At 37.1% G+C, this 72,089-nt stretch overlaps 1 protein-coding gene across 3 annotated transcripts; it reads left to right on the forward strand.

Annotated features, from left to right (window-relative positions):
* Positions 1-16,320: 16,320 nt before the first annotated feature.
* Positions 16,321-36,229, forward strand: LOC116582980 (putative P2Y purinoceptor 10). 3 transcript variants are annotated; one of them, XM_032330876.1, is made up of 3 exons: positions 16,321-16,363; positions 18,041-18,133; positions 34,405-36,229. In XM_032330876.1, exons 1-3 carry the CDS (start codon positions 16,326-16,328, stop codon positions 35,432-35,434), a joined length of 1,161 nt encoding a protein of 386 aa, XP_032186767.1. In that variant the 5' UTR covers positions 16,321-16,325; the 3' UTR covers positions 35,435-36,229. The 3 variants fall into 3 exon arrangements, with proteins under 3 accessions (XP_032186767.1, XP_032186768.1, XP_032186769.1); XM_032330877.1 differs by having other exon boundaries at positions 34,408-36,229; XM_032330878.1 differs by lacking the exons at positions 16,321-16,363; positions 18,041-18,133 and adding an exon at positions 33,584-34,033 and having other exon boundaries at positions 34,408-36,229.
* The last annotated feature ends 35,860 nt before the right edge of the window (positions 36,230-72,089 follow it).

Genomic DNA, 72,089 nt, shown 5'->3' on the forward strand with positions numbered 1-72,089 from the left:
GGGCTTTGCCCCGGTTTAGCCTCTGGAGCGATGTCCCTCAGTGGAACAGACTTTTAAAAGTCCTGATTTTGTGCTCCATTGCTCTGCCGCTTGCTGGGAGCCGGCCCATCCCCCCAGGGTCTATCTTCCCGTCGCTTTGGATTCACGTCTCCGCCAGTCATACCTTTAAGAAAGTGGTTGTTTTTCTGTTTCCAGAATTGCTGTTCTTCTTCTCTTCGATCTGCCGATGGATTTGCAGGTGTTTGCAATCTTTAGATAAGCTATCTGGCTGATCTCCTGCTAGCTGAAGTAGTCTCAGCCTGCTACTTCTCCGCCATCTTGACTCTTCCCCAGTGGATATTTTTTTTAATGTGCTATTGGATTCTATTTGCTAGGATCTTATTGAGAATCTTAGCATCCATATTCATCAGTAATATTGGTCTGAAATTCTCCTTTTTGGTGGGGTCTTTGCCTGGTTTGGGGATCAGGGTAATGCTGGCTTCATAAAAAGAGTCTGGAAGTTTTCCTTCTGCTTCAATTTTTTGAAACATCTTCAGGAGAATAGGTGTCATTTCTTCTTTGAAAGTTTGGTAGAATTCCCCAGGGAATCCATCAGGTCCTGGGCTCTTGTTATTGGAAAGTTTTTGATCACTGCTTCAATCTCTTTACTAGATATCAGTCTATTCAGGTTGTCAATTTTTTCCTGGTTCAATTTTGGAAGTTTATAGTTTTCCAGGAATGCATCCATTTCATCTAGGTTGCTTAACTTTTTGGCATATAACTTTTGATAATAACTTCTGATGATTGTTTCTATTTCCTTGGTGTTAGTTTTGATCTCTCCCTTTTCATTCATAATTTTATTAATTTGACCTTCTCTCTTTTCTTTCAGATTAGTCTGGCCAATGGTTTATCGACCTTATTGATTCTTTCAAAAAAACAGCTTCTAGTTTCATTGATGTGTTCTACTGTATCTCTAGTTTCTATCTCATTGATAGCTCCAATCTTGATTATTTCCCTTCTTGTGTGTGGAGTTGGCTTAATTTGTTGTTGAAGTGCATCTGTGAGAGGTGGCATTGCCACTCTGGGGACCAAAAACAAAAACAAAAAACAGGTGCGTGCCATTTTCCTCCTCTGCTACTCAACCTGCTGAGGGCAGGTAACCAGGACAGTGGCTGTTTAACCTGCTTGTTCCAAATCACATGTCCCTGTGTTCTGGCACATTTGGCCTTCTGGGTCAAACCTGCATCAGTCCCAGTGTGGTAAGACCCTTTCCCAGAGGATCAGTGTAGGTCCCCAATACACGAGGTCCCTGAAGTTTGGAATTTTAAAAGCCAACAGGCCTTACTAGAGTAAAAAGAAAAGCACACTCTGCTGCTCCGAAGGCATGTGGCCCAGCGACAAAAAGTGTGAAAACAACGATCTGAAAAACACTTGTGACACATAAGGGGATATTATGCACTCCTATGAAAGTGTTTCCCTGAGAACAGCAAACACAGACACCCCTCTCCAGGGACAAAGGAGAGGGCTGGCACCATTTCCTTTCCTTCTCCGCAGCATAAACCCAGTTCAGTAAACAGTACTGGGTCAGCACTGGCTGCCTTACCAGCTTATACCACGCCCTGCCTCTCCCCCCACCCCCCTGCCCCATGCTCTGCTGGTATGGCTTTTCTAGGGGAAATGTGTCTTAGGATTAACACAGCGGTTCTCTCCCCCAGAATACCAGCAGGAATCCCTGCACACACCATGTCTGTTGACCATAGAGCTCTGTGAAACTTCAGTTCTAGTGGAAATAGCATCATGTTCCCTTTAACAAGCAGACAACAGCACACCTAGTTAAAACTCAGCACACTCACAGCAGCAATGCCCACAATAACCCTACTGTGTAGGAGCTGAGATGCCCTTCAACAGATGAATGGATAAAGAAGATGTGCTCCATATATGCAATGGAATATTACTCAGCCATCAGGAAGGATGAATACCCAGCTTTTGCATCAACATGTGTGGGACTGGAGGAAATTATGCTAAGTGAAATAAGTCAAGCAGAGAACATCAATTACCATATGGTTTCACTTATTTGTAGAACATAAAGAACAGCATGAAGGACATTAGGAGAAGGAATAAAAAATAGGAGGGGTAAAAGAACCATGAGAGACTGTGGACTCCAAGGAGAAACAAACTGAGGGTTTTAGAAAGGAAGGGGGTGGGGAGATGGGTGAGCCTGGTGATGAGTATTAAGGAGGGCACAGATTGCATGGAGCACTGGGAATTACATGCAAACAATGAATCATGGAACACTACACCAAAAACTAATGATGTACTATATGGTGACTAACACAAAACAAAACAAAACAAAAACAACAAACAGAGATTTGCAACCCCTACAAATTTTATCAGGTAGGCTGAGAAATATAGTGACGAGACTTGTGCTGTGGACAAGTGGTGGAAACAGCAGAGATCTGAGCACATATTCTACAGTCTACTTCAGCCACCAATTTGTGGATAGAACAGTTCTGTTTTCTTCTCATTCTGTCCTATTATCCTCTGTATCCATTGGTTTGTCATTAAAGAAAGACTAAAACAACAACAACAAAATAACCATATAATCCTTTCAAGAGATGCAGAAAAAGCATTTGACAAATTACAACATCCATTCATGATAAAAACTGAACAAGGTAGGTTTAGAGAAACCATACTTTGTTATCATAAAGGCCATATATAAAAATACCACAGCTAACATCCTCAATGGGGAAAAACAGACTTTCCCCTCTACAGTCAGGAATAAGACAGGGATGTCCATTATTAACACTGTTATTTGACATAGTATTAGAAGACCTAACCTCAGCATTCAGAAAACAAAAAGAAATAAAAATCATCTAAACCAGACAGGAAGAAGTCAAATTTTTACTATTTACAGAAGATATGATATTCTGTGTAGGAAACCAAAAAGACCACCAAAAAACTGCTAGAACTGATACATGAATTCAATAAAGTCATAGGATACAAAATCAATGTATAGAAATATGCTCATTTCTATATACCAATAATGAAATAGTAGAAAGAGAAATCAAGGAATCAGTCCCAATGACAATTGCACCCCAAACCATAAGATATTAAGGAATAAACCTAACTAAAGATTTGAAAGACCTATACGCTAAAAAGTATAAAACAATGATGAAGAAATTGAAGATGACACAAAGAAATGAAAAAACTTCCCATGTTCATGGATTGGAAGAACAAACATTGTTAAAATGTCTATACTACCCAAAGCAATCTACACATTTAATGCAATCCCCATCAAAATACCATGATCATTTTTCACAAAGCTAGAATAAACAATCCTAAAATTTGTATGGAGCCACAAAAGAGCCCAAATAGCCAAAGCTATCTTGAAAAAGAAATACAGACCTGGAGGTATCACAATTCCAGACCTCAAGTTATATTACAAAGCTGTGGTCAAGAAGACAGCATGGTACTGGCACAAAAGAGACACATAGATCAATGTAACAAAATAGATAACCCATAGATGGATCCACAGCATTATGGTCAATTGATCTTCACCAAAGCAGGAAATAATATCCAATTGAAAAATGACAGTCTCTTCAACAAATGGTTTTGTGGAAAGTGGACAGCAACATGCAAAAGAGTGAAAGTGGACCACTTTCTTACACCATACAGAAAAATAAATTCAAAACGGATGAAAGACCTAAATATGAGGTGGGAAACCATCAAACTCCTAGAGAAGAACACAGACAGTAACCTCTTTGACATCGACTGTTGCAAATTCTTACTAGATATGTCTCCCCAGGCAAGGGCAACAGTAGAAAAAATAAGCTAATGGGATTTCAGGATAAAAGGTTTCTACAAAATAAGGAAACAATTACCAAAACTGAAAGATAAACTTCAGAATGGGAGAAGATACTTGCGAATGATATATCTGATAAAGCATCAGTATGCAAAATGTGTAAATAACTAATAGAACTCAATATCCAAAAAACAAATAATCCTCTTAGGAAATGGGCAGAGGACATAAATAGACATTTTTTTTTCCAAAGAAGGCATCCTAATGGTTAACAGACACATGAAAAAATGATCAACATCACTCATTATCAGGGAAATACAAATCAAAACTACAATGAGATATCACATCACGCCTGTCAGGATGGTGAAAATTAACAACACAGAAGAGTTGTTGGAAAGAAGAGTTGTTGGCAAAGATGTGGAGAAAAGGTAACCCTCTTACACTGTGGTGAAATGCCAACAGGTTCAGACACTCTGGAAAACAGTATGGAGGTTTTTAAAACAAATTAAAAATAGAAATACCCTACAATGCAGCAATTGCACTACTAGGTATTTACCCCAAGAGTACAAAAATGATTATTTGAAGGGGTATATGCACCCTGATGTTTATAGCTGCATTATCAATATAGCCAAGTTATAGAAAGATCCCAAATGTCCACAGACTGATGAATAGATAAAGGAGTACATATATAGAGTGAGCTATTGCTCTGCCGTAAAAAGAATGAAATCGTGCCATTTACAGTGATGTCATGGAGCTAGAGAGCATTATGTTATGCAAATTCAGTCAGCCAGAGAAAGACAAAAACATATTTTATTCATATGTGGAATTTCAGACACAAAACCTGAACATAGGGGGAAAAAACAGAAAAGCAAACCAGAAAACAGACTCTTAACTATAGTGAACAAACTGTGGGGTGCTGTAGGTGTGGTGAGAAGTGGTGGGGTGATAGATTGTTTTAAACTCGGTTAGTCAACATATAGTATATCATTAGTGAACAAACTGTGGGGTGCTGTAGAGGTGGTGAGCAGTGGAGGGGTGATAGATTATGATTTTAAACTCAGTTAGTCAACATATCATTAGTTTCAGATGTAGAATTTAATAATATATCAGTTGCATATAATACCCAGAGCTCACTATATCACATGCCCTCCTTAATGGCCATCACCCAGTTACCCCATCCCTCCCACCTCCCCTCCAGTAATCCTCAGTTTTTTTTTACTATAGTTAAGAGTCTCTCATCATTTGTCTCCCTTTCTGATTTCTTCCCATTCAGTTTTCCCAACTTTCCCCTGTGATTCTCTGTGCTGTTCCCTAAAATTCCACATATGAGTGAAACCATATGATAATTGTCTTTCTCTGATTGACTTATTTCACTCAGCATAAAACCCTCTAGTTCCATCCACATCGATGTAAATGGTAAAAGTTCATCCTCTATGATGGCTGGGTAATGTCCCATTGTATATATACAGACCACATCTTCTTTATCCATTCCTCTGTCAGTGGACATATAGGCTCTTTCCATAGTTTGGCTATTGTGGACACTGCTGCTATAAACATTGGGGTGCAGGTGCCCCTTCAGATCACTACATTTGTATCTTTGGGGTAAATACCTGGTAGTCCAATTGCCCAGTCCTAGGGTAGCTCTATTTTTTTTTAAAGATTTTATTTATCCATTTGACAGAGGTCACAAGTAGGCAGAGAGGCAGACAGAGAGAGAAGAGGAAGCAGGCTTCCCACGGAGAAGAGAGCCTGATGTGGGGCTCAATCCCAGGAAGCCGGGATCATGACCCGAGCCAAAGGCAGAGTCTTTAACTCACTGAGCCACCCAGGCACCCCAGGGTAGCTCTATTTTTAATGTCTTCAGGAACCTCCATACTGTTTTCCAGAGTGGCTGCACCAGCTTGCATTCCCACCAGCAGTGTAAGAGTGTTCCCCTTTCTCCACATCCTCACCAATATTTGTTGTTTCCTGTCTTGTTAATTTTAGCCATTCTGACTGGTGTAAGGTGGTATCTTATTGTTGTTTTGATTTGTATTTCCCTGATGCCAAATGATATGGAACATTTTTTTTCATGTGTCTGTTGGCCATTTGTAGGTCTTCTTGGGAGAAATGTCTGTTTGAGTCTTCTGTCCATTTCTTGACTGGATTATTTGTTTATTGGGTGTTGAGTTTGATAGGTTCTTTATAGATCTTGGATATTAGCCCTTTATCTGATATGTCATTTGGAAATATCTTCTCTCATTCCGTAGGTTGCCTTTTAGTTTTGTTCACTATTGCATTGGCTGTGCAAAGGTTTTTTATCTTGATGAGGTCCCAATAATTCATTTTTGCTTTTGTTTCCCTGGTCTTTGGAGACAAGTCTAGCAAGAAGTTGCTGTGGCCGAGGTTGAAGAGGCTGCTGCCTGTATACTCCTCTAGGATTTTGGTAGATTCCTGCCTCACATTTAGGTCTCTCATCAACTTTGAATTTATTTTTGTTTACTGTATAAGAAAGTGATACAGTTTCATTCTTCTGCAAGTTTGGTGTCCAGTTTTCCCAACACCATTTTTTGAAGAGACTCTTTTTCCCACTTCGGAAGATTCCTCCTTTTGGATGATTACTTGACCATAAAATTGTGGGTTTATTTATCAATTTTCTATTCTGGTCCATTTATCTATGTGTTTATTTCCATGCCAATACCATACTTCTTTGATTACTTTGGTTACATTTGTAATGTAACTTGAAGTCCAGAATTGTGATTCCTCCAGCATTGCTTATTTTTCTTTAAGTTTTCTCTGGCTATTCTGGGTGTTTTGCAGTTAAATATTAATTTTAGAAGTATTTGTTCTAATTCTATGAAAACTGCTATTGGTATTTTAATAGGGATTGAATTAAATGTATAGTTCGCTTTGGTTAGTAAAGACATTTTAACAATATTTGTTCTTCCAATCCATGACCATAGAATTTCTTTCAATTTATAGTGTCATCTTCAATTTCTTTCATCAGTGTTTTATATTTTTCAGAATACAGGTCTTTTACCTCTTTGGTTAGGTTTATTCCTAGTTGTCTTATTATTTTTTCTGCAATTATAAATGGGATTATTTTCTTAATTTTTCTTTCTGTTGCTTCATTATTGGTGTATAGAAATGAAATTGAGTTCTGTGCATTGATTAGTATCCTGCAACTTTACTGAATTTACTTATAAGTTCTAGGAGTATTTTGGTCAAGTATTTTGGTTTTCTACATATAGTATCATGCCATGTGCAAAGAATGAAAGTTTTGGGCCTTTCTTACTGACTTGGATAATATTAATTTCTTTTGGTTGTCTGATTGGTGTGGCTAGGACATCCCCTACTATGTTGAACAGTAGTGGTGGGCATAGACATCTTTGTCTTGTTCTCAACCTTCAGGGAGAATCTCTCAATTTCTCCCATTAAGGATGATGTTAGCTGTGGTTTCTTCTATAGATGGGCTTTGATATGTTGCAGTATGTTCCCTCAAAGCTTAATTGTTAAATTTTTAAAAAATGTTTTATTTATTCACCTGTCAGAGGAAGATAGAGAAAGGGAACAAGGAAGTGTAACAGCAGGCCGAAGGAGAAGCAGGTCTCAGCTGAGCAAGGAACTCAACATAGGACTTGATCCCTAGGATCATGGCTCGAGCCAAAGGCAGGCACTTAACCAACTGGGTCACCCAGACGTCCCCCTCCAAACCTACTTTGTTGACAGGTTTTATCGTTAATGGAGGCTGTACTTTCTCAAAATATTTTTCTGCATCTATTGAAATGATAATATGATTCTTATCCTTTTTCTTATTGATGCAACAAAACACATTAATTGATTCATGAATATTGAATCATCCTTGCAACCCTAAATAAACACCACTTGATCTAGATGAATAGTTTTTTAATGTATTAGTGGATTTGTTTTGATAGTATTTTGTTGAGGATTTTTGCTTTTATGTTCATGAGGTATTTTGGGTTATAGTTCCCTTTTCTAGTGGTGTGTTTATCTAGTTTTGTTATCAAGGTAATGCTGGACTCATAGAATGAATTTGGAAGTTCTCTTCCTTTTCTGTTTTTTGGAATAGTTTGAAAGTAATTGGTATTAATTCTTCCTTAAATGTTTGTTAGAATTCACATGTGAAGTTATCTGTTCCTGGGCTTTTGTTTGCTGGGAGTTTTTGGAGTACTGATTCAACATTTTTGTCGTTTATTGTTCTGTTCAAATTTTCTGTTTCTTCCTGCTTCAATTCTTTTTTAAGATTTAATTTATTTGCCAGAGAGAGAGAAAGAACAAGCAGGGAGAGCAGCAGGCAGAGGGAGAAGCAGGCTCCCTGATGAGCAAGGAGTTTGATGCTGGATCATGTACTGGGCTGAAGGCAGATGCTTAACTGACTGAGCCACCCAGGTGTCCCCTTCCTGTTTCAGGTTTTTTTTTTTTTTTTTTTTTTTTTTATTTATTTTTTTTTTTTTATTTTTTATTTCCAGAATAACAGTATTCATTATTTTTGCACCACACCCCGTGCTCCTGTTTCAGTTTTGATAGTCTATATGTTTCTAGGAATTTATCCATTTATTTTGGATTGTCCAATTTGTTGGTATATAGGTTTTCATAATATGGTCTTCTTTTTGTCTTTTATTTGTATTTCTGTGGTGTTGGTTGCTATTTCTCTTATTTGTGATTTTAATTATTAGAGTCCTTTCTCTTTTTTTTTTTTTAATGAGTCTGGCTAGAGTTTAATTAATTTTATTTAGGTTTTTAAAGTACCGGCTCCTGATTTCATTGATACATTTTTTTAAGTTTCTTTATCATTTATTTCTGCTTTAGCTTTTAGTAATTTTTCCTTCTGCTGGTTTTAAGTTTTGTGTTATTTTTCTATCTCCTTAAGGTGTAAGGTTAGGTTGTTTATTTAAGATTTGTTTTCTTTTGGGGGTAGGCCTGTATTGGTATGAACTTTCCTCTTAGAACCTGTTTTACTGCCTCCTAGAAGTTTTGGACCATTGTGTTTTCATTTTCATTTGTTTCAGTGTGCTTTTTTATTTTTAGTTTTATTTCCATTGATCCATTTATTGTTTAGTAGCATGTTATTTAACCTTCTTATATTTATAGTCTTTCCAGATTTTTTCTTTTGGTTGACTTCTAGTTTCATAGTGTTGTTTTGGAAAAGTTGCATGGTATGATTTCAATCTTCCTGAATTTGTTGCAGCTTGTTTTGTGGGCTGAATGTAATCTATTCTGGAGATTGTTCCCTGTGCTATTGAAAAGAATGTGTACTCTGCTGTTTAGGATAGAATGTTCTAAATATATGTGTTAAATCTACCTGGTCCAAAATGTCCTTCGAAACCACTGTTTCCTTATTTATTTTCTGTTTAGATGATTGTCCATTAAGGTAAGTGGGATATTCAGGTCTCCTACTCTTATTTTATTATTACTGATTAATTCCTTTATGTTTCTTATTAACTGTCTTATGTATTTAGGTGTTTCTTCTGTAAATATTTACAACTGTTATATTTTCTTTTTGGTTGTCCCCTTTATTATTATGTAGAGTCCTTTGTCTCCTGTTACAATTTTTTTAATGTGTATTTTTTCTGTGTAGGTAGGTAATGTTACCTGGCTTTCTTTTGGCAATGATTTGCATGATAGAAATATCTTCATTCCTTCACTTTCAATTTGCACATGGCTTCAGGTCTAAACAATGGCTCTTATAGGGAGAATACAGATCTTAATTTTTTAAATTCATTCTGACATCCTATGTCTTTTATTGGAGTATTTAGTCCATTTACATTTGAAATAATTATAGGTAGATATGTATTTATTGCTATTTTATTATTTGTTTTGTGGTTGCTTCTGATGATTTTCTCCAATGCTTTCTTTTTTTTTTAATTAATTTTTTATTTTTTATAAACATATATTTTTATCCCCAGGGGTACAGGTCTGTGAATCACCAGGTTTACACACTTCACAGCACTCACCAAAGCACATACCCTCCCCAATGTCCATAATCCCACCCCCTTCTCCCAAATGCTTTCTTGTCTCTCTCTTTCTTGCTTTCCTGATTTTCTTTAGTGATGTATTTAGATTTCTTTGCCTTTATTCTTTGCATACTTGTTACTGGTTTTCAATATGTGGTTTGCTACTAGCTTTGTATAAAACATCAGCTGCATATAGCAGTCTATATGAAGTTGATGGTCACTTAAGTTTGAACCCATTCTTTACTATTCTCCTTCCCACCTAATTTACATCAGGTAAATATTGTCATATTTTACATCCTTTTATTTTGTGAGTTTCTTGACTTTTTTTTTTTTTTAACAGAAAAATAATCTTTACTGCTATTGTGTTTCTTTCCTTTATACTACCACTTTGGTCTTTCCATTCTATTGAAAGACTCCCCTTTAATATTTCTTGCAGGGCTTGTTTGGGGTTGCAAACTTCTTTAGTTTTTCATTTATCTGGGAAACTCTATTTTTCATTCTGTTCTGAATGACAGTCTTCCTGGATATCGCATTTCTGTCTGCAGATTTTTCCCATTCAGGTCTTTGAATGTATCATGCCATTCTTTCCTTGCTTGGCAAATTTCTTCTGTAAAATCCCCTGTAAGCCTTTTGGGTTTTCCTTTCTGAGTTTTGTCTTCTTTTGTCTTGTTGCTTTTAATTTTTTCTTTATCACTATATTTTGCCAATTTAATTGCAATATGTTTTGGTATTGATGTGTTTTTGTTGATTTTGATGGGGGTAGTCTCTTTCTCCTGGATCTGGATATTTGTGTCCTTCCCCTCATGAGGGAAGTTTTTAGCTATTATTTCCTCAAATGTATTTTATGCCCCCTTTTCTCTCCTTTATCTGGGATCCCTTTACTGCAAATGTTATTACATTTATTGACTCACTGAATTCCCTGTTTATTCTTGTGTTGCACAATTTTTCTTTCTCTCTTTTGTTCAGCTTGATTACTTTCCACTACACTGACTTCTAGGTCATTAATTAATTCCTCTGCTTCTTCTAGACCATTGTTTATTCCATCAAGTGTGTTTCTTATTTTGTTTGTTAGGCCCCTTTTCTCTGCTGCTATTCATTATCTCTGTGTTAAGTGTCTCACTGATGTCTTCTACTCTTTTTTCAAGTCCAGTGAATATCCTTGTGATCAATACTTTAAATTTTCTATGGGGCATGTTACTTATATCTGTTTAGCTTAGATCTCTGACTTATCCTGCTCGTCATTTAGGATAAATTTCTCTGTGCTTTCATTTTCTTTAAATCTCTGTGCCTGTTTCTGTGTATTAGGAAAGTCAGCTACATTTTCTGTTCTTGAGGGTTATCACCTTATGAAGAAGATGTCCTGTAGTTCCCTGATGTGTAGTGTTTACTATTCCCCAGGGTCTTCTGGGAGTGTCTCCAATATGTGCTTCTTGTGCTCTGCTCTTTTGTCCTGGCTGCTTTATCTTTCATGCCAGTTATCTGTAGAGACTGTTTTTGCCTATTATGGTATTGTTTTGTCCATGGTCTGAATGTGGTGTTTTAAGTAAGTGTGCTCTCCTCTATGAAATGAGAGCTGTCCCTGATGCCACTGGAGATGCAATGTGTGCAGGGATTTGGGCTGGTCTTCTCAGAGAGTGGCCCATTGTGCTAGGACTGAGGCAAACATGATTAGTAATGGTGGTTCTGCTGGAGTGGGGGGTGGCGGTGCTTGGTGTAAGCAAGCTAGTAGCCAGTGTTGGCACTGTGGTGGTTCTTGTAAGTTGCCCTGTGTTTATGTTAACTGATGGAAGGAAAGAAATGGCACCAGCCAGTTCTTTTGTTCTGAGAGGGCTGTGTCCGTGAATGTTTTCTCTCTGGGATGTACTCCAAGATGAACAAATACTTCCCCACCATGCTCCCCAGGTGCATTTCAGATTGCTAATACCATTCTGTACGTCCCCAAGTTGTTTAACTGCCTTCTCACAAATATCAGCACAATGCCTTCTGGGTTTTATCCCAGCCAAGTTTGCTGACCTTTAAACCTCCGGGGTTGAAGCTCGGCTAGTTGCCAGAATTCACGAGTTTCACCCCTTTAGCTTTCCAAACTGATTGCTCTGGGGGATTTATCCTATGTCATCCCCTGTGTGTTAGTCTTTCCCCCTTCTTCACTACTGTGGCTCCCTTCAACCTTCAGGATTTATTACTCTCTAAAACTGTGTCTCAAGAGTTCCTACTTTATTTGATGTGGCTTCTCTACTTTCAGTCATGGTGCCTGTTCTGCCAGTCTTCAGGACAATTTCTGGAGTATTTAGGATGATTTGATAGTTATATAGTTGTATTTGTGAGATGAGGTGAGCCTAGGTTCTGCCTTTCTGCCATCATCTTCCCACTCCACATTCAAAGTAAGTATTGATGGATATGTATTTATTGTCATTTTTTTTTACTTGTTTTGTGGTTGTTTTTGTAGCTTTCCTCTGATCCTTTCTTCTTTGTGGTCTTTCTTATTGTTGTTGTTGTTTTTCTTTCTTTAGTGGTATATTTGGATTTCTTTCTCTTTATTCTTTGCATATCTAGTATTGGTTTATGGTTTCCATTAAGTTTATAGATAATATTTTCTGCATATAGCAATCTATATGAAGTTGATGGCCACTTAAATTTGAATCCACTCTTTACTTCTCTATTTCTCTTCATGTTTTAGGTATTTGGTGTCATATTTTACTTCTTTTTATTTTTTTCATAACTTGATTTTTATAGAAATATTTATTTTTACAGTTTTTGTGTTTTTTTAACATGTCTTCCCTTCACTTATTGTCTCTTTTCCACTCAAAGAATCCCTTTTGTTATTTATTTTTTTAATAGGCTTCATGCCCAGCATGGGTCCCAATGTAGAGTTTGAACTCACCGTGGTGAGATCAAGACTTGAGTGGAAGTCTGGAGTCAGATGCACAACCAACTGAGCCACCCAAGCACCACCCCGTTTTATTATTTCTTATAGGGCTGGCTTAGTGGTCATGAACTCATTTATTTGTTTGTTTGTTTGGGAAACTCTTTATCCTTCTTATTCTAAATTATAGCATTGCTGGTAGAGTATTCTTGCCTATAGATTTTTTCCTTTCAGCACTTTGAATATAGTATACCACTCTTTTCTGGGCTGCAAAGTTTCTGCTGAAAAATATGCTCATACACCAATGAGGTTCTGCATATATGTAACTATCTTCTCTCTTGCTTTAAAATTTTTTTCTTTTCTCCCTGATATGAGGAAGTGGTGATGCAACATGGGGGCTTAAGTGGGTAGGAGAAGAATAAATGAAACAAGATGGGATTGGGAGGGAGACAAACCATAAGTGACTCTTAATCTCACAAAACAAACTGAGGGTTGATGGGGGGAGGGGGTTTGGGAGAAGGGGGTGGGATTATGGACATTGGGGAGGGTATGTGCTTTGGTGAGTGCTGTGAAGTGTGTAAACCTGGTGATTCACAGACCTGTACCCCTGGGGATAAAAATATATGTTTATAAAAAATAAAAAATTAAAAAAAATTTTTTTTTCTTTATTATGTATCTTGATGTGGACCTCCTTGGTTTGATTGTGTGTCAGGGGGAATCTCTATGCCTCCTGGATTTCCTAGCTTAGGGAATTTTTTAGCTATTATTTCTTCAAATTAATTTTCTGCCCCCTCTTCCAGCTCTTCTTCTGGGATGGCTATAATGTGAATGTTATGGTTGATGGAGTAATTGAATTCCCATAGTTTACTCTCATTTTGCACAATTTTTTGCTTTCATTTTTTTTTTCCGGCTCAAATACTTTCCATTACTCTGCCTTCCAGGTCATTAATTCATTCATTTCCTTCATCTTGCCTGCTATTTTTCCCATCAAGTGTATTTTTAATTTCCTTCATTGTGTTCTTCATCTGTGTTTGATTCATTTGATCTCTTTATTAAGAGTCTCACTGATGTCCTCCACTCTTGGTATCTTAGTGATCATTACTTCAAATTTTCTATCACACTTATTACTTACATCTGTTTCACTTAGGTCTCTTGCTGTGGTTTTTGTCCTGTTGTTTCATTTGGGAGATATTTCTCTGTATCCTCATATTGTCTAAATCTCTATGTCTGTTTCTGTGTGTTAAGAAAGTCAACCCCATCTCCTGTTCTTGAAGGTAATGGCTTTATGAAGAAGGTGTCCTGCAGTTCTCTGTAGTGCAGTGTCATCTGTTCCCTGGGATGTAGTGCTTCAAAGATTATCTCCTATGTATGTTGCATGTGCCTTCCTGCTGAACCCTGGTCACTTTTCCCCTCAATTTAGTTGTCTGAAGAGTCTTTTTTTTGTTTGTTGTGGGCAGTGTTTTGTCCCCGTCTGGGTGAAGCACATTTTAAGAAGGTATGCCCCAGTCTGTTTGCAGAATAAGACCTGCTTCTGCCACTGTCACCAGAAATGAATTTTCACAAAACTCATGGGTTGGGAGACAAATTGTTGGTGGGGTTTATGCAGTTTTTTGAGGGAAGGAACCTGCAGCACTGGGACTGAGGCAAAAGTGACTGGCAAGGACAGATCTGCTGAAGCATGGGGGCATGGAACTTGCTGTAAGCAAATTAGGTAGAGTTTGTTGACTTTGAGCTTGTTCTCTCAGGTGACTGTGGGTTTATGCTGAAGTGCAGAGGAGGGAAATGTCATTTCCCAGCTACTTTCTTCCTGAAAGGGTTTTCCATGATCCCTGCCTTTCTGGGCCATACTGAGATGAGTAAATAACTCTCCTGTCTGTCTGCCTCTGGAGTTTTTCAAACTCTGCTTTAAGGCTCTATCTCCTCTGGCTGTTTTTTGTGCTCTCTCTTTAGAGTTGGGACTCAGCTTCCTAATGCCCTCCAGGTTCATCCAGAGTTAATCCTGATAACTTTTAATGTTCTAGACTTTAATTCCTGCTTCAGAATTCATGAAAGTTGGCCCCTCGCACCCTATTGTTTTCAAGACTAAATATTTTGGGTATTTGTCTTCCCCATGCACACTCCCCAGTGGGATAGTGTGTTTCTCACCCTTCTCTGTGTCACCGGGTTCCTACTGAGCATGGACTGCCATGATTGATTTCACTCCCAAACCACATCTTCACTCTTCTTAACTTTTTTGATGTGGCCCCTTCTCTACCTTTTGTAGAATTTTTTTTCCTGCCAATTTTTGCATCATTTTCTGGGTTATATAAACAAATGTGAGTGATATCTAGTTGTATCCATGGGATGAGGTGAGCTTAGGATCCACCTACTCTGCTATCTCCCCCATTATCTCCTCTCCAGATATGGGAAACTGTTGAATACTGCTTATCTAAATCAATTAATATTCACTAGTTGTAACACAAAAGGAATTGAAATCACATCCACTCTTTTTTTTTAATTTTTTTTTAATTTATTTGACAGACAGAGATCACAGGTAGACAGAGAGGCAGGCGGAGAGAGAGGAAGGAAAGCAGGCTCCCTGCTGAGCAGAGAGCCCTATGCGGGGCTCGATCCCAGAACCCTGGGATCATGACCTAAGCCAAAAGCAGAGGCTTTAACCCACTGAGCCACCCAGGCGCCCCCACATCCACTCTTTTAAAAAAATTATTTGTTTCACTATTGTTCCAGGAAGGATTGAAAATCATTTATTTTTTTTTTTTTTTTTTTAAAGATTTTATTTATTTATTTGATAGAGAGAGATCACAAGTAGATGGAGAGGCAGGCAGAGAGCGAGAGAGAGATGGAAGCAGGCTCCCTGCTGAGCAGAGAGCCCGATGCGGGACTCGATCCCAGGACCCTGAGATCATGACCTGAGCCGAAGGCAGCGGCTTAACCCACTGAGCCACCCAGGCGCCCCTGAAAATCATTTAAAATGATGCATACTATAGCAAGATAATATAAATAAATGGTAGGTGTAAAATAATAAAAAGAAAATGAACAAGGAAATTAAAACAAAGCCATGAAAGACGATAATAAAAATTATCATAAAAAGATCTCCAAATTTGCTCCCAGTAGACTGTAAATTAGTTCCAGTGTTTTCAGCAGACTATATTTAAAAAAAGACATATATGACCAATTATTAGTATCCATAAGAATCAAATTAAATCAAACCAATTGGTTGGGAAATATTTAGTTCTTAATAATATTAAAATCAGGTAGTAGTCTTGTGTCCTCCTAAAAAACATAGTATATTTTCATGAATAATGTCCTTAAGGATAGCTATCACTCCTGATCTACTCATATTATTAAATAATACCCGAAGCCTTTAAAGCACTAACTCATAAATTTACCCCAGCCTAGGGAAGATATTATGTATCACTTAAACATAAACTTTGAGGGGATATATATACAAAGAAGAGGGGAGCTCAGAACCATGGCAAAATATGAAATATATACTATTTTTTAGTCTCTTATGACTGAATATTTATTACTTTGAGTTGATATTGATATTAAATAACCAAAAACTTTCTTCTAAAAGTTAATTGGAGATATTTCAATTATCAGCTTTTTTGGTTTATCCTCAGATTTACTCCTTTTAATTAATACTCAAAGCTTTATCTCAGTTGTATTTGTCTTTGCCTAAACTGGGTCACTGACTTCTGAGCAACTTTCTGTTCCCTTTTTAGGACCAATGAAAAGAGAGATACTTGCATGCAAAAGAGAAGTGAGGTAAGCTGGCTGGTTTTCTCAGCAATGTTAAGTTTTTTACTGTGAAATGAAGGCAGGAGGTGACAATAGCTAATCATCAGAAAAGAGATCTTTTTCTCTTACTGTCTCAGGGTTTGGCTTTAAAGCTCAACAAGTCTGGAACTTTCTTTGTCCAGAAAATACTCAGACCTCAGGAAAACTGGCTCACACTGTAGGCTCAAATTCACAAAGAATGGATATTTTTTTATGAGGAAGCCAACTTAATAATTTATACTGAGAAACAGAACTGCCAAGTGGACTGAAATGCGTGTTGGACTGTCAGTGTATTCTTTTAGTTGGAGAAGTCAGAAAACTAAATTAACAACAGATTCAAGCTGGGTAAATATATGAAGTCAGAATTAAGAAGGGAATTGCAAGGTCAAGCATATTTCATTTGATATACCTCAGCCAGGATGGGTATCCTTTCCTTTTGACAGTCCTCACAAGTCATGGTATTTTCATAAAGTAGTTCAAATTCTTAGTTTCTAGTGCTGAAAGTGTATCTTTTCTAACTTTTAATAACCTTAAAATTTGTATTAGAAATCTCTGAGTGTTAGTCATGGTTTCATCTAGTTCTTGAATGGTTCTGGTTTTATAAGGAGAGTTTGCTGCAGATCTAGTTTGACAAAATGTCTAGTCTATAAAAATGTTGTCATCCACTTTTTAAAATTTATTTTAATCTATAAATTAAAGTACTACTTTTCGACTTAACCCACTGTACTTTCTTGTTTTCTCTTTGCTATGGTTATTACCCAGAAGACTCTTTGCAACTCTTGGCCCTGGGTTCTGAATGTGGTTCCGTTACATGTAAACAGAGGTTTGTATGCTTTGCAAGTCTTGTTTTTTTCATAACTACTTTCAGACTTGGAACATTATAATCCACAGGTGTATATTTTTTTCTTTATTTGCATACTTACAAAGCCCCATAAACATTATACATGAAGACCACAATCTTAGTACACTGAGAAAGACTCTGTAATCAGCAATATTTATTTATTTATTTATTTATTTATTCATGCATTTAGTTTTTTTCATTCATTACTTCACTTATTCATTCAATAAACACAAAAAGTCTTTGTGCTAGACTAATTGGGAATACAGATAAGAGTCAAAAATGATCTTTGCCCTCAATCAGTTTGTAGTATACACAGGGGATAAACCATCAACAAAAATAACTAACATACACATTAAATTATGGGATTAGAGGTTGAGGGAAGAGCCTTCATGGTGTGGGAAGAATGTAGCAAAGGTGGTTTTACTGCTATTAATTCTGTCTTAGATTTTTGAGGTTTCCTCACACTGTGACCTCAGGCTTGAAGAAGTTGCAACTTTCTTGTTCTAAAGTAAACTCTCTTCATATTTTGCCTCAAAATTTTATCTTTCCATAGAGATTCTAGTGTGCCAGATAGACAGGGATATTTTGGTGGAAGGAGATAAGGTGAAGAACAGTGAAGAAGGCTAGTATGCAGTTATTATATGATTTTGCACAAACTTGGGCTCCATACCCTTTGAATTTCTCTGTACAAATGAAATAAAAATGAAACAAAACTTCAGTACTGTCATCTGCTCAAGGGACTTACCTTTGGTTTGTGCAAATAAGGTTTCTGTGGTGAGACACCAAATGAACTCAACTTCCTCTTTCAACAACAAATTTGTCAGTTATCAGCAGGATCTGTGCCACCCGGAGTTAAGCTCTTTCACCCTCAGCTCCCTGCAAAGAAACAAGAGTGCTAATCCTGACAAGGCTCCAGGGTAAGTTATAGCCCAGTATCTGGGAATTGATTGTTCAATGTGGGAAGACTGGTGGGGGCATGAAGATCCAGGATGGAGGAAGATGTGAAACCATTGACCAAATTTAAAATGGTCCCTGGTTTCTCTTTTCAGACTTCTTATAGCAGGATCAATGCTGATTGCCCTTGACTCTAACTAGAGTACAACAAAGTCAGTTAATGCCATTAGTCACTGCCATTACTCAAGGAGCATAGAGTATGCCATGCAGCTCACTTTTTGATGAGGGCTCTTTGTTTCTCCATCAACCCGGGAAGATAGCAAAAAATGTTAATAATAAACAAATACAGTTTTGTGAGATTTATTGGGACAACTTGGCATATTCAGCCAGAAAAAGAGTATTTGAATTTTTTCTCTCTATAATTTACCTAGTTTCATAATGAAGGAAAAGTTTGTGTATAAGCTTCTTGGTTTGGTAAGTTTAGTTTTTACATATACAGAAATAGTAAGTTCTTTCAGGGTAAAAGGAATCCAATCACAGATTTTGGAGTTGAAAGAGCTCTTAGAGATTCAAATCCAGCACATTACAGATGGGGAAATTGAGAGTCAATGAAGTAAAGACACTTGATTTCAGACAAATGTGAAAGTAAAGACAAGTGATTTAAGATTGTGTTCAGAGGTGTTTCTTGATCTTTTATAAGTTGCTTTGTTGACCCAAATTTAGCCCTACTGGTTAGCAAAGCCCTAGAGAGGCACCTATCTTTCAAGTGATTATTTTTCTTATTACTCTGAGTACTAGCAACCTCTCTGGTTATGAGTCAAGATGACTGAGTCAAAAGGAAACTTCTGTTGGGGAATCCTTAAAGGTGGGCTGTGCTGTGCCTATTGGTACCAAGATGATTCTGAATAAAACAATAAGTTTTGTTGTAATTTTGGTGGGGAGTAGTCACACTCCCAAAGATCCAACCAGTGGGGAAATTTTTATTTTGATTGCTTAAATGGATGCAGGATGTCACGGCGATTTCTATTAATCAAGGAGTTTATCACTTATTGGTTGTGACACAGTAAAATTATTCACTGCTGAAGTAGGTGGTATATTGATATACGGAGGTGGGAAATGACTGAATTGTACCAAGAATCAAGTAATGCATTCAGGTAATTGTCTTTGCATACAAAGGTTGAACATAGGTCCTTTTTAGTTAAAATCAGTTCCTATTGAAACTTAACCAGGGAAGTCATTGAGTTCATGTTGTACAGATTGCTCAAACCCTGGCAGTGGTGGAGCATAAGGCTAAAAAATGAGTAAGCCTACTTCTGGGAGATTTGGGGTGGCTTTTCATGGCCAGTTGTGTTTAAGGTAAGTCAACTGATATCCTAATAGGGCAGTTTCTACCCTTCAGGCACAGTTCAAGCAAAGAGAGCAGAGCTGTCTGTTGTGAAACCATTCTAAGAGTTCCAATAGTCAGGGCAATGACTGGTAGAGAGTCTGTGATTTATTATAAAACTTTTGGTCAAGAAGTCTGCTTACATCCAGATTCCTTTTACAAGGAAGTTTTTCACCTAGTATTGGTTTGTATGTATCACCGGCAGAGTAATGAAGTACATGGATCAATAAACACAGAATCAAAAATTTTTCTGTCCTAGTTCAAGTTTTGCTAGCAGCTCACTGTATAGCCTTTGGTAAGTTGTTTTATTTTTGTAGATCTCCATATTCTTAACTGTAATAAGTGGGACAGTTAGAATAGTCTTTACTTTTCTTTGTAACAATGCAGTGACTCGACTGTGGGCTCCTAGGACCTGAGAAGAGTTATGTATCATTAAGCAGTAAGTAATAGGGCTATAACGTGAAAATATAACCAGAGGGGACTTTCTGGAAATATAATCTAGATCATAAGTGGAACCCAGTAAACTTCGTCGAGGCCATTATATTTCTTTCAGAATAATGTTATCATGATGACTTAACTTTTAGATCACAGACAAGTTTTTTTTTTTGTAAGTAATTTCCTTTTTTTAAAATGAAAAACACAAACAACAAACAAGGGAAATAGCTCTGAAATCTGATTTCCACAATGACATTGTCACCCAATCACTATTTCTCAATCTTTTAAAACGAGAGTTCCCTTTGAGAAACCTAAAAATGTCACTACAAGGTTATTGTGGACTTGCTTCCCTAGGAACCAGACCCTGAATTCCCTGAAAAACTTATCCATTACATTGACATTTTCTGAGAACTATGTGTGAAACAACTACAAAGATTTTATAGATCTGTACTTTCAACAGTTTGTGTTATAGGAACAATGATTTTGGTTCCCAAATATATTTACTATAATAAGAATATTCTTTTTTCAAATAACACATCCTTTCCAGGCTTCCACTTTAAGAATTATTTTAGCCATCTCTCACAACTATACATTTTGGGGGATTTTCTAAACCCAGGGAAGTACAGGATCCAACCAAAAACCTATGGAGATTACTTTCTGTACAAGTAAAGGGGAAATGAGCTAACATTTATTTAATGTCACTGTATACCAGACATGAAAATAGGTCATTTTTTGTACATTTTCCATTTAATCTTTACAGCAATCTATGTTGCAAAGACTATGATCTTACTTTTATAAATGAGGAAACTGAAGCCCAGAGATATGAAAAAGTTGCTTCAGGCTAGTCAGCTGATAAATGAATTAAGATATGACCCCAGTCCTGCCTAAAGAACCTGATTCTTTCCACCTCCAAAATGCTGCCCCAACTGCAAAAATGGTATCTAATTAGGCCTCTTTCCTAAATGATTAAAAATCTAATAAAGATGCATGCAGGGAAATTAAATTCAAGCATTTAAGATTTTGTTTGTGAACAGTCTAATTTCTTTAACTCATTTTTGGGAGAAAAATAATTTTCACTTCCTCTAATTTATGGAAAAAATGTCTAGACTTACAGAGTATATCCAAATCTTAGTATTTCTAATATCAAGTAAGTGATTTAGAGTTTATTCTAATCAATTCAGGAAATAACAGAGTTCCAAATTCCAGTTGTTCTTTTTTGGCTGTGATTGTGAGTGATTGAATGAAGGACACCATGTTCATTGTGAGACTGGCTTAGGTAATACATGTGAGAATTTCATGGCTTAAAGAAAAAAAGTTCGAGTAAAACAAATCAAGTTAGGTTTCCAAATGGCTTGTAAAAGCTGTCCTGTGGAGAGTGGGAGGGCACCCCTCAGAAAACTTTCCATATTGATTTTCCTCTCTCCTCCAAAGATGACAACCCCACATACTGCCCTATTATCAAAGAAAATAAGAGAAGCAAATTTGGTAAACATGTTCACTTCATGTTATTAATGACTTAATGCTGAGGGGTGAAAAGAAGGGGAGGACCGAGAGAGTGAAGATTTGTCGAGTTGTATAGGAAAAGAGCAATCACCTTGATGCCAGTAGCTTAGGTTTCACTCTCCTCACTCTGCCACTTGCTAACCTTATGTCTTTGGGTAAATAAGGTCACACTTTTAGCCTCAGTTTTCTGATCTGTGAGACAGGGATGATATTCTATGTCCTGATTATTCATAATACATACCTTTACTAAAGATTAACAGTAATTATATGTGTAGTAATTGTTTGTAAAGTATAAATCAGTAGATGGGTTGAAATGGTGGTTGCTGCATTAATGATGACCGTGTCAGTGCTGGTAGTATTATTTAGAGGCAGTGTTTGAAAGGGGCCATGCCCATAAAATCATAGCAAGTTAGGGCTGGAAAGGAATTAAAAATCATCTAGTTCAAACTGTCTTATTTTAATAATGAGGCAAATGAAAACCACACAAGGGAAGAGGTTTAGCAGAACAACACAAAGAACAATCTAATAGTTAACTAGAATCTAAATGTCTTAGCTCCAAATCCAGTACTCTTTTCAATATATCCTACTGCTTTTAAGTCTTCCCCAACCTACAGCAAATATTGAGCTCGCTACTGTTATAAAGAAATTGTCCCAGTACTCTGTTCACAGATCTGTTATGGTTTGGGTTCATAGGCAAAACTCCCCCAAAATCCTTGGTTTTGATGCAATACTACCCTGACACTTGGTGGGCAGTCATTTGCCATATATGCAAAGATATAAAATGGCTAGAGCTAGAACTGAGAATAGCTTCATCTTTTTTTTTTAATTAATTTTTTATTTTTTATAAACATATATTTTTATCCCCAGGGGTACAGGTCTGTGAATCACCAGGTTTACACACTTCACAGCACTCACCAAAGCACATACCCTCCCCAATGTCCATAATCCCACCCCCTTCTCCCAAACCCCCTCCCCCCAGCAACCCTCAGTTTGTTTTGTGAGATTAAGAGTCACTTATGGTTTGTCTCCCTCCCAATCCCATCTTGCTTCATTGATTCTTCTCCTACCCACTTAAGCTTCATCTTTGATGAACACTCTTATCCATAGAAATGCCACTTTAAAATAAATTCTTATTTGTGCAAAAAGTTGTTTGTATCAGAAGAGTTTTAGCGTTCTCTGCTCATAAACATCTTATTACAATGGAAATCATAATAGCTGACTTTGAGAAAGAAAGTTAATCCTGCTGAGCCTCCATTTTCTGATCTGTAAAAATAGTATAATAGTAATTTCCTCAGAGCTCTTACAAGGATTAAAAGTAATATATGAATAACACTTGGACAGTGACTAACAGGATGCATGTGGAAACTTCTTGGACTTAACACTTCACTGAAACTTAGAAGTCTGGTACAAATTGCAATGACATGATAATATAATTTCACATTGGTTGTACCTTTGTAAAATCACAGCATTTAGGCATTAGGAAGCAAAGCTACCTTGGGTTAGATGATATTGGTACCTCCCAAGTTTTTGGACTCAGCTCCACTGAGTTAGATTTAAATACATGGCACAATTTTATTTTCTGTGAAAAAATTTAGTTATTTCCATAAAGTTAAAGATTAATGACCATATTCCTACTTAAGATTTTGGGGTTCCTGTTGGATTTTAAATAAAAATCTAGGGTGGCATGCTTTGGAATTCTTAGGCATCCAGATTTATTAGACTCCAGCCTTATTATCCTTGCCTTGACCATATATTCAGTAGCAGAGGAAACTATGACTGTTGATTGTGAGAGTAGCTCATGGTAAAGATATTAGAAGTAAAGCTGCCTAAAGCACAACCAATATGTGCTTATTCTCCATATTCTTGTCTTTGCAAATTAATGTAAACGAACTGAACACTTACCACATCGCATGCCTAACCTTCTGCTAAGCAAAGTGAGGAATATAAAAGTCTAAGTCCTCTGTCAGAGAGACTACATTTTATATGGAGGCTATAAGTCCATATAAAAGTACTATATGTGTACAAAGAAGGAGATGTCATAATAGGGTTTCCCAGGGCAAGGAAAAGATGAAAGTTGAGAGAGAACCCTGAGAAAGAGTAAAATATTGGCTTCTGAGACAGGGTCTAGGAAGAATCTTCCCTTTTGGGGTTGGCTTCTTTCATCAGGTCCCTCTTGTAAAAGAAGAGGCATCTCCTACCATGGCCCTGGCTCTTGGTGTAAGCAATAGGTAACCTGGACTGGAATGACCAAGAGGCATTTACTTCTATAAGGGTGGTGTTAGAGGCACATAACATTCTGCTCTTATCTCTACCTAGGTGGCTCACATCTGCAGAGCTAAGGGCTAAAATATATGCTGAGGATGTGGTATTTTCGCAGGTTATAATTTTTCCTGGACATTATTGTGAGTATGGTTTTGGTTAGCTGAGTTGAGTGTACAACAATGAAATTAAGTCCTTGTAATTAATTCCTACATGTGCCAGTTAAAATTAATTATTTTAAGAGTGTTGTATGTTTAGCCTTGTTCTAGAGTTAGAGAGAAAGAAATAAAGAAATTTAGAGTATGACCTCTGACCTCACAATCCAATGTAGAGAGATCCATATATAGTTAAACAATATGAGTTGTCATAAAGCAGAGTATTTTTTTCAGTTAAAGATATTTACTGAATGACTATGTGCCAGTCATTCTGTTAGATTCTAGTGATTTAAAAATGAGTGAGATGTGTTTTTTGCCTTCAAAGTGCTCACATTTTAGTCAGAAACATGGATATAAACAGAAACATTCAATATAATGCAGTGAGTATATTGTTAAAGGAATTCCTATCGTGACATGGTAGCCCCAACTTGCATTTTTAATACATTATTTTGACAGCAGAGTAGATAATAGATTTTAACAGGGCAGTCTTCAAGGGAAATGGATCAGTTAGTGAGTGTTTCAATAACTCAGAGAGGGAAGAGAGAGTGTGACAGTGAGGGAGGGAGAGAAAACATGGTTAATTGAATGAGAGAGTAGGAGTCTAAGATTATTCTATGAAGTCTGATAGATAGTGGCAGATAAGTAAAATGTCAGGGAATAAGCCATTAAGGTAGGTGATGTTACTCAGCATGAAGATGATGAATAAGAAGAGAAGATGCAGACCCAGGGAAAAAAATATTTAAAGGATGTGAAAAAAATAAAAGAAACCATGAGAGAAACTCAGTATAAATGGACAAATGGCTAAGAGGTGAATTAAGAAATTCTTGTTTGAAAGCCAAAGGAAGAGAACTTTGCAAAAAGATGGAAGTGGTCAGACTGTGTCCAGGGCAGCTAAGAAGCCCTGCATGATTTAGCAACATGATGGCCACTTGTCACTTTTGCTAACAGTTTCAGTGAGGTTGTAAGGGTATATAAACCACCTTGAAGTGCATAAAGAATAGAGAGTGAAGAAAAGAAAACATTCAGTGTAAACAAGTATTTTGAGTAATGTATAGAATTGTTGATTCACTATATTATACACCAGAAGCTAATATAAAACTGTATGTTAACTATATTGGAAATAAAATTGAAAATTAATTAAAAAAATAAGAAGAAACAACAGAAGAAAGTGCAAAGACATAGAATAAGATGAATGCACAAGAGAAGAATTATTTTGGAGTTTGGTGAGACTTAATGAAAAAGATCCAACTGAGAAAGGAGAAGAGCATGATGATCTAGAGAAAAGGGAACAATTAATAAAAGAGGATCCCTAGAGAAAAGGGAACAATTAATAAAAGATATGGGAATTCACCTTGAGCAACAGGAAAGGTAGTTGGGTTGAGAAGTAAGAAAGATGTAGCTATACTTAAGATTATTTGTGTTGGGGGGAGATAGTAGATGAAATTAAGTTGCTTCTCACCCAATAACCTAAATTTTCTCTGTGATTTGAGAAGTTAAGACTTTCTGCTGAAGAGTTAGTTGTTGGGAATGCAAACTGGGGCAGCCACTCTGGATAACAGTATGGAGGTTTCTCAAAAAGTTATAAATTGAACTACCATATGACCCAGCGATTGCATTACTGGGAATTTACCCAAAGAATACAAAAATACTAATTCAAAAGGATACATGCATCCAGATATTTACAGCAGCATTATCTACCATTGCCAAATTATAGAAACAGTGCAAACATCCATCAACTCATGGATGGATAAAGATGTGATACACACACACACACACACACACACACACACACAATACACACTATGGGATATTAGTCAGCTATAAAAAACAATGAAATCTTGCCATTTACAATGACATGGATGGAGCTAGAGAGTATAATGCTAAGAAAATAAATTAGAGAAAGAAATACAGTATGATTTCACTCATATGTTGAATTTAAGAAAGAAAACAAATGAACAAAGCAACAAAAGAGAGACAAATCAAGAAACAGACTCTTAACCAGAGAAGACAAAGTGATGGTTACTAGAATGGAGGTGGGTGGGGAGATGAATAAAGTAGACAATGGGGATTAAGGAGTGCACTTTGTGTGATGAGCACTGTGTGTTATATGGAAGTGATGAATTACTACATTTTACACCTGAAACTAATATTATATTTTATGTTAAATAACTAGAATTTAAATAAAAACTTAAAAAACACTCTCTGCCAAGAAAGGTGGGGGATGACAGAGTAGGAGAGAAAAAGTTTCAGTGAGTTATAAAGGTGTTGAATGGCCACCATGAAAATGGAAAAACATAATGGAGAAAAAAAAATCATAGGCTGGAGATCATAAATTTCTAGTGTTGTCATTCCAAATAAGGCCTAGTATTTTTAATAGGATCATTCAGCAGTTTGGATTGTAAGAAAGAAAATGAATTGTGGACTTGATCTGGGATTAAGGCATTGCTAGTCTGGTACAGCAGAAGAATGATGAACAAGGAAGTTGAGGTTTCATGTGTGAGAGTAGTTGGTTTAACCATTTACTATAGGCTGAGTAAGGGAGGAAGTAGGAAAAGGGTGGGTGCTGGGTTGGACCATCAGAATTGGAGGGATTTACATACTCAAAGTCTCTAGGAGTGTATGATGCAAGCTAGTATGGTGAAACTTAATTATAATGTTAGAGAGTCAAGAATTGATGAGGTTTAGGGAAGCTCTACTTTGACCCTGCAATTGCACTACTGGGTATTTACCCCAAAGATACAGATGTAGTGAAAAGAAGGGCCATCTGGGCCCCTATGTTTATAGCAGCAATGGCCATGGTCGCCAAACTTTGGAAAGAACCAAGATGCCCTTCAACAGACGAATGGATAAGGAAGATCTGGTCCATATACACTATGGAGTATTAGGCCTCCATCAGAAAGGATGAATACCCAACTTTTGTAGCAACATGGACGGGACTGGAAGATTATGCTGAGTGAAATAAGTCAAGCAGAGAGAGTCAATTATCAAATGGTTTCACTTATTTGTGGAGCATAACAAATAACATGGAGGACAAGGGGAGATGGAGAGGAGAAGGGAGTTGAGGGAAATTGGAAGGGGAGGTGAACCATGAGAGACTATGGACTCTGAAAAGCAATCTGAGGGTTTTGAAGGGGCAGGGGGTGGGGGGTTGGGGGAATCAGGTGGGGGATATTAGAGAGGGCACAGATTGCATGGAGCACTAAGTGTGGTGCAAAAACAATGAATACTGTTACACCGAAAAGAAATTAAAAAAAAAAAAAAAAGAATTGATGAGGTTTGGCAAAGAGTGCAAATTTGAAAAATCCTGTATTAAGGGTAATCTGAAGGGCTTTGAAAAAGTGCAAAACTGATATCTTTTTATAAATTTTCACACATTCTATAACTGAATGTATCTTTGACTCCTCAGTCAAATGGTGTTCCAAACTGGCTATTTGCAAACACGATTTTTACTTGAAATTCTATTATTCCTGCCTTGCCAAGTTTGTTGTTTTTGTTGTTAGCTCAGCTGTTGCACCAGTAGGGTAACCAACTGTGCTATTTCCTTGGATTTTCATAGATTTAGCACTAAAAATTCTATATCTCAGGAAACCCCCAGTCTTGGGCAAACGAAACTGTCAGTCACTCTACAAACTTCCAGCTGATATGGACTTCCTGTCTCTTGTGTCCCATCTTCTACACTACCCAATTCATCTTCTACACTTCTGCCAGGGTGATTGTTTTAAAACATCAGCATGGTAATATGACATATCTTCCTGGAATCCTTCAATGATTCCCCCTAAAACCCTCCATGACTGGGCTGCATCTACTTTTTAAGTTTCTTTTTCCTTTTGCTACCTTCTCCCATTCTTACTTCTCATTCCATCTTCCCCAGCATCTCACTCTGTTTTCCAGCTATACTAGAACACCTGCTGTTGCTTTCTATAGATCATTTGTTAACCTCAGGATATTTGAATGCTGTCTATTCATTGCTGTCATTCTTCTACTATTTCTTCTCTTGTATCCTGCCCACCCAAACTGCTTGTTGAAAATGGATTTACCTTTAAGTTGAACTTCCAATCCTCCTCTTTTGTGCAGTATTAATTTCTACTCCCATAGAAACTTCATTATCTCTTTCATAGCAGGTTTGAAAAATCTGTTATGGGTAATTTTTCTTATGTCTATCTCTCTTAAAAAACTATAAACATTTTGAGGACAACAATCATGCATTATCCTTCTATGAAATTTCCCGCCTCACTCCAACATTCTTAGCAATCAACATACTAGATGCATGTAGCATACTTTTAATTTGCTGTATGAAATCATAATCCACTGAATCCCAGTTGAATGGCATTGGTGATACTCAGTGCAGGTTTCCTTGAAAAGATGAAAGTTGACCAAAACTTTAAAGGGTTATTAGGGGGGCGCCTGGGTGGCTCAGTAACTTAAAGCCTCTGCCTTCGGCTCAGGTCATGATCCCAGGGTCCTGGGATCAAGCCCCACATTGGGGTCTCTGCTCAGCAGGGAGCCTGCTTCCTCCTCTTTCCCTCCGCCTGCCTGTCTGCCTACTTGAGATCTCTGTCTGTCAAATAAATAAAATCTTTAAAAAAAAAAAGGGGGTTTTAGGATTTAAATTCAATAGTGTATACTTCAGGCAAAGTAAGTTAACTTTATCTCTTCCTCAGACACCATTTCTATTTTTTCTTTCCAACCCTGTCCCTACAGGGACCAATAAGAAAATGCAGATGACTTGGAACAAGTGCCATTTCTTCTGGATTGAGGTGCTCTATATTTCAGAATTTAATAGAAGCAGACTGACATTGCAAAAAGAGCATTAAGAGGCCCACAATTCCGACTCCTGGTCTTATTTCAATCATGTTATTCCTAGGTGACCTTGAACAAGGTATTTAATTGTTCATGAATGCATCTCTTTGTCAATTAAACACTATGGTGGGGTAGTTACTGGTATTGTCTCACTTACCTTAGAGGGATGATGCTATGATAATATGAGGATTTCTTATCACTTATGCCATTTACCATGGTTCTTGTCATGCACTGATTATGATGTTGGAGATTTTAAAAGTATTTCCCCCACCAGACCAGAAGCTTCTCAGGGACAGAGATTATGGCAGATAGTTCTGTATTTGCTACAGGGCCTACCCTAGCACAGAGTTTATAAGATTGCATGTATTAAATATATGTTGATTAAGGCAGCCAGAGTCCTCAAAAAGCCAGGGGAAATAAAAACCTAAATAGAGTTATCTTTTCCTTTATGCTTACTTTTAATGTATGGAGAGCTTTGGTGACTAGAGATGGAACATTTTCACTTTCCTTTCAGTTCCTATGCATGGGCAAGTAAGAAGTTATTTGCTGATGAGATGAAGCAGTTTTACCCTCTGCAGAATGGCAGCCAAGAAAAATAAAGGGTTGAGTGCTCTTAGAAGTAGACAATAAGGACTAGCTTCTTCATGAAGTCCAGATAATAGTCTTAATGATACTCTGAGACTTTGAATTGTGCTAGTTTCTACCCATAGGATATATCTGACTGCTTGTTATTTCTAAATTAATTATTTTGCATTTTTCTCAAGCTCTACAGGTATGAATTTTCTAAGTTGAAAAGGGTAGGTGTAAGGAACACTGATGATAATAATGCAAATAAGGAGACAACATCATAGGGAAATAGAAAGCAGAAGCAATGTATTAGTTAACACATCCAAGTTTGCATTTTTGTTTAATGCTTCCAAACAGGGACTTTAAACTACTGTCAATCCATCACGCAAATTCTCCATGAGTGCTTCTTCTTTTTTTTTTTTTAAAGAGTGTATATATTTATTTGACACAGACAGAGAGATCACAAGGAGGCAGAGAGGCAGGCAGAGAGAGAGCGGGGGAAGCAGGCTCCCTGCTGAGCAGAGAGTCCGATGTGGGGCTCGATCCCAGGACCCTGGGATCATGACCTGAGCCGAAAGCAGAGGCTTAACCCACTGAGCCACCCAGGCGCCCCTCCATGAGTTCTTCTTAAGTAGCAGGCTGTCCTAGCTATATGGTGATTAACATAACATATCTTGTTTTGACACGAATGAATCTAATGGCACAATGGGTGAAAAATCCAACAGACAAGTAAACAAACATTTAAATTATAAATGTTGATGCTATGAAGGAAGGGACAGAGCATGAGAATATATAATGATGTGCAGGTTTACCTAGATAGCACTGGTAGTGAAGGTCTTTCTGACCTGCAAACTGAGATTAAAAGGAACCAGACATGTGAAGACCTGGAGGGAGATAACTCCAGACAGAGAAAAAATGTGCAGAGACCTTCACCAGGAAAAAATAATAGCTTGGTCTAGAAACTGAAAACATCTCAGTGTAGTTGAAACATAGAGAATGAGGAAGAAATGGAATGGAATGAAGTGATGTTGAAGGACACAGGAGACATGGTGAAAAGTTTGGCCTTCGTATAATAGAGGGCCAGCAAAGGATTTTAGGGAGGAGAATGATAAACTTTTCAAAGAAAGTTTATTTAGGCTACAGTATAGAAAGTGTTAGAAAGAAGCCATGATTATGCCTCCATCAGAAAGGATGAATACCCAAATTTTGTAGCAACATGGACGGGACTGGAAGAGATTATGCTGAGTGAAATAAGTCAAGCAGAGAGAGTCAATTATCATATGGTTTCACTTATTTGTGGAGCATAACAAATAGCATGGAGGACATGGGGACTTAGAGTGGAGAAGGGAGTTGGGGGAAATTGGAAGGGGAGGTGAACCATGAGAGACTATGGACTCTGAAAAACAATCTGAGGGTTTTGAAGGGACGGGGGGTGGGAGGTTGGGGTACCAGGTGGTGGGTATTATAGAGGGCACGGATTGCATGGAGCACGGGGTGTGGTGCAAAAATAATGAATACTGTTATGCTGGAAATAAAAAAATAAATAAAAATAAATAAAAATTAAAAAAAAAAAAAAGAAAGTGTTAGAAAGAGTTAATAAGTGCCACAACAAAAGTAAGAAAGTACGGAAACAAGCATAGACTCCAATTCTAACATACTACCTCTACACAAAGCAAGTTTTGTGACTTTGCTGCAATTTATTTAATTTTTTTTGTCTCAGTTTCCTCACCAGTGATATGGAGATAATCATAGCACCGCTATGAGGATTAATGAGATAATACATGAAGCGTGCTTAGCCTGTAAATAAATGGTAGCCCTCAATAAATGGTAGTGAAAATTAATGTTAGTGCTAGACACAGTATGGGGAATGGACTGCAGAGGTTATGACTGGAGTGTGGGGAGTATGGTAAATCAATCTGTTTCAGTAGTCAAGAAGAAAGGTGACGGTGGCCTATGTTAGGATGACAGCAGTAGAAATATATTTGGATTGGAGAGATATTTCAAAGGAAGAACCACCTGGTTTCTGACTGGATATGGAGGAAATGTAGTGATAGGTGTTAGCTAAATCCCCACTTTTCAGCTTGAGTGTCTGGGAGGAGAGTCATGACACTTACTGAGAAGGGAGATCAGACTCAGGAGTGAGTCACCAATCTTACACATTTTTTGAGACAGGAACCAAAGATGTATCTAGGTTGAAGGGGAGAAAAATTGGCAACATAGGTGGCACAAGCCAACTAGAAATAGTCAACAACAGAGAGAGAAACAGACAGTGGCAGAAGCAAAGACAGAGAAGGAAGGTACTCCAACCTTAGCCCTTCTATTCAGTATTTTTCTATTAGTGGCTTCTTAGGTTGTTCTCCTTTCTTAAATTTCAGAAATGTCACAGATTTTCCACAGCAAGCTAAGTATTTCCTGAGAGAGCTTATATTTCTTTTTTTATTATGTTATGTTAATCACCATACAGTACATCATTAGTTTTTGATGTAGTGTCCCATGATTGTTTGTGTATAACACCCAGGGCTCTATGAGGTTTATATTTCTTCCCTACCCAAACCAAATTCCCCGAGCTTCACCCTACAATGGGAATTTTACATTTAATTGTCACAAAATTTGGCACCAGATTTGGCAAAACCTTCCTATCTTCCTTTCAGTCTGGAGAAGAGATTTTGGAAAGTGGACCATGCAAATCTCTAAGCTCGCAATAAACTGTGAATTGCAGAGGCATAACCTCCCCACTCCCCCACCCACTCAAAAGGTCTGAACTTGATTTCTAGCTTGCTGTTCTGGCTTAATTGGTTTCTGTTATTTAACACATGGGTGTGGATGGAACATCTCTCTTTAGTAAGTGAAACTTTCTACACCAGTGAAGCAGGAACAAATACTCATGTCTGTGCAGTACAAAAGTGGAAGTGTTATTTGGGTGGGTGTGAGATGTTCTCAGGTCTTGGAATTGTAGTAGTGCACTTGATGAATCTTTCCTTGGTTTCTCACAGTTTTTGCATGGATAATAGATAATAGTAGAAAAATGTCAAAAATGTCAATAATGAAGTGGGTGTTGAGGAGCGATGGGTGATATTCGTGGGGACAGGTATTTAGTTATATTATAATAACCTAACTAGAGTAATTCTAGTGTTATAAGATTATAAGCTCCTACTATGGGATTAGAAATGTTCTTTTACAATGTGCCCCCAGATGACATGAGCCTCATTCTATTAAGTAGTCCCTCCTAAGCGGAGAGAAGAAAGTGGTGTAGTGGAAATCTCATAGACTTTGGAGAAAATAAGGGATAATAATATATCTCATTTTTACTATTTTCTAGGTTTGTTACCCCAGAAAATTAACTGCATCTCTCTGAACCTCAGTTACCTCATCTGCAATATAAAGTAATAATAATAGTACCTGCTTCTGATGATGGCTATAAAATGAAATTAGATAATGCAAGTTAGAAAGTGAAAACTTTCATTGCAGATTCTGGGGTACATTGCTGATAGTCACACCATGATAATTATTTATTATTTTCACTTGTGATCAACCCTTCACCTTCTATTCAAAGTTATACATACATAAGCAAGATGACTGCATGACTTTTTAGGATATATCACAAGTCAAGTAGCAAGGATGAAATATTAGGGGAGACAAAGTGAAAGCACCCTTTAGAAAAATGGTAGTTCACAATGTTGACATTTTTATATGTGAACTAATCATTTGGGGTTCTGCTTTTAATCCACATTTCTATTTCCTGGAATAGGACTTAAAACGTGATACAGGAAGTCATTCTGTTACTTATGAGGAGAATCTAAAAGCAAAACACTCCTTTGTTTTGTAAATGTACTTAAAACAAAATAAAACAGAAGAGAAACAATTAAGACAACAAAAATGTTATTTAACCTAAGAAACAACTTCACTACTGTATACCACTTCTAGCCCTAAATTCAGTAAACATGCTTGCAATATAAACAGAAGCTAAGTTTGTAAAAATTTGTTTTGGGGAGGAAAACAAATGAAGAGAAGGGTGTTTATAAGGATTAGGTATCTTGTACTCCCATTTGAAGTCCCAGATCTTCTGTTTTGTAGCTTTGTGGCCTTAATAAGCCTCCCTTTTGGCCTTACTTCTATGTATTATATGAAGGCTGGATTAAATGATCTTTTAAATGTTCTTTCCAGTCTAAAAGTCTACAAGAGTGTTAAGCTAAAATAATAAAGTTGTTGCTCTCTTTTACTTGCAGGCAACCTGCGTAAATCTATGACCAGGACTTGAGAAGCCCTAAAGATTACTTTATATTCCCCATGTCCTATATTTATTACATAATAAAAAACACACTAAAACATAAAATAAAATTAAGGACATTCACATTTTTTTCTTCTTATGATGACTATTTTAATGAAAAAAATGTATTAAGCTAAATTGTTTCCAAAAATGATTTTGTGGCCTATTTCACTGTTTCCCTAATCAATGTTTACTGTGTCCATTGGATAATCTACTATGTCCATGATGTCATACCAGTACAGAATTCTTAGCAAGAAAATTAGTCTCTTCCTTTTCAGATCACTAAAGGGAATTCCTAGTTCAGATTCTGAATTTGTGTATTAATGATCCTTTTCATGTAAATTGGAAAAAGACCTAAGCCAAGAGAGAATGACAATGTGCACGAGAACCACTTATGCTATTGTGATAAAATGTTAAGAAGATAGGGGTCCCAAGTCCTGAAACTCAACTAGCATACTAGCAATGTAGGCTAAAGATGCAGGGTCATTTTTCAAGTGCTGTAGTACCAAGGTAGGAAGTCAGAACCCAAAAGAGAAGAAAGGGGATGTAAAAGGTAAGGTTGGATTTCTATCATTGCAAGTGTTAATGAACAGGGTTTGGGGCAGGAAAAATTTGGGTGCAAAAGGAACAGACTGAAGTGCCATACCCTTTTTGTTGTGGTAAGAAAAAGAAACTAAGTATTTCAGGACATCCTTGCCTATATGACACAACTTAGACAATTTGGGAGGGCAGTTTGAAGACAGCCCCATGGTTTCCTGATTCATTAGGTGACCTTTGATTAGTAGATATTCTTTAAGCATCTGCCAATTCATCTGAACACAGGTCTTTTCTAAATCTAATAATCTGCCGCTTCAAGTATAAAAAGGAATCTGGATTTGGCTATAGAACTGTTTAGTCATTATACTCTTTTTTTCTTTGATCAAGCAGGAATTATAACGCCACTGTTTACCTTGATGAGTATACTGAAATATTCAAGATGGATAGCAACAGTACCAGCAATGACTGCAGTGCTACTAATGTGACATTTCAGAACTCCCTCTATGCAGGCACCTACATCCTCATATTCATCCCTGGTCTTCTGGCCAACAGTGCAGCTTTGTGGGTTCTGTGCCGCTTCATCAGCAAAAAAAATAAAGCCATCATTTTCATGATCAACCTCTCCGTGGCTGATCTTGCTCATGTACTGTCCTTACCCCTCCGGATTTACTATTACATCAGCCACCACTGGCCCTTCCAGAAGGCCCTTTGCCTACTGTGCTTCTACCTGAAATATCTCAACATGTATGCAAGCATTTGTTTCCTGACGTGCATCAGCCTTCAGAGATGTTTCTTTCTCCTCAAGCCCTTTAGGGCCAGAAACTGGAAACGTAGGTATGATGTGGGCATCAGTGCTGCCATCTGGATCATCGTGGGAACTGCCTGCTTGCCATTTCCCCTTCTGAGAAGCACCTACTTAGGCAACAAAACTGAGTCCTGTTTTGCTGATCTTGGTTATAAGAAAATGAATGCAGTGGCTTTGGTTGGAATGATTACAGTTGCTGAGCTGGCAGGATTTGTTGTCCCAGTGGTTATCATTGCATGGTGTACTTGGAAAACTATTATATCCCTGAGACAGCCACCAGTGGCTTTCCAAGGAATCAGTGAGCGGCAGAAAGCACTGCGGATGGTTTTTATGTGTGCTGCAGTCTTTTTCATCTGCTTCACTCCTTACCATATTAACTTTATTTTTTACACTATGGTGAAGGAAACCATCATTAGTAGTTGTCCCATTGTCCAAAGCACACTTTATTTCCACCCTTTTTGTCTGTGCCTTGCCAGTCTCTGCTGTCTTTTGGATCCAATTCTCTATTATTTCATGGCCTCAGAGTTCCGTGACCAGCTATCTCGCCATGGAAGCTCTGTGATCCGTTCCCGCCTTATGAGCAGAGAGAGTGGTTCATCAATGGTTAGCTAAACATAAAATAACTCTTCAGTTATGAATTTAACTATGTTTCCTAGCTTTTCCCAAAGGCCAGAATAACCAGACAATTTGTTTAATGGAAATTTATGAACAATGGAAGTCTTGTTGTGTAATAGTTGTGGTCACAGGGATGTAATGGGGATGACGGTGTGTAAGAAATGTGGGAGGGGTAGGGAAAATAGAATTTGCCAGTTTTCTCTTTGAAATTCAAGATACGTTCTTAAGAGACCTAGCTCAAATTTTACAGATGTTTTCAATCAAAAATTAGATATTTTATCCTAAACATTTTAGTAAATATATTGTTAATAAGATGCAATAAATACACAATTCTTTTCCCAAACTGCAAATCTCTTTTATATGAAGACTTTTAATTGTGAATGAGAATAAAATTCTTCAGTTTTTCTAAGAAATAAATGCACAGGTAAGGGGGGAGTGACAACTGAAGTAGTGTATGCATAAATTTCAGGGCCATAAACCTAATACTGAATAAAGGGCATGGAAATTTTTCCATTCACTGAAAATATACTGGATGCCTATTATATTCTGGGTTATCAATTTCTTAGGTACTGTCACAATATAGCAAGCATCTCATCTGACCCTTCTAATAAACTTGTGGAAATTTCCAATACAAATGAGTAAGTAGAACCTCAGAAAGGGAAGTAACTTGCCTGAGGATAAACAGTGATGAGGTAAAATTAGTTCTGTATATACCGCATATGCTTAAATTGTTCCCTCTATTTGTGTTGTTACTTTTACTAAGTCAACATTAAACTTGAGATAAATGGTGAAGACACAGGCCAAAGCTAAGCTGCATCAGATTAGGCCATTTCTACACAATTTTCTGGAGATTATGTGAAAAGTCTGGGTTATAGGAATGGCAGATCAAACTTCTGGCTACAAATTATCAAATGATAAATAGTTTTGTTTTGTTTTGTTTTGTAATACTGTCCCAATCTACAGTTTAATGATTAGGGGTATAGGAGACCCACATTGTTCATGATGTCTTACCAAATATATTTTAGGGCTTAATGTCATACAGAACCCATAAATAGATGAAGGAAAGAAGACTATAAAGCTGACAGATGTAGAAGTTCCTTATATATTTGGATATTAACCCTCTATTGGATATTTCATTGCAAATACTTTCTCCCATTCAGTAGGCTGCTTTTTTTGTTTTATTGTTTGTCTCCTTTACTGTGCAAAATCTTTTATTCTTAATAGTTCAAAGAATTTACTTTTGTTGTTGTTGTTGTTGTTTCTCTTGACTTAGTTGACATATCTAATGTTGCTGTGAAGAGGGCCGCAAAAAAAAATTGAGAAATGAACGTTCTGTGAAATTTGGATTTTTTTGCAGCTTGCCCAGATTCTTTCTTTTTGAACATTGACAAATTTGTGTTTATTAAGAAACTTCTGTCAGTAGAGCTCACAGAATTTCATTAGAAACAGAAAACATTATCACATCATAAATGAATGGGAGAAAAACATGAGTCCTTCTGGCAATCTCTTTATCTTCATTTTTCTAGGGGTTATATTCATTATTTCAGAGCCATTATAGAGGATTTGAGTATAGGCACTCCTCAGCTTTTCAATTTGGTATTTATGAAACTCAATACATCACTGTCAACACTTACGCTTGAAATTTAAATAGCGTGGACACTTTGCATGCAGGAAGGAGAAGGGAAGTGGTTTTCTCGAATAGTCTGGCTGACGAGAAGGAAGGAGGGAAAACTAAAACAGAGAAATTAAAAGAAAGAAGTACAAGGCTTCTAGGGAGGAAAAGAATTCTGTAATTATTAATTAATGAAACTGGTTTTCTTGTGCTTTATTAACGTGCATCTGAAAGCACTGCTTAAAGAAGTTTTCCAGATATGTTTGGAGTTAATGGACGCATTATCAGGATGACTGTCTAGATGTCTCACTCAAAGAATTTAATTTTGAAAGAAAACTATTTAGAATTGTACATCCTGCTGTTTGCAGAGAAAAGGTATTTCAGTTCTAAATACCCATGCCTACTTTGAAATTGCTGCCTAGAGATAGTGGTTTGAACACAAGATTTGTATATTAGTGGGCCAATTAATATATGTACCTTCCACAATTAAAGTGGAATCTTTGGGTTTTTTGACATATGAATTCCTATTGTAATGAGAGAGAAAAATATAACATTGAAGCAAGTAATGGTTGGTTCTTGAATTTTAGTAAAGTTGGTATGTCTTATACAATGCTGGCAGAAAGATGACAATATTTGATCTTATGAGATAACACCTTAGTAAATTGGTGAGATTGCTTTAAGTTATTACAATGGACAACAATTTTAATACTTATCTCTATGCTTCCTACAGAGACATGATGCAAGACAAATAAGACAGGAAAATGTATCTCCTTGAATCAGCTTTTCGAAAAGTCACCAAAAACTTTCTTATATATTTACCTCCATATCTCTGCAAGATACTTAGATACCCTTTGATATCATTCAGAATCTTATAATACTGATAAAAGACTCCTTAACCTGATATCTTTAATAAAAAGAAAAAAGAAGTTTTGAGAGATAAAATAACTTTGTACAACAATCTATATGATCTTAAGTGCAGATTATGCATGTTTGGTTATACTGTTCACTTTTATAAGGCTTTATATACTAGTGCAGAGTACAGATATAACACTTATCATATTATATGAATTATTCTTATGTAGCATATGGTCATTTCTATAAAAATGTTAAGCATAATACTCTTATTTGAAAATTTAACTTCCATACTATAAAATTGCTACTGTAAGTAAATCTGGTTTTCCTTACGTTATTTTGCACATTTTACAGGACTATAACCCACCTTAAAAGTAAAGCTAGTGCTTATAATACAAACTTAAAACTACATTCTGCTTTTAAATAGTAAGTACTTTAGGTGTCATAGTAACTCTTTAGACCAAATACTAAGGAATTAGGTGCATTACAAATTCAAAATGTAATTACAAGTAAAAGTATGCTATTATCCTCTAAGGCTCTGAAAGAGTTAATTGATCTCCCAGGGTTCAAAATTTACCACACATGAATATTTAAGATATTTTGAGAATTTTCAACGTATGAAATTGATAAAGCGGAAAGAGAACAACTGGTTTACAGAAACTCACCTTCAAATTGGCTATTATGGGGAAAGGAAATAGCAAAATTCCAGTAGCTATTATTATAGACTAGCAGGTTTCCTGATCAAGGACATATCAAATCTAGAGAATATAGAATATAGAATACTTTTCTATGGGGAAAACAAAGACAAAAATTAAAAACTAAACACTAGCAGAGTGACCCCTTTACATTTGAAAATGAAAGGGAAACCACATGAAAGTGTGTAAGGAAAGCTGATATGCAATCTCATCATAAACTCTTGCCCTGATTCAGTGATCCACAATTGGTGGGTGGGGGGTAGAGGGAGATTCAAAATCTGGAACTTCAACTTGAGGAGCAAAGCGTTTATACCCCATATTGGGCATCCCAGTTTTTAAGACTGATATGTGAGAGACAAACCTCAAAAACATCTGGCTTTGAAGACCAGCAAGCCACAACACCATGAAACCCAGGGGGCTGTGGCAAACTGAGAAACAGCTCTTAAAGCCCTCCTTTGCAGTCACCCATTTTAGGGCTCAGTCCAAAGCAGCTCCTTGAAAAGTACTTAGACTTTATGTGAAAGAGATTGCTTTTTATATTTTAGAACATTGGTGTGAGGGTCAGGTATCTGTTGAAATACTCTTAATACTCTTTAGGACAGAGGCAAGCAGACAACATCTTCCTGCTCTTCCTCACTGCTAAAGTTAGCAGGCACCATTTTTTTTTTTAATTCTTACTTTTTTTAATTCTTACTTTTTTTTTTTAATTATTATTTTTTTTATTTCCAGCATAACAGTATTCATAATTCTTACTTTTTAATACTTACTTTATTTTCCTTTCCTTTTTATTTTTATGTTTCCATTTTTCCTTTTTTTCCCCTTTTTACAGAAGTTTCTACCTTTGTATTACTTTACCTCACTGCAGCCAGTGGAAACAACTTTTTAATTCTCCCTCTGTCACACTCCAAAGCACTAATATCTTCTGGAAGAAAACTTCCACACATACCTTGTGCCCAAGTCTTTACATTTGGTGAGCTGACTTTTGTGGCTGTTGCCTAAGGGATGACTCTTGATCACCTGACTCTGGAGACCCATGGGACTGTAACAATTAGAGAGGCAGTTTGTGGTATACTACCACTACCACGGTACTGCACAGGTTGTCAGGTTGAAATACACACTTAGTCTTTCTGAGAAAGAAGACTCTTTGGGTTTGATCTTTACCCTCCCCTGCCTGCTCCAGCTCATTGGTATCTTACATAAAGGAGTTTATACCTTTTCTGGTGCCATGATTTTTGTGGCTGCTGTCAGAGGACACCTCTACATTACCTGACTCTAGTGGCTAGCAGGGCTTACACTCTCTAGTTTCACAGAACTGTACCCAATGGAGGAAATGTTCTTTAACAGCTACTACCCTGAGGGCACAGCAAGGACAACATACCTGAGACCTTAGTCTTTCAGTGAAAGAGGTTTAATTAGCTTATTGTCATAAGCTAACATCAGGTTTCTAATTAAGCATATATCTAAGGCCTGACTGTAAACTTTTCTTGAGAACTTAGAGAGTGGCAACATTTTCATACTCTTCTTTTGTCATACTTCAGAGTGCTAGCATCTTCAAGGTGAGTGTTTATATGTTTCTGGTGCCCCAGGTTATATGTATGGTGCCATGGATTTTGCAGCTGCCACCAGAGAATAACCTTTGAATACCTGGCTCTGGTGGCCAGGGAATCTTGTTTCTGGGCCCCACAGGTCTATAACCATCAGAATGATAATTCTTGGCAAGCTACAACCCCCAAGACCCTGCATATGCAGGCAGCAGACTGGAATACACACCCAGCTATTCTATGAAAGAAACCTACATTCTTGCCCTGAAACTTCAGTCTTAGGGTCAGGTTTAAGGTTTGGCACACAACTAGGAGCTATAAAGTTTCTCTTAGAAAACATAGGCTGGGGAATATTACCATTGTGCTATCCTTCTACCTCACTACAGCTCATTAGCATCTCCCAGATTAGAACCTATACATTTATGTGGAGGCCCAGTTTTTGTGACTGCTGCTCAGGGAACAACTCCAGCCTGGCTCTGGTGTCCTGTGGGACTCACACTTGCAATTTTACAGGACTGTATATATTTGCATTCTTTAAAAGCTATTGCATGAGAGTCTGGTTTCTTTTTTTTTTAAATTTTTTTATTTTTTATAAACATATATTTTTATCCCCAGGGGTACAGGTCTGTGAATCACCAGATTTACACACTTCACAGCACTCACCAAAGCACATACCCTCCCCAATGTCCATAATCCCACCCCCTTCCCCCAAACCCCCTCCCCCCAGCAACCCTCAGTTTTTTTTGTGAGATTAAGAGTCACTTATGGTTTGTCTCCCTCCCAATCCCATCTTGTTTCATTGATTCTTCTCCTACCCACTTAAGCCCCCATGTTGCATCACCACTTCCTCATATCAGGGAGATCATATGATAGTCGTCTTTCTCTGCTTGACTTATTTCGCTAAGCATGATACGCTCTAGTTCCATCCATGTTGTCGCAAATGGCAAGATTTCATTTCTTTTGATGGCTGCATAGTATTCCATTGTGTATATATACCACATCTTCTTGATCCATTCATCTGTTGATGGACATCTAGGTTCTTTCCATAGTTTGGCTATTGTGGACATTGCTGCTATAAACATTCGGGTGCACGTGCCCCTTTGGATCACTACGTTTGTATCTTTAGGGTAAATACCCAATAGTGCAATTGCTGGGTCATAGGGCAGTTCTATTTTCAACATTTTGAGGAACCTCCATGCTGTTTTCCAGAGTGGCTGCACCAGCTTACATTCCCACCAACAGTGTAGGAGGGTTCCCCTTTCTCCGCATCCTTGCCAGCATCTGTCATTTCCTGACTTGTTGATTTCAACCATTCTGACTGGTGTGAGGTGATATCTCATTGTGGTTTTGATTTGTATTTCCCTGACACCGAGTGATATGGAGCACTTTTTCATGTGTCTGTGGGCCATCTGGATGTCTTCTTTGCAGAAATGTCTGTTCATGTCCTCTGCCCATTTCTTGATTGGATTATTTGTTCTTTGGGTGTTGAGTTTGCTAAGTTCTTTATAGATTTTGGACACTAGACCTTTATCTGATATGTCGTTTGCAAATATCTTCTCCCATTCTGTCAGTTGTCTTTTGATTTTGTTCACTGTTTCCTTTGCTGTGCAACAGCTTTTGATCTTGATGAAATCCCAATAGTTCATTTTTGCCCTTGCTTCCCTTGCCTTTGGTGTTGTTCCTAGGAAGATGTTGCTGCGGCTGAGGTCGAAGAGGTTGCTGTCTGTGTTCTCCTCAAGGATTTTGATGGATTCCTTTCACACATTGAGGTCCTTCATCCATTTTGAGTCTATTTTTGTGTGTGGTGTAAGGAAATGGTCCAATTTCATTTTTCTGCATGTGGCTGTCCAATTTTCCCAGCACCATTTATTGAAGAGGCTCTCTTTTTTCTATTGGACATTCTTTCCTGCTTTGTCGAAGATTAGTTGACCATAGAGTTGAGGGTCTATTTCTGGGCTCTCTATTCTGTTCCATTGATCTATGTGTCTATTTTTGTGCCAGTACCATGCTGTCTTGATGATGACAGCTTTGTAATAGAGCTTGAAGTCCGGAATTGTGATGCCACCAACGTTGGCTTTCTTCTTCAATATCCCTTTGGCTATTCGAGGTCTTTTCTGGTTCCATATAAATTTTAGAATTATTTGTTCCATTTCTTTGAAAAAGATGGATGGTACTTTGATAGGAATTGCATTAAATGTGTAGATTGCTTTAGGTAGCATAGACATTTTCACAATATTTATTCTTCCAATCCAGGAGCATGGAACATTTTTCCATTTCTTTGTGTCTTCCTCAGTTTCTTTCATGAGTACTTTATAGTTTTCTGAGTATAGATTCTGTGCCTCTTTGGTTAGGTTTATTCCTAGGTATCTTATGGTTTTGGGTGCAATTGTAAATGGGATTGACTCCTTAATTTCTCTTTCTTCTGTCTTGCTGTTGGTGTAGAGAAATGCAACTGATTTCTGTGCATTGATTTTATATCCTGAAACTTTACTGAATTCCTGTATAAGTTCTAGCAGTTTTGGAGTGGACTCTTTTGGGTTTTCCACATATAGTATCATATCATCTGTGAAGAGTGATAATTTGACTTCTTCTTTGCCGATTTGGATGCTTTAATTTCCTTTTGTTGTCTGATTGCTGAGGCTAGGACCTCTAGTACTATGTTGAATAACAGTGGTGATAATGGACATCCCTGCCGTGTCCCTGACCTTAGCGGAAAAGCTTTCAGTTTTTCTCCATTGAGAATGATATTTGCGGTGGGTTTTTCATAGATGGCTTTGATGATATTGAGGTATGTGCCCTCTATCCCTACACTTTGAAGAGTTTTGATCAGGAAGGGATGCTGTACTTTGTCAAATGCTTTTTCAGCATCTATTGAGAGTATCATATGGTTCTTGTTCTTTTTTTTATTGATGTATTGTATCACATTGACTGATTTGCGGATGCTGAACCAACCTTGCAGCCCTGGAATAAATCCCACTTGGTCGTGGTGAATAATCCTTTTAATGTACTGTTGAATCCTATTGGCTAGTATTTTGGTGAGAATTTTCACATCTGTGTTCATCAAGGATATTGGTCTGTAGTTCTCTTTTTTGATGGGATCCTTGTCTGGTTTTGGGATCAAGGTGATGCTGGACTCATAAAATGAGTTGGAAGTTTTCCTTCCATTTCTATTTTTTGGAACAGTTTCAGGAGAATAGGAATTAGTTCTTCTTTAAATGTTTGGTAGAATTCCCCCGGGAAGCCGTCTGGCCCTGGGCTTTTGTTTGTTTGGAGATTTTTAATGACTGTTTCAATGTCCTTACTGGTTATGGGTCTATTCAGGCTTTCTATTTCTTCCTGGTTTAGTTGTGGTAGTGTATATGTTTCTAGGAATGCATCCATTCCTTCCAGATTGTCAAATTTGTTGGCGTAGAGTTGCTCATAGTATGTTCTTATAATAGTTTGTATTTTTTTGGTGTTGTGACCTCTCCTCTTTCATTCATGATTTTATTTATTTGGGTCCTTTCTCTTTTCTTTTTGATAAGTCTGGCCAGGGATTTATCAATTTTATTAATTCTTTCAAAGAACCAGCTCTTAGTTTCGTTGATTTGTTCTATTGTTTTTTTGGTCTCTATTTCATTGATTTCTGCTCTGATCTTTATGATTTCTCTTCTCCTTCTGGGCTTAGGGTTTCTTTCTTGTTCTTTCTCCAGCTCCTTTAGGTGTAGGGTTAGGTTGTGTACCTGAGACCTTTCTTTTTTCTTGAGAGAGGCTTGTACCGCTATATATTTTCCTCTCAGGACTGCCTTTTTTGTGTCCCACAGATTTTGAACCGTTGTATTTTCATTATCATTTGTTTCCATGATTTTTTTCAATTCTTCTTTAATTTCCCGGTTGACCCATTCATTCTTTAGAAGGATGCTGTTTAGTCTCCATGTATTTGGGTTCTTTCCAAACTTCCTCTTGTGGTTGAGTTCTAGTTTCAGAGCCTTGTGGTCTGAAAATATGCAGTCACAAAGTTTTTAGAGACAACCAAGAGCTAGGGCAGAGTTGAACAATAAGGTTCATTTCATATATGAGGCTAACTCTTCATTGACAGGGAGTGCCAGCTGTTTCATCCAATGCATAAACCAAAATAGAGAGTCAAGGAAAATGAAAAAAAAAAAGAGTGTAGCATATTCCAAATGAAAGAAAAAGATAAAACCTCAGGGGGAAAAAAACACAATGCAACAGAGATAAGTAATTTCCTTGATAAAGTGCTCAAAGTATGGCTCTGGGTGGCTCAGTCAGTTAAAGAGCTTCCTTAAGCTTTGGTCATGATCCAGGATCCTGGGATGGAGCCTGCATCAGGCTCCGAGCTCAGCAGAAAGCCTGCTTCTCCCTCTCCCTCTGCCTGCTGCTCTGCCTACTTGTGCTCTCTCTGTCAGACAAATAAATAAAATCTTTAAAAAAAAGTTCAAAGAAACGTTTGTAAAGAAGCTCACTATGGTGTCTGGGTGACTCAGTTGCTTAAGCATCCAACTCTTGATTTTTGGCTCAGGTCATAATCTCAGAGTTGTGAAATCAAGCTCTATATTGGGCTTTATGCTCAGCTCAGAGACCACTTGATATTCTCTTTCTTCCTCTCTTCCTCCCCCTGCTCTCTCTCTCTCCCAAATAAATAAATAAATAAAATCTTTTTTATTTTTTAAGACACTTACTGAGAAGGGACAAGATGGTGGAGGAGTAGGAGACCCTATTTCAACTTGTCTCTTGAATTGAGCTAAATATCTACCAGAGCACTCTGAACACCCCTGAAATCAGCCTGAAATGTAAGATTATACATTCTGGATCTCTAAAGGGGCAGAGGATCATCAGTGTAGAGGTACAAAGGAGTTGACAGTGCACAGACTGATATTGGAGGATAAACAGAAGGGAGAGGGAGCCACCAGAAGTGACCCACTGGAAAGTAATACCCTAATACAGTGCCCTGTGCTTGAGGACCGGCATTAGTTTGGAGACTGGTTAGCAGCACTCAAAAAAACCCCAAAAAAACAAAAAACAAAAACATAGCCAAAAAAAGGAGGGGAGGACTTAAGAGGCAATTAATTGCTGGGATTGGGTGTTCACAGGCATGAACTTAAGTCACAGTCCCAGGATGTCCACAGTCAGCTACCCGCCTGCATCTGAGAGAGCCTGATGCAGGTTGTAGTTGGTCACTGGATCTGTGGCCATCTGCTGCCTCCACCACCACAGGGGCTGAGTGCACCCAGCATGGGCGTGGGCTACAGACAGTGGTCCAGAAAATGGCAGCTGCCAATACTGGGCTGGCCTGGACCAGTATTGCTTGTGGTTTTGTTGGCACGGGGATGCAGAGAAAAGTGGGGGCCTTGGGTGACCACTGAGACAGTGGCTCGGAGTGCACACCACCTGTGGGAGGTTGCAGCATTTGGCAGAGATTGCAGAGGAGGAGTCTGTGTGTTCTGGACCATTAAGAGGGACTGTGACCTCTCTCAGAGGTGTAAGTCTGGGAGCACACAGTTTACTTTGCTCTGACCCTCCAAAAATGTGCAAAAAACCACCAAAGAACAAAAACCTCCAGAGAACAAAAAGCCTGAAAAACTGGTTTCCACAGAGACCAGTCCCTTGATTGGAGGCAGGGCAACTTGACCTAAGAAGACTGACTGAAAAACAACTTTTCAGGCCCTGCCCCAAGAAGACAAGTCAACAGAACAAGAGGACAACAATCAGAAGTTCCCCACAAAACTGTAAAACCCCAGCATCAGGGGAAAACAATATACTAAGCTCCTGTTATTTCCCCCAAACCTGTATATTTTCACAGATACAACTTCTCTCTCTCTCTTTTTAATTCATTTCCATGATTCTTGTTCTTTTATTTTTTTTACCTACTTACCATTTCAACTAGATGTTTAATACAACGTATTCCATAGTAACTTTTTAACTTGAAATTTTGTCATGCATATACCTTTGTTTCTTTTTCTTTATATATATCTATATATAGATAGAGATATTTAGAGATAGATAGATATAGGCTTCAAGGTAGTCATTTTCTCTTATTCAGTACTATATATATATACCAGTTTATATTATATATATAATTTATAATATAGTAATTTAATTTTAATTAAATTAAATACATATATAAATATATAAATATAATATATTAAAATATATTTTATATAATATATATAAATATAAATATAAAGAAATATATAATATATTTTATATACAAATAATAATAGATATTTATAATAATAATATAAAAATAATATGTGTTTTAATTTAATTTAATTATATATATATTACATATATATATACACACACACACACACACACACACACACCAGTTTTAATTTCCCTGTATCTCTGCAAAGTTGAGACCTTTAACAAAGATAACAAGATACACTCAGGAAGAACTGAAATAAACTTCATTGCCTACATTGTAGGTTTATAAACACCTTCCCATCTTATTCTTTTTTTGGTGTTCCTGTGTATTTATTTTTGCTCTTATACTTTATGAATCTTATTCTGAGGGTTCATTTTGGATGGATTTCTCTCTCTCTCTTTTTCTTTTTCTTTTGTCAGTCTTTTTGTTTGTTCATTTTTGTATTTGTACTTTATAAATATTGCTTCTGGGGCTTATTTTGTGGGGTTTTTCTTTTTCTTTTTTCTCTTTTTCCTTTTTTTTTCTTTCCTTTTTCCTTTTCCTTTTCTTTTTGGAGGTGACTTCCAATTGCTCTGAAACTCTCCAGGGTGCACCTTGCCTGGATCGTGGTTGATATTTTCAGCTATACATCCCCTCAACCACCTCTCACCAAAATGACTAGAAGGAGGAACACCCAACAGAGGAAAAGTTCAAAGACTGTGACCTCTGCCACAGAACTATTGGATATGGATGTAAACAATATGTTGGAAATATAATCCAGGGTAACAGTTGTCCAGACAATGATTAGATTGGAGAAGACCATTAGTGGCAACATAGAATCTCTAAGGACAGAAGTGAGAGCTGATCTGGCAGAACTTAAAAGTGCTATCAATGAGATCCAATCTAATCTAAATACTCTAACAGCTAGTGTAAATGAGGCAGAAGATCGACCTAGAAGACAAACTGATAGAAAAGAAGGATCAGGAGGAGGCCTGGAACAAAATGAAAACATAGATCCATGAAAACATACTTGGAGAAATAAATGACACCCTGAAAGGTTCCAATGTCAGAATTATGGGGATCCCAGAGGGGTGGAGAGAAAGAGGGCTAGAAGATATAGTTGAACACACACTAGGTGAGAATTTCCCTAATCTGGGGAATGGAACAAGTGTTTGTGTCCTAGAGGCAGAGGACACCCCCCAATTTCAACAAGGGTAGAAAGACAATCAGACATGTAATTGTTAAATTAGCGAATCATAAATTTATAGAAGATGTCTTAAGGGCAGCTAGGGGGAAGAGTTTCCTTATGTACAGAGGGAAGACCATTAGAATAACACCAGACCTGTCCACAGAAACCTGGAGAGCCAGAAAGGGCTGTAAGACATATTCAGGCACTAAATGAGAAGAATACACAGCCAAGAATCTTTTATCTGGCAAGGCTGACATTCAGAATGGATAGAGAGATAAGAGCTTCCAAGACAGACAAAGTCTAAAACATTATATGACCACCAAGCCCGCACTATAAGAACTATTAAAGGGGGGGTTTCTACAAAAGAATAAAGACCCCAAGAGTCTAGAGAACAGAAATTTACAGAGACAATCTACAGAAACAAGGACTTCACAGGCAACATGATGAAAATAAAAACTTCTCTTTCAATAATTATGTTCAATGTGAATGGCCTAAATGCTCCCATAAAATGGCAGAGGGTTGCAGACTGGATAAAACAACAGGACCCATCCATATGTTGTCTTCAAAAGACTAATTTTGAACCTAAAGTTACATTCAGAGTGAAAGTCAAAGGATGGAGAACCATCTTTCATACCAACGAACCTCAAAAGAAAACTGGGGTAGTGATTCTCATGTGAGGTAAATTAGATTTTAAGCTAAAGACTGTAGCCAGAGATACAGAAGGGCACTACATCATTCTTAAAGGGTCTACCCACCAAGAGGTTCTAACAAGTGTAACTATTTATGCTTCCAACACGGGAGGACCCAACTACACAATCCTACTGTTAATCAAAAATAACGCATCATATTGATAAGAATACGTTCACTGCAGGGGATCTTAACATGCCACTCTCAGCAATAGACAGATCATCTAAGCAGAAAATCAACCAAGAAACAAGAGTTTTGAATGATACATTGGATCAAATGGATCTCATAGATATATACAGAACATTCCACCCTAAAACAACAGAGTACTCATTCTTCTTAAGTGCATATGGAACTTTTTCTACAGAATAAATCACATGCTGGGTCACAAATCAGGACTCAACCCATAACAATAGACCGAGATTATTCCTTGCACAATCTCAGACCACAATGCTTTGAAACTGGAACTCAAACACAAGAAAAAGTTTAGAAGGAATTCAAACACTTGGAAGCTAAAAACCATCTGGCCCAAGAAATTTGGATCAACCAGAAAGTCAAAAAACAACTTAAACAATTCATGGAAACCGTGAGAATGAAGACATAACAGTCCAAAACCTATGGGATAATGCAATGTTGGTCATAAGGGTGAAATACATAGCCATCCAAGCTTCACTCAAAAAAAAAAAAATGAAAAATCCCCAATATACAAATTCTCTTTACAACTTAAAGAACTTGGTGAATCAACAACAAATTAAGCCAACCCCATACACAAGAAGGGAAATAATTAAGATTAGAGCAGAGATCAATGAGTTAGAAACTAGAGGTACAGTAGAACCCATCAAAGGAATTAGAAAGTGGTTCTTTGAAAGAATTAATAAAACCAATAAATCACTGACCAAACTAATCCTAAGAAAAAAAAGAAAGGACCCAAATTAATAACATTATGAATGAAAGGGAAGAGATCACTGCTAACACCAAGGAAACAGAAACAATAATCAGAAATTGTCAACAGTTATATGCCAATAAGTCAAACAGCCTAGAGGAAATGGATCCATTCCTGGAAACCTATAACCTTCCAAGATTGAAACAGGAAGAAATTGACAACCTGAATAGACCAATATCTAGTAATGAGATTGAAGCAGTAATCAAAAACTTCCCAAAAAACAAGAGGCCAGGACCTGACAGATTCTCTGGAGAATTCTACCAAACATTCAAAGAAAAAATAATACCTATTCTCCTGAAACTGTTTAAAAAAATAGAAACAGAAAGAAAACTTCCAGACTCTTTCTATGAAACCAGCATTACATTGATCCCAAAACCAGACAAAGACTCCATCGAAAAGGAGAATTTCAGACCAATATCCTTGATGAATGTGGATGCCAGGATTCTCAACTAGATCCTAGCTAATAGGATCCAAGAGTACATTAAAAAGATTATCCACTGTGACAAGGTGGGGTTTTCTCTGGGATGCAAGGGTGGATCAACATCTGCAAACCAATCAAATGTGATAGAATAAATCAATAAAAGAAGAGAGAAGAACCATATGGTCCTCTAAATTGATAGAGAAAAAGCATTTGACAAAATATAGCATCCTTCTCTGATTAAACTCTTCCAAATATAGGGATAGAAGGAACATTCTTCAACTTCATAAAATCTATTTATGAAAAACCCACAGCAAATATCATTCTTAATGGGGAAAAGCTGACAGCCTTCCCATTGAGATCCAGAACACGACAAAGACACACTCTCCACTGTTCAACATAGTACCAGAAGTCCTAGCAACAGCAATCAGACAACAGAAAGAAATAAAATGTATTCAAATAGGTAAAGAAGAAGTCAAACTCTCTCTCCACAGAAGACATGATAATTTATATGGAAAACCCAAAAGACTCCACCACAAATCTAGAAGTCATACAACAATTCAAATATGGCAGCATACAAAATCAATACACAAAAATAAGTGGCTTTCTTATATACTAACAATTAAACTGTAGAAAAGGCAATTAGAGAATCGATTCCATTTACAATAGCACCAAAAACCATAAGATACTTTGGAATAAACCTAACCAAAGAGATAAATGATCTGTACTTGAGGAACTATAGAACACTCATGAAAGAAATTGAAGACACAAATGATGGAAAAGCATTCCATATTTATGGATCTGAAAAGTAAACACTGTTAAAATATCTATGCTGCCCAGTGAATCTGTACTTTCAATGCCATCTCAATCAAAAGAGCAGCAGCCATGAAGTGCTGGAACAAACAATCCTAAAATTGTATGGAACTAGAAAAGACCCCAAACCACTAAGGAAATGTTGAAAAAGAAAAAGAAAGCTGGGTGCATCACGTTGCCTGATTTTAACTTTATTACAAAGCTGTGTTCACCAAGACAGCATGGTACTGGCACAAAAACAGGCACATAGACTGATGGAGCAGAATAGAGAGCTCAGATATGGACCCTCAACCCTATGGTCAAATAATCTTCGACAAAGCAGGAAATAATAGCTAGTCGAAAAAAGACAGTTTCTTCAATAAATGGTGCTGGGAAAATTGGACACCTATGTATAGAAGAATGAACCTTGACCATTCTCTTATACCATACACAAAGACAAACTCAAAATGGATGAAAAACCTCCATGTGAGACAGGAATCCATCAAAATCCTAGAGGAGAACATATGCAGTAACCTCTTCAACATTGGTCCAAGCAACTTCTTTCAAGACACATCTCCAAAAGTAAAGGAAACAAAAGAGAAAATGAACTTTTGGGACTTCATGAAGATAAAAAGCTTATGTATAGCAAAAGAAACTGTCAACAAAACAGAGGCAACCCACAGAATGGGAGAAGGTATTTGTAAATGACACTACAGACAAAGGGCTGATATTCAAGCTCTATAAAGAACTTCTCAAACTCAACACCCAAAAAACAGATAATCATGTCAAAAAATGGGCAGAAGACATGAACAGACAATTCTTTCTCTAATTAAGACATACAAATGGCTAGCAAACACTAGAAAGAATGTTCATCATCATTAGCCATCAGGGAAATTCAAATCAAAACCACATTGAGATATCACCTTACAGCAGTTAAAATGGCAGAGGTTAACAAGGCAGTAAACATCACATGTTGGAGAGGATGTGGAGAAAGGGGAACCCTCTTACACTCTTGGTTGGAATGCAAGATGGTATAGTCACTTTGGAAAACAGTGTGGAGAGTCCTCAAAAAAATAAAATTAGAGTTACCTTATGACCTGGCAATTGCACTGCTGGATATTTACCCTAAAGATAAAGATGTAGTGAAAAGAAGGACCATGGGTACCTTATTGTTCAAACAGCAATGTCCACAATTGTCAAACTGTGGAAAGAGCCAAGATGCCCTTCAAGAGATGAATGGATAAAGAAGATGTGGTCCATATATACAATGATATATTACTCAGCCATCAGAAAAGATGAATACCCAACTTTTGAATCAACATGGATGAGACTAGAGGAGATTATGCTGAGTGAAATAAGTCAAGGAGGGTAAGTAAATTATGATATGGTTTTACTTACTTGTGGAACATAAGGAATAACATGGAGGACATTAGGAGAAGGAAAGGAAAAATGAACGGGGGAAATCAGAGGGGAAGACTGACCATGAGAGACAGTGGACTTCAAGAAAAAAACTGAGTTGTTTAAAGGGTAGGAGAGTGGGGGTGGACGGGTGAGCCTGGTGGTGGGTATTAAGGAGGGCACAAATTTCACAGAGCACTGGGTGTTGTATGTAAACAATGAATCTTGGAACACTGCATCAAAAACTAATGTATTTTGCGGTGACTAACATAACACAATAAAGAAATACAATTAAATTTTAAAGAAATTAAAGAGATACTAACTGAACTCAGGAGAAGAATAAATAAGTACAGTGAGAATTTCAACAAGGAGACAGTAAGTAGAAGAAATTACCAAACAGAAGTCACAGAGCTAAGGGATATATTGATTGAACTGAGAAATACGTTAGACAGGATCAATAGCAGACTAGTTGAAACAGGAAAGGATCAGTGAACTCAAAGTCAAGGAAAGAAGGTCAACCAATCAGAGCAGTAAAAAAGAAAAAAAATGTGAATAGCTTAAGGAATTTATAGGAAAGCATCAAACTAACATTCACATTGTAGGGGTCCCAGAAGGGAAGAGAGAAAGAGACAGAAAATTTATTTCAAGTATGGCCGAAAACTTCCTTAACCTGAGGAGGGAAATAGACATAACATGAACTCAGACCAAGACACATAATTTAAAATGTCTAAAATTAAAGATAAAGAAAAAATCTTAAAATCAACAGAAGAAAAACAAATTGTTACATACAAAAAATGATAAAAATGTAAGCAAGTTTTTCAGCAGACATCTTTCAAATCAGAAAGTATAGCATGTTATATTCAAAGTGCTGAGAGAAAAAAAAATCCCAACCAAGAATACTTTATCTGGCAAAGTCATAATTCAGAATTGAAAGAGAGATAAACAGTTTTTCATACAAGTAAAAACTAAAGGTGTTCTGGTTATACCAGACTTGCAAAAAATATTAAACACAGTTCCTTAAGCTGAAGAGATGAGACACAAATCAGTAACAAGAAAGCACACGAAAGTATGAATCACACTGGTAAAGGTAAATATGGTAAATATAGTGGATTGATTGTTATATGGTAAATATAGTGGATTGAAGGTTAAAAAAAAGTAGTACAAATAATTGTAACTGCAATAATTAGTTATGGAATACACAAGATTTAAGATATGACATCAAAAGCATAAAACGTGGAGGGAGAGTAAAAATTGAGAACTTTAAAATGCATTCAAACATAAGTTGTTATCAACTTAAAATAGACTATCACAACCATAAGTTGTTATATGAAATCATCATAGTAACCACAAAGCTGAAACTTATAGTAGGAATTATGTCACAAAAATGGTGACATAAGTGGTTCCTGTTTTGTGACCCTTCACAAGAAGAATAACTAATGATTTTTTAAGAAAAATGAGAGAATCTTAGATCACTGGGCTGAGACTGAAGCACTCTCCTGTACCACAGAGACCAAGACAGACTACAATAAGAGTAAGAGAAATGGCCACACATTGACTACATTGTCCCTTCTCCAGTTTAGCAGAGCACCACACTGAGAGGTTTCCTCTGTGTCTTTGGCTCCTCCAATAAGAAAGAACCCAGGGGGAAGCCAGCTCCTCTTCAACATTGTAGGTTGCTTTGTGGTAGCCCCTACTCTGATTTTTCACAATGAGGATTGCAAGAGATTCTGCAGGGCTCAACTACTGGGAATCTGCCTGTGATGGAGAAGAAGCATGGGGTTTGCAACAACCAATACATAGGTCTTAGCAGACCAAGTTCATATGTAAACTTCCCCAAAAGTAATCCTAACCAGTAGCTTTGCTGGTCTGCAGAGTCATCTCAGGGGCATATTCTGACTAGGGAACTTTGCAAGGTTTGTATATGCCTGATTTGGATCCTCTGATGAGGAATTTTGCTGGCTTAGTACCTGGTTTGCCTATGCCCAAGCAAGAAGCTGAATCACAACACTTTCTGCAGTGGAGAATGTCTTTAAGAGGCAGAAAGCCTGGAAACAATTTCTGGAAGGAATGCATCTCAGAAGCATTCAAACTGAGTGGCAGGAGGACAGAAATGGTTGACCCAGAGCAAAGCCAGTACTAGGTGTGGATCATTCCCGTCGTATATACAAGGTGGGACATTAATTCATAGCCAAAGCTGAGAATAGCTCCTAGTACCTCCCATGTAAAAAGACTGGGAAAATTAAAGTAGCCTGGAGAGGTTCCTCCCACTCCTGCCCAGGTAAGGAATCTGTGACATAAATCCACCTACTGTGGAAAGTATCTTTCAACTCCAACTGAGCTCCTGCAAAAGACTTGTGCATCTCCTGGAAGTTGTGCACCCCAGTGTCACATGAGCCAAAAGGTAGGTAGGCAAAGCTTATAGTTTTCAGAGCAAAGTCAATGGCCCTCTTTGATCAGGGAACATGGAGTATGGGTAATCTTGACTTAAGACAACAAAGAGTTTTACAAGCTTTAGAGCTGCTTTTCCTTCTGTGCCCAGGCAAAGAATATAATTTGTAGTTCTGTTCATTGCTGAATAAACCACTAGCTGTCCAACCAGGGAATATAACCAGACCATACAGGAAAATGCATAGCCCATTCAAAAGCTGTGCATACAATGGCACTTTAACTGAGAACAAAAACTGTGCCTTCTCCTTTCTGCAGAGCACAACAGGTATCCATCCTCACCTGACCAGGGAATTAAATACATGACTGATTTGGATTCTGAAAACAAGTTGTACAGGCTCTGGGTTCCATGCAGTTGCCTGGCAAGGGCACATAAGTTAATTCATAGCCCCATCTACTACTGAATATAATACCCAGTCCCTACCATCTAGTAAGTCTTTTTTTTTTTTAAGATTTTATTTATTTATTTGACAGAGAGAAATCACAAGTAGATGGAGAGGCAGGCAGAGACAGAGAGAGAGGGAAGCAGGCTCCCCGCTGAGCAGAGAGCCCGATGCGGGGCTCAATCCCAGGACCCTGAGATCATGACCCGAGCCGAAGGCAGCGGCCTAACCCACTGAGCCACCCAGGCGCCCCCCATCTAGTAAGTCTTAACAGAGAACGCAAACAATTGTGGAGCCTACCCTACAACATAATCTGGATAGGGAATAAAGTCAGCAGCCCTATCCAATCATTATCATACAGTGGTACACTCCAGGCCCCCAACTCTCAGAGCTCAAACAGTTGCTTCACCCAAAAATAGACCATGATAGTAGACTTCATCTCTCCAAGGACATTATCAGTAGTTACAACTAGAAATCCTACTGAGCTGACTAGTGAAGAACTGTCTCTGTCAAAGCAAACATATAAAGTCTAAAAATGGGGCCAATTACTTGAATGCTTAGATATTAATGTAAGTAATTAAAGATCACAAAAAAGTCAGGTAAATAATGACACCACCAAATGACACTAATAGAACTTTAATAACTTATCCTAAAGAAATGGAGATCTGTGAAGTATCAAATAATTTAGAATAATCCCATTAAGAAAGGTTAATGAGGTAAAATAAAATGCAGGCCACTAAATGAAATTATTAAAATAATGCATAAATTGAACAAGACATTCAACAAGGAGATAGCAACAGAAAAACAAAACAAAACAAAACATAGAAGTCCTAGAGTTGAAGAATATAATCAAACTGAAGAATTCAAGAGTTTCAAAAGTTGACTTAATCACACAGTAGAAAGGCTAGGGTATTGAAATTCACCTAGTAGGAGAAGAAAAAAAAAAGTAAAGAAAACAATGAGGAGAAACAGTATTCATATTTCAGGATTTCAGAAAGAGAAGGGAGAGAGAAAAGGGAATAAAGTATATTTAAAGCAATAGTCTAGAAAATTCCCAAACATGGGGAAAATGGACATTCGGATCCATGAAGACCAAGGGTACCATATTGGCTAAAACCAATTGGGGCTAGACCTAGACACATTATAATTATATTGTCAAAGACAAAGAAGTAATTTTGAAAGCAGAAAAATAATAGAGATAAATTACAAAATAGGGAATCTCCATGAGACTATCAACATATTTCACAGAAGAAATATTTTAGGAAAATAGAAAATAGTATGATATATTCAAAATATTGAAAGAAAATAACTGTCAAAATAGATTTTCATGCCTGGAAAAGCAGTCTTTTTTGGGGAGAAAAAAAGGACTAAAGACTCCCTAACAAGCAAAAACTAAGGGTGTTCATTACCACCGAACCTGTTATACAAAAAAGTGATATAGTATTTTGAGTGCAAGTAAAAGAACACTAATTAATATTATAAAAATAAAAAATGTCAGTGTAAATATCACTGACAATAATGAATATATATACTCCCAGTCAGATTCTGCAATATGGTTAAGAGTGGTGCATAATTTATTTACAACTTTAATGTAATAGTTAAAAAATAAAACAGAATAATAATAACCATAATTACAACAATCTGTTGTTCATTACACAATTAAAAAATTTGTAAATTATAACAGCAATAACCTAAAATGAGAGGGGGAAGAAAAGTAAAAGTATAAAATGTACAAATTCTATTGAATTTAAGCTGCTGTCCATTTAAAATAAGGTATTACAAGTTTAAGATATTTTACATAAGCCTCATGGTAACATTGAGGGAAAGACCTACAAAAGTTACACAAAAGAACACAATAAATAAAGTATACTGAACCCAAAAGACAGGAACACACACACACACACACACACACACTATAATAAGTGAGGAAAAGCAAATCTATGAAACACTGAGAAAACAAATAACAAAATGGAAATAGCAAGTCTTTACTATCAATAATGACTTTAAACATAAACAAATTTTCTAGTGTTAAGATGTAGAATGGCTCAATGGATAAAAACAAAGCAAAAGCAAGATCAAACAATAGGCTGCCTTAAAGAGAGTTGTTTTAGTGTTAGAGATACACATAAACAGAGTGAAAAATGGAAACAAGACACTTTGGGCAAAAAGCATGAGTAGCTATACATATCGGGCAAAATAAACTTGAACATAAAAATGTTAAAAAGAGAAAAAGTAAGTCATTATATAATGATAAAGTGGTCAACACACCAACAAGATCTAAAAATTGTAAATAATTAATCACCCAACATTAGACTATTGATTTATATAAAAGCAAAAACCTTCTCCAAAGAAGATACACAGATGGCCAGCAGACACATGAAAAAAATGTTCAACATCTCTAATTATTAGGGAATGCAAATTAAAAACCACATATCACCTCACACCTGTCAGAATGGCTAAAATAAAAAGCACAAGAGGCAATCACTGACAAGAATGTGGGGTAAAAGCAACCCTCATGCACTGTTGGTTGGAATGCAAACTGATGCAACCACTGTGAAAACCAGTATGAAGTTTTCTCAAAATATGTAAAATAGATGACAGGAAGATGGTGGTGGAGTAAGCTCACTTAGTCTCATGAATACAACTATATAACTATCAAATCATCTTAAATTCCCCAGAAATTGACCTGAAGACTGACAGAATAAAACTCCACAAATAAAGAGAGAAGTGACCATGTCAAAGAAGGTAGAAAGTGCAGAAAACTGTTTTAGGGGAGAAAAGGACACTGGCTACTATGGAGAGGAGGGAGCCATGGTCCTGGAAAAGGGAAAGAGAGGAGCACACAGGGGAATACACAAGGAAATAGTTTCCCCGTAGGCTTTGGCTTAGAAAATGAGAGGGGCTGAATTTCATGAATTCTTGCAACAAGCAGGGTTTAAAGCCTAGAATTTTAAGGGTCAGTGGGCTTGGCTGGGATAGATCATAGAGGGCATTGTACTGCTCTTAGAAAGAAGACAGGTAACAACATGGGGGATAGAGCATGTAAAAAGTGATCTGAAGAGCATCTTGGGCACATAGTAGGGAGTTTATTTGTTATTCTCAGATCATGCCCCTGAGAGACAGCATTTGTGAAGAGACAGTTCCAAGAATAAAGTAGCTGACTGGCAACATTTCCCACCCTTTCCACTCAGTGTAAACACAGAATCATCTCTGGGAAACATCACTGTGGCACACTGAGTGCCTAATTTGCTACACTAAGCCCCACCCCTCTGTGTTCCAGTAGGACTGCCTTTATCAATCACACTTTCCTCTGTTCCACTTTGGAGGACCCTTCCCACAGAAGACCAGCACAAACCCCTGCCTGCACCATATCTACCTACCAAAGAGTTTTTCAGGGCCTCAGTTCTGTCAGAGGCCCTGAAAGGCCAAGGACCAAATACAACCACAGCATGAAAGCAGAGCCTCTTAGGTAACTGGTCTGAAAGAAAGAGAAGCAAGAACACAACAGCAGAGGTTATGCAACACACATTCTGGAGATACTCCCTAAGATGCCAAGCCCTGGGTACTATATGACCTCTTCTTCATCAGGCCATTATTTTGAGTATCAGGAGATGTAACTGGCTTTTCTAACACAGAGAAATAAGCATAGAATTAGAAAAAATCAGGACAGAAGACTTTACCCAAATAAAAGAACAAGATAACATCATAGCCAGAGATCTAAGCAAATCATATATAAGAAACATGTCTGATAGAGAATTTAAAATAAATATAGGGGATCCAGAAGAAGAAGAGAGAGAAAACGGAGCAGAAATCTTATTTGAAAAAATAATAGCTGAAAACATCCCTAATCTGGGGTGGGAAAAAGGCATCCAGATCTGAAAGGCACAGAGAAATCCCAACAAAATCAACAGAAGCAGGCCCACACGAAGACATATTGTAACAAAATTTTCAACATACACTGATAAAGAAAAAAATCTTAATAGCAGAAAAACAAAACTTAACTTACAAGGGAAAACCCATAAGGCTAGCAGGAACTTTTTCAATAGAAATTTAGCAAGACAGAGGGGAGTGGCTTGATATTTTCAAAGTGCTGAATGGGAGAAAACTGTAGCCACAGACACACTATCTAGCAAGCTCTCATTCAGAATACAAGAAGACATAAATAGTCTAACAGGCAAAACAAAAACCAAAGGAGTTCATGATCACTAACCCAGCTGAACAAGAAATATTAAAGGGGAATCTTGAGTGGAAATGACAGACCAAAAGTTACCATGTAAAGACAGGAAACACAAAAGCAGTAAAAATGAATATTTCTGTAAAAAGTCAGTTAAGGAACTCACACACACACAAACACAAAACAGATATAAAATATGATAACATATACCTAAAATGTGAGAAGAGAGAAAAGAATAAGTTCAAAATTAAATCACCACCAATTTAGTATAGACTGATACATGCAGAAGAGGTTATATAAAACCCTAATGGTAACCATATATCAAAACCCACTAATAAACAAGCAAGGAATAAAGAGAAAGAAATGCAAATATGTCAATAAAGAAAATCAACAAAACATGAAAGGCAAGAAAAGATCAGATAAAATCTCCAGAGACAACCACAAAACAAGTAATAAAATAGCAATAAATACATATCTATCAATAATTACTTTGAATGTAAATGGACAAAAATCTCCAATCAAGACACTCATAGGGTGTCAAAGTGGACCAAAAGAACAAGACCTATCAACATGTTACCTATAATAGACTCATTTTAGAGGGGTACCTGGGTGGTTCAGTCAGTTAAGTGTCTGACTCTTGATTTTGGCTTATGTCATGATCTCAGGGTTCTGGCATCAATCCTTGCGTTGGGTTCTGTACTCAGCACAGAATCTGCTTGAGATTCTCTTTCTCTCCCTCTACCCTTCTACTCATGCTCTCTCTCTAAAATAAATAAACCAATTTTTTTTAAGGCACATAGAATATCAGAGTGGATAAAAAGAATAAGACCCATGGATAAGCTACCTACAATAGACTCATTTTAGACATAAAAAACACCTGAGGTGTTTAAAAATTGAAAATTAAAAATAAACTTAAAATTAAAATTAAACTGAGGGGAAAGAGAAATATTTACCATGTAAATGAATGTCGAAAGAAAGCCAGAGTAGAAATACTTATATTGGAGAAACAAGATTTAAAACAGGCTAACAAGTGAGAAATAAGGGTACCTTATAAGAGCAAAGGGGACAATCCAACAAGAAGATGTAACAAGTATAAATATTTATGCACCCAACATGGGAGGACCCAAATATATAAAACAATTAATAACAAACTTAAAGGAACTAATTGATAATAATACAATAATAGTAGGGGCTTTAACACCTATTTATATATGGACAGATCATCTAAACAGAAAATCTTTGAATGACACACTGGAACAGATGGACTTAACAGATATATTCAAAACACTTCATCCTAAAAAGCAGAATATACATTAATTTCAAGTTTTCAAACCCACATGGAACATTTTCTGGAATAGATCACACATTAGGCCACAAAACAGGCCTCAACAAATACAAGAAGACTGAAGTCATAACATGCACCTTTTCTGACCACAATGCTATGAAAGTAGAAGTTGACAGGAAAAAATATGGAATAACCACAAATACATGGAGCTGAAATAACATGCTACTAAATAATGCATGGGTCAAATAAGAAATAAAAGAAGAAACAAAAAAATGTCACGGAAACAAATGAAAATGAAAGCAGAATGGTATCAAACCTTTGGGATACATCAAAAATGGTCCAAAGAGAGAAGTATATAGCAATATAGGCTTACCTCAGGAAGCGAGAAAAATCTGGCATATCAGGGTGGCTCGGCAAGTTAAGTGTTGCACCCTTGATTTCAGCTCAGGTCATGATCTCACGGTTGTGAGTTTGAGTCCCACATCATGCTTCTCACTCTGTAGACTCTGCTTGAGATTTTCTTCCTTTCCCTCTCCTTCTTCTTCTGCCCCTCTCCCTGGTTTTTCTCTCTCAAATAAATAAAAAAAAATTAAAAATAAAGAAGTAATAAAAACCTAAAATAAACAGCCTACCTTACACCTTAAAAACTACATAAAGAACAACAAATGAAGCCTAAAGCCAACAGAAGGAAGGCAATAATAAAGATTAGAGAAGAAATAAATAATACAGAGACAAAAAACCCCCCCAAAACAATAAAACAGATCAATAAACTGAAGAGCCATTTCTTTAAAAAAAAAAAAAAAGAATAAAATTGACAATCTTCTAGCCAGGCTTATCAAAAAGAAAAGTAAAAAGACCCAAAACACTCACAAATGTGGGAAGAGAAATAAGAAACTACTCTATATAAATACAGTTATAAGAGAATATTGTGAAAAACTATATAACACCATCTGGACAATTTAAAATAAATGAATAATTCCTAGAAATATATAAATTATCAAAACTGAAATAGGAGGAAATAGAAAACTTGAACAGACCAATAACCTGCAAAGAAATTGAATCAGTAATAATAAAAAAAAAAAGTCACAAGCAACAAGAGCCCAGGGCCACATGGCTTCACAGGTGAATTCTACCAAACTATTAAACAAGAGTTAACAATTATTCTTAAACTATCCTCCCCACAAAAGGGGGGGGGGGAAGAAAAAGGAAAAAAGAAAAAAGAAGAAAAAAAAATGGAAGGAAAACTTCCAAATTCTTTCTATGAGCCCAGCATCACCATGGCACCCAAACCAGATAAAGATATAACGAAGGAAGAGACCTACAGACCCATAACCCTGTTGAGCATAGACACAAAAATCCCCAACAAATTACTAGCAAACTGAATCCAAAAATATATTTAAAAATTATTCAGTATGATCAAGTGGGATTTATTCCTGGATTGCAAGAGCATTTCAATTTTTGCAAATAAATCAGTGTGATACATCACAGTACTAAAAGAAATAAGAACCAAATGATCATTTCAATAGATACAAAACAGAGGGGGAGAGGCAAGGTGGTGGAGGAGTAGGAGACCCTATTTCAACTGGTACCATTTATTTAGCTGACAATCTACAAACCATTCTGAACACCCTCAAAATCAGACTGGAATGTAAGAATATATATCTGGATCTCTAAAGCAGAAAATCTCTGGCAGTCACCAGGTATAGAGGGCACAGCTGTGATTCTGTGGGCAGATATTGGAAGATAAACAGAAGGGGGAGGGAACTGCCATTAGCTGGCTCTGGAAAGGTGATATAACACCAGAGTGAAAAAGTGTCCCAAGCTCTAGACCAAGCATAGACTCACAGACTAGTAGCAGCAGGGAAAGGACTATAATGCAGCCCCTAGACAGGATCTAGGAGGTGAGGCTTACAGTTTTAGAAGCACAAAGGGCAGAGACATGCCTGGCCTTGGGATTGACCTTTGAGAGAATTGTTGTTGGGCACACCACGTGGGAGGCTATAGTTTTTAGCACCTCAGATAGAAATGGAGACTATGTATCCCAGAGAGCTCAGTGAAGAGCAGACTATAATTTCTCTTCTCTGGGTCAGAGGTTTGGGTGTGGTCATTTCTGCTATGATTCTGAAGAGATGGAAGAAATGTGGACAGCTGCCAGAGAACAAAAGCTCAAAAAACTGTTTCCACTGAGTTGATGCCTCCACTCAGCAGGGGCCAGGGTAACTGCCCAAGCAGGGTTGTGTGAGTAACAGAACAATAGGCTCCTCCACCAGAAGGCAGGCTGGAAAAGCAACAGGATGACCACCCTAGGGTTCCTATAAAATGGGGGCATCTTGCTTGGGTTGTGGTTAATACATCAGACTCTGTACATCTACTCAACCACCTGTCTACAGAATGACTAAGAGGAGGAATCCCCAACAAAGGAAAGAATCCGAGACCGTGGCCTCTGCCACAGACCAAATGGATATGGATATATAAGTAAGATGTCAGAGATAGACTTCAGAGTAGCAATTATGAAGTCAATACTTAAGCTTGAGAAAAGTATTAACAACAATATAGAATCTCTAAGGGCAGAAATGAGATCTGATCCAGCCAAACTTTAAAATGTTATGAATGAAATGCAGTCTAAACTGGATGCCCTGGCAGCCGGGGTAAATGAGGCAGAAGAACAAATTAGTGAGGTAGAAGATAAGACAATAGAAAAGTAGGAAGCTGAGGAGGCCTCTGATAAACACCTAAACGCCTAAGAGATCAGACTGAGAGAGATTACTGATGCCATGAAACATTCAATGTCAGAATTACTGGGATACCTGAGGGGTAAAGTGAGAGAGAGAGGATTAGAAGATATATTTGAGCAAATTGTAGCTGAGAAATTCCCTATTCTGGGAAAGAGAACAAACATTCATGTCCAAGAGGCAGAGAGGACCCTTCCCAAGATCAAAACCCAGATATATAATAGTAAAACTAAAAAATCTTAGAATCAAGGACACAATCCTGAAAGAAGCTAAGGGAAAGAGATTTATTATATATGGAGGGAGGAACATCAAATAACATCAGACCTGTCTACAGAGACCTGGCAAGTCAGAAAGGGTTGGAAAGACATATTCAGGGTACTAAATGAGAAGAACATGCAGCAGAGGACACTTTATCCAGCAAGGGTGTCATTCAGAATGGATGAAGAGACAAGGAGTTTCCATGACCAGCATAAACTGAAAGAATCTGTGACCACCAAGCCAACAATGCAAGAAATATTAAGGGGAGTTTATATCAAAGAAGAGAGACCCCAAGAGTAATATAGGCCAGAAATTAACAGAGACAGTCTATAGAAACTGGGGCTTCACAGGAAACACGATAGCACTAAAATCATATCTTTCAATAGTCACTCTCAATGTGAATGGCCTAAATGCTCCAAAGAAATGGCACAGAGTTCCAGATTGGATAAAAAGACCTGGCCCCTCCATATGCTGTCTGTAAGAGATTAGTTTTGAACCTAAAGATACATCCAGAATGAAAGTAAGGGGATAGAGAGCAATTTTTCATGCCAGTGGACCTCAAAAGAAAGCTGGGGTAGCAATTGTCATATAAGACAAATTAGATTTTAAGCTAAAGACTATAGTAAGAGATATAGAGGGAGGCTATATGATTATTAAAGGGTCTATCCAACAAGAATATCTAACAACTGTAAATATCTATGGCCTCAACATGGGAGAAGCCAACCATATAAACCAACTGTTAACCAAAAGAAAGAAACATATCATTAATAATACTTTAATAGTAGGAGACCCCAACACTCCACTCAGCAACAGACAGATCATCTAAGCAGAAGAGCAACAAAGAAACAAGCGCTTTGAATGACACATTGAACCAGATGGACTTTGTAGATATATATAGAACATTCCACCCTAAAACAACAGAATATTCATTCATTTTAAATGTACATGGAACTTTGTCCAGAATAGACCACATACTGGGTCACAAATCAGCTCTCAACCCATATCGAAAGACTGAGATTTTTCTCTGCATATTTTCAGATGTCAATGCATTGAAACTGGAACTCAATTAAAAGAACAAATTTGGGGGACACCTGGGTGGCTCAGTTGGTTAAGCAGCTGCCTTCGGCTCAGGTCATGATCCCAGCATCCACACTGGGCTCCTTGCTCAGCAGAGAGCCTGCTTCTCCCTCTGCCTCTGCCTGCCATTCTGTCTGCCTGTGCTCGCTCTCTCCCCCTCTCTCTCTCTGATAAAAAAAAAAGAACAAATTTGAAAGAAGTTCAAACACTTGGAAACTAAAGTCCATCCTGCTTAAGAATGCTTGGGTCCACCAGAAAATCAAAGAACAAAAAACAGAAAAGAACAGAAAGAAAATCAAAGAACAATTCATGGAAACCAATGAGAAAGAAAACACATTGGTCCAAAACCTATGGGATACTGCAAAGGCAATCCTAAGGGGAAAACACATAGCCATTCAAGCCTCTCTCAAAAATGTAAAAAATTTCCGAATACACCTAAAGGAACTGGAAAAAGAACAGCATATAAAACCTAAATCAAGCAGGAGAAGAGAAATAAAGATTAGAGCAGAGATCAATAAAATAGAAACCAGAAAAACAGTAGAGTAGATCAACAAAACTAGAAGCTGTTTCTTAGAAAGAATTATAAGAATGGCAAACCTCTGGCCAGATTTATCCAAAGGAAAAAAACAAAGGACCTAAATTAATAAAATTATGAATGAAAGTGGAGAGATCATAACTAATACCAAGGAAATAGAAGCAATTATTAAAAATTATTATCAGCAACTATATTCCAATAAATTAAGCAACTTGAAAGAAATGTATGACTTCCTGGAAACTTATAAACTTCCAAGACTGAGACAAGAAGAAATTGACAATATGAATTGACCAATAACCAGCAACAAAACTGAAGGAGTAATCAAAAACTTGCCAAACAAACAAGGGTCTAGGGCCAAATTAATTCCCAGGAGATTTCTACCAAACATTTAAAGAAGAAATAATACCTATTATTCTAAAACTGTTTCAAAAAACAGAAACAGAAGGAAAACTTCCAAACTCGTTCTATAGAGCCAGCATTACCCTGATCCCATCAAAAAGGAGAATCACAAACAAATATTCCTGATGAGCATGGATGCCAAAATATACAACAACAACAACAACATCCTAGCCAGTAGGATCCAAAAGTACATAAAGAGGATTATCCATCTCAACCAGGTGGGAATTTTTCCTGGGATGCAAGGGTGGTTCAACATTTGCAAATCAATCAATGTGATAGAACACATTAATAATAGAAAAGACAAGAACCATATGATCCTCTCAATCAATGCAGAAAAAGTATTTGACAAAATACAGCATCATTTCCTGATTAAAACATTCCAGACTGTAGGGTTAGATGGGGACTTTCCTGAATTTCATAAAGACCACCTATGAAAAGCCCACAGCAAATATCATTCTCAATGGGGAAAAACAGAACTTTTCCCTTACGATCAGTAACAGGAAGGCATGCCCACTCTCACCACTATTGTTCAACACAGTACTAGAAGTCCAAGCATCAGCAATCAGACAACAAGAAGAAATAAAAGGTATTCAAATTGGCAAAGAAGAAGTCAAATTCTCTTTCTTCACAGAACACATGATACTTGGAAAACCCAAAAGATTCCACCCTCAAATTACTAGAAATTAGAGCAATTCAGTAAAGTGGGAGGATACAAAATCAATGCACAAGAACCAGTTGCTTTTCTATACAATAAGAATGTAATTGTAGAAAGAGGAATGGGGGAATAGATTCCATTTACAGTAGCACCTAAAACATAAGATACCTAGAAATAAACCTAACCAAAGAAATAAAGGATCTATATTCTAGAAACTACAGAATACTTATGAAAGAAATTAAGGAAGACTCAAAAAGATGGAAAAACATTCCATGCTCATGGATTTTAAGAACAAACATTATTAAAAAGTCTACACTGCCCAAAGCAATCTGCACTTTCAGTGCCATCCCTATTAAATTACCATTGGCATTTTTAGGGTTGGAACAAACAATCCTAAAACTTCTATGCAACCAGAAAAGACTGAATCACCAAGGAAATGTTGAAAATGAAAAACAAAGCTGGGAATATCATGTTGCCTGATTTCATGCTATATTACAAAGCTGTGATCACTGACACAGCATGGTACTGGCACAAAAACAGACACATAGATCATTGGAACAGCATAGAGTCTTCAGATAAGGACCCTCAACTCTGTGGTCAACTAATCTTCGACATATCAGGAAAAGATATCCAATGGAAAAACGATAGTCTCTTTAGTAAATGGTGTTGGGAAAATTGAACAGCTATATACAGAAGAATGAAACTCAAGCATTCAGTTACACCATACCCAAAGATAAACTCTAAATGTATGAAAGTGTTCAATGTGAGAAAGGAATTCATCAAATCCTAGAGGAGATCATAGTCAGTAACCTCTTCCACATCTGTGATGGCAACTTCTTTCAAGACATGCCTCCAAAGGCAAAGGAAACAAAAAACATAAATCTTGATAGGAATTCATCAAGATAAAAAGCTTCTGCACCACAAAGGGAATAGTCAACAAAATTAAGGGGCAACTCATGGTATGGGAAGAGATATTTGCAAAGGACATATCAGATAAAGGGCTGCTATACAAGATCTATAAAGTATTTCTCAAACTCAACACCCCAAAAACAAATAATCAAGTGAAAAATAGGCAGAAGACATGAACAGACACTTCTCCAAGGACACATATGTGTAACACACACATGAAAAAATGTTCAACATCATTAGCCATCAGGTAGATACAAATCAAAACCACATTGAGATACAACCTTACACCAGTTAGAATGGCAAAAATTAACAAAGCAAGAAGCAAATGTTGGAAAGGATGTGGAGCAAGGGGAACATTCTTACACTGTTGGTGGGAATGTAACACAGTATGGAGCTTCCTCAAAAAGTTAAAAATACAGCTACCTTTTGAAACAGCAATTGCACAACTGGGAGTTTACCCCAAAGACATAGATGTAGTGAAAAGAAGGGGCACCTGCACCCCAATGTCCATAGCAGCAATGTCCACAATAGCCAAGCTTTGGAAGAAGCCAAGATGCCCTTCAGCAGATGAATGGATAAAGAAGATGTGGTTCATATATGCAATGGGATATTACTCAGCCACCAGAAAGGATGAATACACACCATTTGCAGGAACATGGAATGAACTGGAAGGGTTATGCTAAGCGAAATAAGTCAAGCTGAGAAAGACAATTATCATATGGTTTCACTCATATGTGGAACATAAGGAATGGTACAGGGGACATTAGTGGAAGGAAGGGAAAATTGAAGGGAGGAATCAGAGGGAGAGATGAACCTTGAGAGACTATGGACTCTAGAGAACAATCTGAGGGTTTCAGAGGGGAAGGGGGTGGAAGATGGGTAACCAAGTGATGGGTATTATGGAGGTACAGGTGGTAATGAGTACTGGGTGTTATATGCAACTAATGAATCATTGAGCTCTACATCAAAAGCTAATGTTGTACTGTATGAAGGCTACCATAACATAATACAATAAAAAAAAATTTAAAAAGATATGTTTTGTCTATGACAAAAAGTAGATGCTGAACAGCATTTAACAGTACAACAGCCATTTATTAAAAAATCTCTCAGGAAAATAGGTTTAGAGTGAAACACCTCAGCTTAATAAAGGTCTTATATGAAAACCCCACAGCTAATGTCAGCCTAAATGGAGAAATGCTGAGAGCTTTTCCTCTACAGTCAAGAACAAGTTAGGAATATTCACTCTCATCATTTTGTTTCAACATAGTACTAGAATTCCTAGCCACAGCAGAAAAAAATAAAAAGAACAGAAAGAAATAAAAGGCATACAAATTGGCTATGAAGAAACAAAATTTTCCATATTTGCAATGACATTATACTATATTTAGAAAACATGAACACTCTACCAAACAAACTGCCAGAACTGATAAATTCAGTAAAGTCACAGAATAGAAAATGAACATACAGAAATTGGCTGCATTTATATACACCAATAATGAAGCAGCAGAAAGAGAAATTAAGAAAACAGTCTCATTTACAATTACACCAAAACCAATAAGATACCCAGGAAGAAACCTAACCAAAGATTTGTAAGACACAAACTCTGAAAACTGAAAAACACCCAGGAAGTAAACTGAAGATGACATAAATAAATGGAAAGAAATTCCATCTTCATAGACTGGAAGAACAAATGTTGAAATGTCTATACTATCCAGAGCAATCTACACATTTAATGCAACTACTTTCAAAAAAAACAGTCCATTTCACAGAATTAAAACAAAGAATCCTAAAATTTGTATGAAACCACAGAAGACTCTGAATAGCCAAACCAATCCTGAAAAAGAAAAGCAAAGCTGGAGGCATCACAATTCCAGACTTCAATTTAAATTACAAAGCTGTAGTGATCAAAACAATATGGTACTGACATAAAATAGACACATAGATCAATGGAACAGAATAGAAAATCCAGAAATGGACCCAGATCTATATGGCCAATTAGTCTTCGAGGAAGCAGCAAATAATATCCAATCAGAAAAATTGTCTTCAACAAATAGTGTAAGAAAAACTGTACAGGAACATGCAAAATAATGAAACAACCAGTTTCTTACCCCATGGACAAAAACAAATTCAAAATGAAAGAAAGAACAAAATGAAACCATCAAAATCCTAGAGAAGAACACAGGCACTAATCTTTTTGACATTAGCCATAGCAATTTTTTTCTAGATATGTCTCCTGAGGCAAAGGGAAAAAAAAATCAGCTATTGGGACTTCATCAAGATAAAAACTTTTGCAGGATAATGGAAACAATCAACAAATCTCAAAGTCAGCTGACAGAATGGGAGAAGATATTTGCAAATGCCACATCTGATAAAGGGTTAATATCCAAAATATATAAAGAATCTATACAACTCATCACTCAAAAGGGAATAATACATGGGGGCTTAAGTGGGTAGGAGAAGAATAAATGAAACAAGATGGGATTGGGAGGGAGACAAACCATAAGTGACTTTTAATCTCACAAAACAAACTGAGGGTTGCTGGGGGGAGGGGGTTTGGGAGAAGGGGGTGGGATTATGGACATTGGGGAGGGTATGTGCTTTGGTGAGTGCTGTGAAGTGTGTAAACCTGGTGATTCACAGACCTGTACCCCTGGGGATAGAGTATTATGCCTCCATCAGAAAGGATGAATACCCAACTTTTGTAGCAACATGGACGGGACTGGAAGAGATTATGCTGAGTGAAATAAGTCAAGCAGTGAGAGTCAATTATCATATGGTTTCACTTATTTGTGGGGCATAACAAATAGCATGGAGGACATGGGGACTTAGAGTGGAGAAGGGAGTTGGGGGAAATTGGAAGGGGAGGTGAACCATGAGAGACTATGGACTCTGAAAAACAATCTGAGGGTTTTGAAGGGACGGGGGGTGGGAGGTTGGGGTACCAGGTGGTGGGTATTATAGAGGGCACGGATTGCATGGAGCACGGGGTGTGGTGCAAAAATAATGAATACTGTTATGCTGGAAATGAAAAAAATAAAAAAAAAATGGGCACAAGACATGAATAGAGATTTTTCCATAGAAAACATATAAATGACCAACATTCATATGAAAAGATACCATAGGATTTCATTCACATGTGGAATTTAAGAAACAAAACAGATGAATATATGGGAGGGAGGAAAAGAGAGAGAGAGGGAAATAAAGTATAAGAGGCTTAAGGATAGAGAACAAACTGAGAGTTGTTGGAGCAAGGTGGATAAGGTATGCATAAATAGGTAATGGGGATTAAGAATTGCACTTGTGGTGATCATAGGGTGATGTACAGAAATGTTTAATTACTATATTGTACACCAGAAACTAATATAATGGTATATGTTAACTAACTGGAATTCAAATAAAACAAAAAAAGATAAGAAGATGAGGGGTGCTTGGGTGGTTCAGTCAGTTGGGTTGTCTACCTTTGGCTCGAGTTACAATGCAAGGGGCCTGGGGTCAATCTTTGCATTGGGCTTCCTGCTCAGTGAGGAGTCTGTTTCTCTTTCTGCCCCTTCCCTTGCTTGTGCTCCCTCTGTCCCTTTCTCTCTCTCTCTCTCTCAAATAAATAAAATCTTTAAATAAAATAAAATAGAAAGTTGAGGGGCAAAAAAAAAATATCAAGTATTATCGAGATTTATCTTCTCTATAGTGTCCCTGGTGTGACAGTTTTTCTCCCTTCTCTGAGATACTGGCTCCACCCCACTGTGGACAATGTTTGACCTTCCTACCTTCTTTGATGTGGTCTTTTCTCTACCTTTGGTTGTGTTTGTTCTGCTAGTCTTCAGGCCATTTTCTTGGTTATTTACACTAATGGGAGTGTTATCAAGTTGTGTAAGTGGGACAAGGTGAGCTTAGATTACCCCTACTCTGCCATCTTCCTAGCAGCCAATGCATGTATTTTAAATTCTCATTGGAGGGCTAGACTTTGAGTTTCCTTAAAGACCGTGGGAATTTTAGGTATGTTCTCATCCCCCTATGAATGTTTTTGGGTATATTATAGGTGTTCAATAAGTGTTTATAGAATTAATTGACAAACTGTTTATTTGTGCAGAAACAAATTCCTCTCAATCAGTTTTTCAGGGAACAAAGACAAAGCAAATTAAAATCATCTGCATTTTTCAAAGATTTATTTATTTATTTGAGAAAGAGAGACTGGGAGAAGGGCAGAGGGAGAGAATCTCAAACAGACTCCTGGTTGAGCATGGAGCTTGAAGTGGGGCTGAATCTCTATACCCTGAGATCACAACCAGAACCCAAATCAAGTGTTGGAGGCTTAACCAACTGAGCTACCCAGATGCCCCCAAAGTTAATGCATTTTAGGACTTATCACCTGGGTAGTAATTAAATAAACTTAATTCTAAAATAAATTCCTAAAGCACAAATTAATTGCTTCATACACATATGAGAATGTTCCAACATTCCGTTAGAAACTATAACTCAGTTTTAAAAATGACTTTGAAGTTATTTAAAGATAAAAGAAAAAAATTGTAAGCCAACGCTGAAAATTTGAAAAACAGGTGTAATTGTTTTGAAAGCTCATGACAAATTGTAAGGAGTGTAAAAACAAGATCTCAATAGTTTAATTTCACTAGAAATATGTGAGAGGGCTTGAAGCAGATTAGCTTGTTCTGGTCTAGTTAAAATACCGATAAAGGTAGCTCAATTGTTTCTTTTTAACAAATGTAATATTGCCACACTACAAATTTCTTTGCCCAGTAATTTTTATTATTTAATGGAACCCAAGAGTAATTAATATTATTTAAATGAGGCTAGAAGTTTGCCTCTCCCACCCCACCCCCAAATAAGTGAACAACTCTAATTTCTTAAACTGGTTTTCCAGGATGAGGTATTTTTCAGCCTTTTAAATTTCTGAGAGCAGGGGCAGGTTGGTTTCAGATAAAGATGTATTAGGGGACAGGCTTATACAAATTAGAGGAAAAATGATGATCCTAACTATCCAATTTTTATGTGTCTAATGCATTTATATGGACAGATTAGCTTTTGATTATTAGATAAACTATTCCTGAGCTTTTTTCCTTCTTTCTTCCTTGTCTACTCTCATAATTAAGTGATAGAATGTCTCTCTAATGACATTCCTTCTAATTGAAATAAAAATCTCAACATGTGTTTAAGAAAAAAATACTTGCAAACAGGGGTCATGACTTATTTATCAATGTACCAGTGAGCACAGTGTCTTTCAAGTACTAGTTTTTAAATAAATACCTGAATAGATAAATGATGCACTTTTTCCTTTAATGATACCATTGCTCAGCTCAACATACAGTAAGTGTCCTCCTAGGCTCAAAATATAGTAATTGTTGATTTCCCCTTGTCCTTCAACCCCCAAATCAATTAGACACAAAGATCAGTTTTTACTTCTTTTGAAACATCTCTCAAATCTATTTTTTCTTATTGTAACCACCAACCTGATCTGCCATTGTTCTCAGGGACACAGTGAAGGGTCTCTCCCTGTTCTTCCATATCTCCTCTGCACACACCTTGCCAAATCTGTTTAT

Source organism: Mustela erminea, chromosome X, assembly GCF_009829155.1.
Source record: "Mustela erminea isolate mMusErm1 chromosome X, mMusErm1.Pri, whole genome shotgun sequence".
NCBI lineage: Eukaryota > Metazoa > Chordata > Mammalia > Carnivora > Mustelidae > Mustela > Mustela erminea.

What these genes read in the sequence shown, in the direction of transcription:
- LOC116582980 (XM_032330876.1), top strand. Translation starts at nt 16,326, where the DNA reads ATGAAAAGAGAGATACTTGCATGCAAAAGAGAAGTGAG. An exon ending in GCATGCAAAAGAGAAGTGAG is followed by an intron (nt 16,364 to 18,040) that starts GTAAGCTGGCTG and finishes CAAATTTGTCAG; the next exon opens with TTATCAGCAGGATCTGTGCC. An exon ending in AATCCTGACAAGGCTCCAGG is followed by an intron (nt 18,134 to 34,404) that starts GTAAGTTATAGC and finishes TCTTTGATCAAG; the next exon opens with CAGGAATTATAACGCCACTG.